A 72,089-nucleotide genomic window follows, 5' to 3' on the forward strand; every position below is an offset into this window, starting at 1 on the left:
AAATATTACCTTAGCATGGCTCATGTCCCTAGGAGAGAGAATTTTAGGCATCCCAAAGAGCCAGTGAGATGAAGCAAGGGGAGCTAAAAGCAAAAGAATGTCTTGTTGATGTTTTCAGAATAAAGTGATAGACATAAATGTTAGTAGGAAAATAAGAATAGAGTTAATGAATAATTATGAGTAAGATGTCCACATGGATGACAACAGTGGAAAAAAAATGATGATGAAAATGACAGAATTATGGAGTCTATAGTTAAGTGAAAGAAAATGATGAGAGGTGACAGGCCTTCAAACAACAAAGGAGTATAGGCCATAAATTCATATCTTCTTTTCGAGAAATAAGTTCGCAACTCTAACGCGATTACCAGCAGGAAAAGATATACCCTAGAGTAGTAGAAATCAGTATGGGCTGGTAAACAAGATAAACTAAACGTGAACTAGGGACTAAATGATATGATAATAGTTGGCATCATGAGAATTTCAGAGGTTGTGTTTCGGCAATAATAGAATGGATGACAAAAGAATGCCCTTTAATGGTCATTCAGGAAGTCGCTTCCCTAAAGCAAGCAATATGAGCAAAGTTAAGCTTAAGGGACTATGTGCGCTAGTTACACTAAGTGTCATCCTCGCGAGCAAGGAATTTTACTATCCTTGGTACAAAAAGCATTACCACAAGGCGAGTAAGGGTAATCGATGATGTGAAAAGACGTCAAATATATAGAGGTAAAATATCTATAGGTAGATCGTCGTAGCTCCAGCTCTTAGTACTCCTGTAAAGGGGGAAATATGGAGTGATATGGCATGAAGTCAAAATTTAGTTGTTCTACTAATCATGGAGTGGTAGAAGAATAATGCGGTAATGTGAAAAAAGGATGAGATTGTACTTATTCAAAGCCTACAGATATGCTACGATATCAGTGCATTACACAAACACGACATCAAGGAAAGGAAGTATGGGTTCCTACCCAAAATGTCATTGATAGATCAGAGGCCAGTGCATGAGGTAAGTTAAAACAAAGGAAATAACCCAAGAAAGATTACGCGGAAAATTAATGTGAGGATAGGCCAACGAGTATTTGGGATTTGATTAAGGAAGAGCCCAGTTATGGCTAAACAGGAGGTTATAGACGAGTCAACAGATCATGCAAGATAAACGTAGTGAATCCTAATATAGTGAATTCAGTCTCGCAAATATGACATCATAAACCTTGAGAAATGCTCAAATAGGAGTTGGGGTATTTAAAGGTATTGTATAAGTATTACGGGAATAATGGAGGGTGCCACTAAGGAGATAATCAAAATATGATTTTACAAGTAATCCTACGAGCACAACGGCACGGAGGTATGTAAGTAAGGATGTTTGTAGGCAAGTAAGAATATCAAAAAATTCCTTCGAGTATACAGTATAACAAGATCACAACTTTACAAGATCCAAAAGGTCTCCTAAGTACTACCACGAAAGACTAGCTGAGGAAATAAGGAAGAAGGTTTCTACCTAAGCATAGTGACCTAAAAAGGAAATGATCTTTGATCTTGTAACAGCAGTCTCACTATAATATTGCATGCACTCCATAAGAAAGTGGCACCTATCATGGCTAATGAACAGGAAAAAAAACATCAAAGGTGATACTTGAGAGCATACGAGTTACAAGGAATTCCAGTATTCGTGGGCACTATGATAAGCCAAGTATCCATGTAGCAAGTGGCAGAACGACCAGAAAAAGTAATTATTTACATTTAAAGACAGCTGAGAATGCGCAAAAGGGAATCTAAGGTGCTAGCAAGTTAAAGGAAGGTTCTGAGTAGAATAAATAAATATGTGTAGGTCGCAAGAGAAAGTATAGTAGAGTGAAAAGATTTTGGGTAGATGTGAGTAAGGGTGAGAAAAGGTGAGTTAGAAGCTAATAAGAATAGGTAAGACCTCGGTATTAATCCCATCAAACAAGAGAGCTGATGGTTTATATATGTTATAAAAGGCTCAGTATAGCTTGAATTAACACGGAGGAGTCTAAGACTAGGAGCATTTAGAATAGATGGAATGCTCCTCTGGTCATAATGTAAGGGTGTAATAGTGGCAAATTATAAAAGGATGATATATAGGCCTTCATTTGAGTAATGATTCAAAGAGAAGAGATTTCATGGATGGCACGGGACTAGGATACCCCCATAAGACGAATCACATTGGGATGCTATGAAATACGGTTATTGAAGTATAGTATTGTCCCTAGGTGGATTAGGAAAACCACTTCAAATGTTCCCCGATGAGACGTGAGACTTGTGGCAATGTATTACGTAAGAGGTTTCAAGTTATCAGTGGTGGATTATAGATTAACATTAAGGTAAATCAATAATAGATGGATAAAGATTCCAAAGTATGAGAGGAGATTATGATGTCATTCTTTAGATGAACAGTAATAAGGATTATACATATAGGATAAGCGGTGAGAGAGTAACCTGGAGTTGGGTGGCAGACCTCGGTAATAGTAAACCGAAGTAAGAGTTATTGTATAATATGACCTACCTAGTTGTATTAAATCCATAAGCATAGATAACTGAGGCTATGAAACAAGATATAGCAAAAGTCGTAAGTTTAACAAAGTACCGAGTGAAGAACTTCAGTATACCCATGGATGCCCAGACGGACAACATATCAAGCTTTGTATACATTTACAACGTGCTACCAAGATATTGGATAAAAGCTGGAGGAAAAAAAAGAGTCGCATAGGCGCACATACAAGGAAAAAGTCGTACATGCTACATGACAAAAAAGAGCAATAGTTACGAGATTGGAAGGGGTCCGACCACAAGACGTGATATGAGAAGGAGTACTAAAGGGGGAATACCCTAGACTTTGAATTTATTCAAAGAACAGTTGCCTACATGGCTAGAAGAGTATTAAAGTGTTCACAAGAGCTATGGGTTATGAAAATGATAAGTGGATCAATCAACATTCGAGGACGAATGTTCCAAAAGGGTGAATGATGTTACACCCTATGTTTTCGTATGTTAGAGTATCCGTAAGTCAATTGATGTAAGCTAAGAAATGAGATCAACTTTGAAAGTACGTAAATTAAGTTAATCCTTTTATAATGGAGGTTACAAATCTTTATGATCATAAATAACGAGTACCAAAAGGGTTGGAAAGCTTAGGCGCTAAATGAATTAAAGAAAATAAGTTTCGTCGAATGTCTACAAGTTTGGAATATTATAACCTATACTTTTGGGGTGAGACAAGGGTGATTAACATTATGATGAGGTTATGTTATGAGTTAGTTTAGTCGTATGATGATCGTGTGATATGTTTTTAAGTCGAGCAAGTTGTGGAATAAAAGTTGGAAAAGGTCATCACAAGATACATTCAAGAATGAGTTGAAACTTAGGTTAAATGTTGCTGAGCTTTTATCCCAACATACTTTGAATCAAGGGATGATCTACATATGAAATGGAATATCTATGAGTCTAGTTTTAAACTTATTAAACCGTTTATCAATACGATCTCGGAGTATAGAGATATTCGCATTTTCGCGAGACCGCGCAGCTAGTAGGTGACAAGTAGGTGCATCACCTACTTGCCAAAAAGAGAGGCCTCAACTAAGTCGGTCAAGAGGGGACTTTTAAGGGATTATAAACTCAGTTATTTCACCTATCTTTCAGACCAAGAAAACCTAATTGAACCCCTTCAACTCCTCCCAAAAATCCCACACAAAACCTAGGGTATTCCGGGTGTTACGACGCGATTCTAGTGCTGAAAAGTCCGGACAGCTTGCTAGTTTCTCTTTCTCCTTTATAGCCGTGTTGAGGAACTTATTTTTGATGAAAAAGGACCAGATTTCGTGGGTTATACTCAGTACAAGGTAAGTTTATGCTTCTCCTTCCATTATCTATGCGTTTGCGAGTTGTAACTCGATCGTAAAGAATAGACCTAGCTAGTTTCGAAAGAATGGTATGTTGTTTGTTCTTGTGTAATGGTTGGCTGGTTGTAAACTTATTTTTAAGTTGAATTCATGGCTGGTTTATTGGATAAGAGGTATAATGATGTACTTTTGGTTGTATTTCCCAATTTGAAAGAAAAGACAAGTCGAAACGTGTTTAAGTAAACTGAAAAATTATTTTTGAGTTGATGAACTTGTGGGAATATTTTTGGGCTGTTTCGTGTTGGTATTGGGTTGTCTCTTTTACTAATATTTTTATGGAGTTGAGAGGAGGAAGGTTGTGGAGAAACACCACATAATGACAAGGTTGTTTGTTGGTCGTTCGTCGTAACATTTTCGGGTTGGTTGACACTATTATGGTTGTCGTGTTGTGTATGAAGTGATAGGGGTATGTTGGGCTGTTTGTGATTGTTTTGACTAGTGTGAATTCATATATATAGGGGAGGTTCTGTCCGTTTCATTGTAAAATAGGTTGTGGTCGATACATAATAGTTACGACGCTTAAACGATAACGAGAGTGTCATTTCTCTTATTGTAGACTAAGGAGCCGTGAAATTGCATAGCTTGAGGTTGGGAAGAATATACAAGGTATGTTAAGGCACTTACTTCTTTCTTTTGGCATGATCTAAAGTGACATGAACATAAACGGTACGCTAATTCATAACGGATCTACTCCTAGAAACTAAGGTTGTCCATGTTGTTCTTTCCTTATAAAGTTATTCTAAACAAGTGTGTATGATCCTTAAATCCCACTAAGGTTCATATTGATGGTAGGGATGTCCATAATGTTAATCAAAGGTGCAATGACCTTACATCACTCCGAAAGGGTTAGAACGTGATTCCATGGGTCGAGCATGCATTATATATATGTATCTATTTTACTCTACCGAGCTGCGCTATAGTCGGACGGGTATGGCTCCTATTGTGCAACCACTAATCAGTTGGGTTTACCGAGCTCCACTTGGCTGGGTACGATTCTACCGAGCCTTATGATAGCTGGGTACGTTTTTACCGAGTCCTCTTTGAGGCCGGGTACGATATGATGATGATGATGCCCACAGAGGCGAATGTTTTTAATAAGTTCATGTATATATATGTATTATGCATTTCATGTCAGTAGCCCCCAGAGGCACTCAGATGTTACAGGTTGTATCTCCTCTATCTCTCTTTACATTACTATTCTTGTTTATGCTTTCCTGCCTTACATACTAGGTACTTTATTCGTACTGACATCCCTTTTGTCTGGGGATGCTGTGTGTCATGCCCGCAGGTCCCGATTGATAGGTTGATAGTCCTCCTAGTAGGCTATCAGCTCAGTGAAGGTGTTGGTGCACTCCACTTGCTCCGGAGTTGCCTAGTTGGTCAGTATGCTTTGGATATATATTGATTGGTATGGCGGGGCCCTGTCCAGATATTTATGATTTTATGTACTCTTAGAGGCTTGTAGATAGATGTCAGGTGTAGGGACACTTGTATGGCCTTGTCGTCCTATGTTTTGAGTTTACAAATGGTCATGTCGGCCTTATAGGCCCGTATGTCACATATATGAGTTTGTATATCATTTTGGGTCTTCATATGTTGAGTATTCCCTTATGTTTTATTCTTGTTATCTCATGACCGGTTTTCTGGCTCATTTACTCATGATAGTATGATAAGAAAGATATGTTACGTTGGTACTCGGTTGAGTAAAGCACCGGGTGCCCGTCGCGGCCCTCTGATTCGGGTCGTGACATCAAAGCACAGTATGTGCATTCCAGTAGAGAGTATCGTGCTTCATAAGGTGTGAATTTCTTACTTAGGTAGTATATGGCTTGCTCCTTTCTCCCTGTCTCATCATGTTTTCCCATAACACATCTGAATGCTCCATCTATTACAGATAGATAGTGTATCAAAGGTTGTCCTAGTTCTGGCGGGACCAAAACTGATGGTGTAGACAGGTACTCCTTAATTTTGTCGAAAGTTTTCTAACAATCCTCGGTCCAGCTTGTTTCGGCATCTTTCCCCAGCATCTTGAAGATGGGTTCACATATAACAGTGGACTGTGCTATGAAGCGACTGATATAGTTGAGACGTCCTAGGAAGCTCATCACGTCCTTTTTGCTCATAGGCGGCGATAACTCCTGAATAGCCTTAACTTTAGACAAGTCCAGCTCGATCCCTCGACAATTGATAATGAGTCCCAATAGCTTTCCTGCAGGAACCCAGAATGCACACTTTTCGGGGTTCAGTTTCAAGTTGAACCTCCTTAACCTGTCAAAGAACTTTCTCAAGTCTGCTATGTCATCCGCGGCCCTCTTGGATTTGATAATGACATTGTCCACATACACATCTATTTCTTTGTGTATCATATCATGAAAGATGGTTGTCATGTCTCTCATGTAAGTAGCCACAGCATTCTTTAGACCAAATGGCATCATCTTGTAGTAGTATACCCCCCATAGTGTAATAAAAGCAATTTTCTCTGCGTCTTCTTTATCCATCCAGATCTGGTGATAACCTGCGAAGTAATCTACAAAGGATTGGAGTTCATGCTTGGTGCAATTGTCGATCAGGATGTGTATATTTGGCAGTGGAAAGTCGTCCTTGGGACTTGTACTGTTTAAGTCTCGATAGTCAACACATACTCTGACTTTCCCATATTTCTTCGAAACTAGCACAATGATGGCTAACCAGGTTGGGTACTCGACCACCCCGAGGACTTTGGATTTGATCTGCTTACTAACTTCCTCCTTGATTTTTAGGCTCATATCTGGTTTGATTTTTTTGAGTTTCTGCTTCCGGCGGACACATGGGATTGGTAGGCAACTTGTGATCCACTATGGACGTGTTTAACCCAGTCATGTCATCATATGACCATGAGATAATGTCATCATACTCTTTTAAGAAACGAATGTACTCCTCTTTCTCTGTCAGCGATAAGTGAATACTGATGCGAGTTTCCTTGATGGGCTCGGCGTCCCCCAAATTTACTGCTTCGGTTTCATCTGTGTTGGAGCTAGGCTTATTCTCAAAGTTTTCAACCTCCTTGACAACTTCCTCAAGTATTCATCTTCTTCATCTGAGTCCCTATCCTCATATTGCATTGCCTTATTACATGTCACAGTCACTGGTTCATCAGGAAAAGTAATAATAACGTTGTAGAAAGAAAAATGTGGAAGATAATAATGAATAATAAAGAGCAATACATTTGATTAAGACTTCAAACATCCAAACAAGTACGGCTCGATGAATCGAGCATTTATTTTGAAACAAGTAAGTCTTTAAAACAAAATTACTGAAAAACTTAGATGTGTAGAATGGCTATAGAAATAAAATCTGGCAAGCTACCCAGAGACTCGGCGGTCCCGGGATGGTGTAGCAGTCCAGTTCTTGAGAACAGCTCCATTCTCTACAATCTGAATAGTGAGGCCTTCTTCCTCCTCCTTCTCAATTATTGCACTGCAGTCCATGTCCTCATCCTCCAAAAATAGATTTTTCAGCCCAGCTAATGCTTCTTCTTCTGCAGTTCCCCATATTGCATCAGCTTGGTGAAAAGTTTGACCCAGATATAGCACTGGTTACTCGAGAGGGTAATAAGGTCCACGCCATGGATGAGACCAATCATCATAATCCTGCCATGTATACTAGTATCCAAGCCCGAAGGTAGTACCATGACATTTCAACTGTATCGGTTTGGTAATACCTTGGAGATTCTTCCCGAGCCCTTTGCCGGGTTCATACCCAGACCATGCCAGTATTCTTTCTATTTTGCTACTCCACCATTTGTCTTTCTCAACTTCATTGACACGTTCGATGTGATGATTTGTTTCCACTCCTAGCCTTCTTCTGTTCCCGACAACCGGGATGGTTTGACTGGTGTAAATGGGGTTATTCCCATCTCCGTGAATGATCACCTCCTGATGGTTCCATTCAAATTTCATGGCTTGATGTAGTATGGAAGCCACATCCCCAGTGGCATGTATCTATGGTCGACCCAACAGAAGATTGTACGAGGCTGATATGTCGAGCACCTGAAATTCAACGTCGAACCAAGTTGGCCCCATCTGTAGGCAAAGATTAATCTCCCTAATTGTGGCCCTTTGAGACCCATCGAAAGCTTTCACATTCATGCTTCTTGCCCGTATTTCATGAAAACCCTTGCCCAATCTTTTCAAAGTATCCAACGGACAAATGTTGAGGCTTCAATCCCCATCAATCAAGACCCTGGCGATGAATTTGTCTTCAAATTGCACTATTATATACAATGCTCGGTTGTGATTCAACCCTTCAGGCGGTAGCTCATCCTCGTGGAAGATTATTTTATGACATTCCAGTACCTTACCTACCATATTGTCCATCTCTCCGTAGGTGATATTGTTGGGCATGTAAGCTTTACTCAACACCTTTATCAAAGCATTCTTGTGCGCCTCTGAATTTTGCAACAGTGGCAGTATGGATATCTGAGCTGGGGTTTTGTTCAAATGATCGATAACGGAGTATTCCCTTGCTTGTACTTTCCTCCAACGGTCATTTGGCCCTGTTTCAATGATAGGCTGCTTGGTAGTGGAATCCTTACTTGGTCCTCCCAAGTGTTCAGGTGTATAGATTCTTCCAGTCGTAGTCATTCCTTGTGCAGCATCAGATTCCTCCATTTTTGCCTTTCCTTTTCACCTAGCTTTGGCATCGTAATCCTAGGGTATTGCTTTTGAATTGAAAGGAGGTGTGGTTGATACTATCACTGTGAAAGGTGTGGTCACTTCCACTTCAAATGGAGCAGGGGTGGCCGCAAGTGGAGCTACCTCTACCTCAAATGGAACTGATACAGCTACCTCAACCTCGATTGGTGACTGAGTTTGTACTACAATAGGAGTAAGTGTGATTGCGGGTTTAAAGTCATCGCTTTCTCGAATAAGCCCAATTGACCTCTCAGGATCCTATTCTTCGTCCATCTCTATCACATGTATCCCACCACCCCTATGATTCGGGAGGGGGTTGTTGCGAATATTGGGTGTAGCTTCTTTCGCCTATATGACCTTGTTATCAATCAGCATCTGGATTTTGTCTTTCAATATTCGGCACTTGTCAATGGTGTGCCCTTTCATACCGGAATGGTATGCACAGGTTTTGTTTGGGTTGATCCATTGGGACAGGTTTCCTACGGCCACAGTGGGAATGGGGGTGACGTAACTAGCAGCTTGTATCCTTTCATACAGCTGGTCGGTAGGCTCAGCAATAGTGGTGTATTGTCTGGGTGGTTTGCGATTAAAATTGGGTTGTGGTCTTGGATAATTTTGGTGGGTTGAAGGTGACTGGAAATGAGATGGTTGGGGATTATAGGTATGATAGACAGTAGCCAGTTGGGAATATCTGGGAGATGAGGGTTGATATGTAGGTGGTGGTGCTTGGTATGTGGGTGGAGGTGTTTGATATATGGGTAGAGTTATTTGATATGTGAGTGGAGATTTTGGGCCCTAAGCCACCATTACTGCCGTAACATCTTTCTTCTTTGATATGCCGCCTGATTATAATGCCTTGTTTGTGGCCTGTAGTGCCTCAAAGTTTGTTACCATCTTGCTCTTGATGCCTTCTTCGATTCTTTCCTAAGTTTGATGATATCAAAGAATTTATGGTTTTCAATAACCATCAACCTTTCATAGTATTGCAGATCTTGTGCTCTGACGAGAAATTTGTTCATCTATTCCTCGTCCAAAGATTGCCAGACGTTGGCTGCTTCCGACCTCCAACGAGTACCATACTCGCAGAAAGTCTCGGTAGGCTTCTTCTTGAGGTCCTGAATGTAGAAAACATCTGGTGCATTTTTTGTTTTGAACCTGAATCGGTCCATGAAATTAGACGCCATAATCACCCAGTTGGACCATTTCTTGGGATCCTGGCTAATGTACCAGGACAAAGCATCTCCGTTAAGACTCCTCAAAAAAAGCTTCATCCAGATCTTTTCATCCTTTTCGACCCCGACAAGTTTGTCACAATAGGTTCTTAGATGAACCCTAGGATCGCCTGTACTGTCAAACATCTCGAACTTAGGAGGTTTGTACCCCTCTGGCAGTTCTACATCTGGCTGTATGCATAGGTCTTCATAGAACAAACCTTCTATCCCTTTGCCTCCTTCGACACCCTGAACTCGACTTGTCAATTTCTTGAGTTCCTCAGCCATGTTCTTGATAAGCAGGTCCTTCTCAATGGATTCTGGTGCATAGGAAGTTGGTTGGATAGAGTGAGGTACGGTTTCCACGTATATAGGGTTGTTTTTGTGAGTGCCAGGAGCCTGGGTCTAGTGGTGGTCATTGTTTGAGTTTTGAGGATCGGGAATGGGTTGTGGTGTGTTTTGAAGAGTGTGATAAGTGGCGGTTTATGGGTACTGGATTTGTTGATGGTGGTGTTGTGGCGGAGTAGATATTGGTAAGGGATTGAGATTTTGAGGTGGGGTTGCATATTGATGTGGTGCACAAGGGTTTTGGGGATGTTGGTTCAGTATATTTTGGGGAGGTGCTGGGTTTTTGGTGTTTTGTTGGTTGACATCGGGGACATTCAGGTTGAGGGATAGGTTTTCCAAGTTGCGGACCTGCTCATGCTCTCCCTGTAACTCTAGTATCTTTTGTTCCATTCTCAAAACTAAATCATTTGGTGTCGGAGTACTCCGACCGTATGAAGTTTCTGTATTTTCCACATTCTCCTTTCGAATACCACTTAAGTCGTCCATTTTAGCTTTCCATTTGTTGTTTGTATTACTTGGAGGAGGAGGTGGTGGAGGGCCTCTAGATCTGGTGTGATACGCTGATGATGCCAGCATGTGCGAACCAACCTTAGGGGATGGGAATAAAAAATAAAGAAAAACAAAAGGTAAACAAGTCAGTAAGGGTTCTGAAATGTTTGTAGTATTTAAACACATATTACGGGAATGTAAATTCACATCCTAATTTTGGAGCCCCGTTGTGCCCGAAGTAGGCCTAGCGACAAATAAATTTGGAGAAATTTAGTGCCAATAATTGCCACATTACATTAATGTAAAAGTAAACGACCCAAAATGAAACTAAATAAGATAATGTTACTAATGGCACTTGGCCTTATTACATTTAAAAGGAAAGCAATTAAATCTAATCTACTTAGTCCCAGAAGGACCCTCTCCAGATCGGATGTTGTTGTCGATCAATTCTCCCAGCTCGTGTAGGTTCAGTAGTAGGAATGCCCTTGCCAGATGCCCTCCTTCATTTCCTTCAGCGTTCTGGCAATCGGTGACCCTCTTCCTTATCTTCCCTTCCAATTCCATTAAACTATATTCTAGATATTACAGCCTTTCACTAGATTTAACAGCTCTTTCTTTCCACTCGTTAATCATTTCCATGTCAGCCTTAGGCTGCGCCATATGCTCAGCTTCAGACTCTCGAACTCTTTTGCGCAGCTTGTTGTACTTCACCTCTGCTTTGGCAAACTTATCTATGACCCTATTTCCTGGACCAACCATCGGCTTAAAGACTCATGATAGATTATCATCCAACCATAAGGGGTAAAAGTATGAATGGCCCGCATGATATCGGTCCGGCTTGATGGTATCATTCTCCACAATAATCTTCAAAGTCTACATATGTTGTGCTTCATTCTTATATGGGATGGCGTCACCTTGGAAATCGCCTCTAAAGTGACTCATTTTAGCTACCCGTGGTATGACCTATCTCCTGCCTGCCTATCTCATAACCCTGAGAGGAGCATAAGGGTATATCCCTCTTAACCCAATTAGCACCAAATGTGGGACGTTTCTGGAACTTATGATGAACTTGTCAGTGGGGAACCACTCGAACATCCACTGAACCTGGTCTTCAGTTAACTTGTTGAAAAACTGCACCCATCCTACAGCATCCTTAGGTTGAGCAAACATATCCAGAATGTAAGTCATTCTCTTAGGGTGATGGAAGGCTATGTGGTCGTTCCATGGCCTTCGTGGAAACTCTTGGCGGTATTGGCCCCTTTGGATATGTTCTAACAGCCAGACTTGTAACAGAAAATTGCAACCCTCAAAGAATTTGAACCCCTTCTGATAGCTAGGCACTCAGCCCATTTCTATTCCGCCATATCGTATGGCCCCGCCATAGTTGAAAGAATTGAAAGAACAATTGCAGGACTTGCTGGATAAAGGCTTTATTAGACCGAGTGTCTCGCCTTGGGGTGTGCCAGTGTTGTTTATTTAGAAGAAGGATGGGTCGATGAGGATGTGTATAGTTCTTTCTAATAAAATAGTGTTTAGTTATACGTACTAGTACTATTCCATGGTACTAACATCCCTTTTTCGGGGGGCGCTACATTTTTAAATGAATGTAGGTGGCTTCATAGCGGATAATGCTGATCGCGCGTAGTGGAGTATCCTCTTCTCAAAGTGTTTGTGAGCCCTTTCTCCTTCAAGCAGTTATGTTGTACATCTTTTGTTATAGATATCCACTTTTCAGGTATAGCCGGGGCCTTATTGCCGGCATTTTCATACTCGTCTTTTGTATCCTTAGAGGCTCCGCAGACGTTTGTGTGGGTTATGTATGGGTCTATGAACTATGTTGTAATTCTAACTATTGCTTCTCTAAAGGTGTGATTGTATGGAATCTTGGAACTTAACTACGGTTTAAGGTTGTGATATGAAATGAACTAACAATGTTGAATGTGCAATCTTTCCTATTGTCTACGGCCCGGTACATGTCTTCAATGATCATAGGGATAATAGTATATGGCTGTCCCTCAATCCCGTCCATTAGAGTTTTGGCCACCATGGCCAGCCTAGTATGGATTTTATCCCCTTGGATTGGAAATACCAGCATGCCCAAGAAGCACACAATAAACATGAAGACCCTTCGATGAACCCAGCCCAAGGAGGTGATTCAGAACTCATCATCAAAAATACGGTAAGAGTTGTTATGACCGTATCTTTCATAAAGGAAATTGAAAGGTATGTAGGAATTTTTTAGGCACTCCAAATCATCATTTTTCTTTAGCCCCATCATCTTAAGGAACCCTCTGGTGGTGCGATTCTCAGGTGCTAATAGACCACGGCTATCCCATGGCAGCCCAGCAAATCCTCCCATTTCTTCTAGAGGGGAGTAATTTCTATGTCTCCCAAGCGGAACACAGCCCTTTCCTTATCCCAAAACAGAGTGGCAGCCTCGATCAGCATTTTGTTCGGTTGTAGATCCAATAGTGACGGCAAACTCCCTAAGACTTTTTTTACATGATTTTGGTCACTTGAGGACCATATCAAAAGTGGAGGTATGCTACCGACCATACTGAATCTGGGGACTTCGTGCCTCATTTTCTGCAAATGAAGAGATAGTTAGACCTTTTTCCCCTCCAGGTTCATCTATTTATACAGTAATGATTAGCATATTGGCACTTATTTCTCCAAATTAATGCACACAACCGTGATTACGTCCATTGGAATTGTGGAAAACCTGATGGACTTTTGGATGAGGCTTGTCTTAAAGGGTTATTATGCAGACAACATATTAACCCGGCTAGGTTTTACCATGATGCATGTAAAATTAATCAGAGTAAGGCTGCTATAGAGGTCTAGACTGGGACCCTCAAGCGGACAACTTGAGGTGAAAAGGCGTGGAACTGTCGAACGAACCGCTGATCAACTAGTTTTATTGCAAATAAGCCTTTCCGAATTTAAAGGGTGATATATAGGAAGAGCGAAAACACTCATCAAGCGTTGCTATTGAATTGATTACGCACGAGTGGAATATGATGTTGAGCATGATTTTTGCAATAATAAATAGCATGTTGTCAAGTATTTGCACGTAAAAAAATGATAAATGCAGTATTTAAATAATTGAAAGACAGTTACAGAAAAGAAAACAAAGAGACAAGTCAGTTTCAGGAAAACAAAGAAATCATAAATAAGCAGTTAAATCCAAAGAAAGGGGAAAGGGTACACGGGATAAAGCATGCTTAGACTAATTCAAAAATAAGTTCGTTATGGTAAGAGCCTAAAATATCCTCAGCAGAGTCGCCAGGCTATCGCGCCCCCTTTTTCCTCGCGGAGTCCGTGTTTTGACATTCATGGGGGAACAACTCGGTTCCTTTTGGGAATTGGGAATTTGAATTTGAAGAGTCACCACCTAACAGATTAAGGTACGTTAGGGCACCTAGAGTAATTAACTTTTGTAACTAGTTCACATTACCATAGATTAGGGTAAGGGCTCAAAATAATCTTGAAGGGAAGGTGTTAGGCACCCCTCGCGTTCCACAATAGTGGGTCCGGCCGAACTTAAAATATGTGAATTAGTCATTTTAACAAGTAAACAGTTTTTAACACATATTTACAAATAAAGGTAGTTTTCATAGTCTAAATACATATATGATCAAGGAAATTCAGATAATGAAAGTAAGAGAGGTTTGGACAGCTTGCACATGTATATGTAAGGAAAAAGGAAATTTAGATAATTTAAACACATATAGGAATTCGGAAAGGGAAGTCCTAAGTTGATTAGCCTACAGGATCAATCTGTGCAATGCCCGGTAATCCTCTTCAACTTGAGGGGCTACACGTGACATTAGTGCGCAGGTCATCATATCCTTTTACTACCCATTACCCTCCCCTTAATGGTTATATAAGCAAGTTTGATTAACGACCTCTAAGCGTGCTGCTACCCATCGCTTACTTGTGGCCCTAGAGGAATTTAGGACCTCTAAATCTGGACAGTTCTAGACAAACCTAAGGTATTTAAAAGGCAAAAATCTAGGCGACAAACAAATAACATGTAGGACAAGCAAATAGGGAAAAAGCAGTTAAAAGGCTCATGTTTACCTCCATATGTATATCGTCAAATAAAAAACACGTCTAAAATACAGATTAAGGTAATTTTAAAAAGAATCCTAAGACAGGGTATCTAAGTGAACATTAAGACACAAATCTTGCAATGAGATTTCAACACTTTAATGGTAGGGTCCAAATCAGTTTGCCTACTGATCTTAAACCTGTAAGACTTAAGCAGTTTATACACAATTAAAATGCAGTTTCCAGTTTTATATAAGGACATTAATCACCTAAGGCTTGCCTAGGCGTGGGGACTATGCGTAATCATAATTACAGGAACTGTTTGAATAATTGAGATTGTTCAACCTATGGGCATGCTGATCTAGGTGATACAGGTTATAACAAGTGCTTTATTTGTATTTTAAGACATGATGCCTTTGTGTAAGGCTGTTTAAACCTTTTGTAGATAGTGATCGGAATAAACATGATTCAATAGAGGCAAATAGAGTTCCTAAAAACATGTTATCTAATGCATACAGGAGATGACTACTTTTATTAAGGCAGGATTATTAACCTAATAGCGGGATCTCTAAGTGAAAGTACTTATACAAAATCAAAATTGGAATAGCGATATATGACATGTAGTATGAAGAAGCAATAAGCGTGAATATCCTAAGAACAGGTTATCTAATGCACAAGTTCAACATGGTTTAAATGCAAATAGACATAGCAATCCTAGAACATGGCTTTTAAGACAGATTTGCAGAATATAAAGCCTATAGCATGTTTTCTACTCAGTTTTACCCACAGTACCATACAACTACCCTCCCGTTTCACTAGTTACCCCAATATTTGTTTACAAATAATTATTACAGACCAAGATTGAATAAATTACATAAATATGATATAGATTAAACTATAGGGAGCCTAAAGTGGGCCCAAAGAAAACCCGGGGTACCAGGCCTTCAGTAGTCTCAAATGCCCAAGATTTCATTACCACATTTGTGTCTAGGTGTGTCAAAGTTCCCTAAGGACCACAAGGATCCCAGGCAGTGCTCACACCCAGACTTTTCTCAAATAAAGACTGATTATGCACAGTGTGGAAGAGCCAGCCCTGATATGCCAGAGTTCAGAGAGATCTCAAGGAACTCTAAGCAGTACACCTACCAGAGGGGCAGGACTTAATAACCTAAGAGTAAGTGAGAGTGCTTGACATAATTTTGAAAAGGTTTTGGTAAACAGTATAGAGAGGACTCTTAGGAGTGAAAAGATTTTCTGAAAACCAGAACTAGTTTGGTGGTAAAAACAGCTTGAGAAAAGTATGAAAACACTTTGAAATCAGAACGCAAATCGTAGAACAACCAGATTCAGAAACACTTGGAAAACATATTCCACACAGGGAGAGAGGGGTTGGGAACACATAGAATGCACCTTAGTGTAAAGTGGAGCACATAAGCAAACAAATGCGCAGAATTCTCAGAGTTTGTAGAATTAATAAGTTAGTTACAAGGGTAGGTGATTGAGACATGGAGCAAAGATTACAGCAGAGACATGTTGAGAACACATAAACCTTGGACATGACCAAACACACAACTAGAATTGCCTTGAGAGACTAGATGACTTAGCATGATCCCATTAGTATAGCTAAGTAGGCAAGGACATAAATGAACAGACTAGGCAAACACCACACAAGCACTCATAGTTTAGAGATGATAATCACATATAGAACAAAACAGGGTGAGGCATGCAAGATAAAGTAGTAGACAGGTCATTAGACATACTAATCACAGATTGAACAGAACAAGGTTCAAACATGCTAGGTGAAGCAGTAAACAGGCAATGTAGTTTGGACATACTAATGAGCAAACAAGATTGAGACATGCTATGTAAAGCAGTAGACATGCAATTATCACAAGACAGGATTGGGCATGTTAAACAAAGCAGTAAATAAGAATAAGAATGGAATTCACAATTGATGAATTAGGACACATAAGGTTTAGATTTCAAAATTAATCAGGGGCATACCAGCTAGGAAGAAGAACACAGAATGTAGAGAAAACGTTGTGCAATGGTTGGCCTTGGCTTTTAGCCGGCTAGGCCAATGAATATCACATGTACCAGAGAGGAACAGAGAGAGCTCTTAGAGTGTATGTGTAATCGCGAACTAATGTTCGTTTCCAGAAGTGAGAATGGAGGAGAGTATATATAGTAGTTAGGAATTAAACAGAATAAGGTAAAAGATCAATTGTTCAGCAATTAGGGAAATTTACGAAATCAATCATGCATAGAATCAGTAAGGTCTCCCCTAATTAAGGGGTAATCAACCAACGGTAAAGGGCAGGACAGTATTTAAGAAAAGAAGAATCGGGTAAAACTTAAGCATATAATGGGCAATTAGGGGTAAATAACAGTGGTTTAATTAAGGAAACCACTTTGAGGAATCTGTAAGTATCACAGTTAATTCAAATAAGGTAAGAAAATAATTAAAAGGTGTAAAAATAGGGAAATAATCAAAATCAACACATAGGTCTTAATAGAGCACATCAGTGAATCAAAATTCGAACAAATAATGTTGATTAAGGGAGAATAATATAGGTTTCCATGAATAAACAAGTAGGCCAAGTATAAACACACGGAATCAATCGAGAATCGAATCATAAACCCTAATAGAGACATACTAGGGTAAAAATCAAAAGACATCGAATTAAGCTAAAGAAAAATCACAAGAATCAAAGCATAGAACGAAAATAGTGCACAAATAATACGGTCAAACTCAGAATCAAAGCAGAAAATGTCAAAAGATGGGGTTTTAGCATAAACTAGTTAGGTTGAGGCAAACTCAACATAATCGGTCAAAAGCACATAAGAATAGAGTATTAAACATCCAAAGTCAGAAAACGTTTTGGAGAAAAGGATTTTTAGGAAACCCTAGTTTAAGAAAATGGAAAAACACCCGTAAAACCAAAAGATTTTCATAAAAAACAAGTGAGATAAGTTCAATCCATTTCAAATCTGTATAGATTTGAGAAGTTCAAAGAACGAAATTAGGGTTTTAAGAAATAATATAGAGATGAAGACATAGGCTTAGAACTCCATAAGTTCAAGATGAAAATAAGAAATTCTTACTCTAAATCGAACCAGAATAGCCTGAAACAGGCAAGAAAGAACCAAAAGCGTAAGCGAACTAACCCTTGTCCCTTGAGGATCTTAGAGACAGAAGTACCCAACATAGGAGAGGCCATTAGAGGTTTGGGATGGTGAGAAACCACCATGGATGGCGGTGGATGAGTGACGGCGAGGGTGAGTTAGGGTTAATATTAGAGAGCATTTGAGAGGAGGAGAGGTGAGTGATGGTGGGTGAGAGGAGAGAATGAGAGGTTTGGGGGGTTCGTTTAGGTTTAATTATGGTAAGAAGGTTCTAGGACGTTGATCAAAATTGATCCACGGCCAGGATTCAACAAGAATTGGGTTGGGTAGGTAAGGGGTTTGGGCCTTGGATCTTTTGGGCTAACTTATAAGGGTATTTGGGCTGGTAGATTTTAGGTTAAAATTGAAATAGAAGAGGCTATTTGTTAAATACCCCAAATAATTGATTAAAATAATTTGTAAAATAAATACTACTTATAAAAAAAGAATTTCCTACATAGAAATGTTTTAAAAATAGTTATTTAGTATTTAAAAATACAAAGGACTAATTTCTAGTAAAATAATACAAAAATATACGCATGGGCTATAATTGCAAAGTTATTGCAATTATAGCCAAAAGGTTCCAATTTGGCTATTTATGAAATAGTTTGGACTCAATAGGACCATAATAGTAATAGTAAATCAAGACATGTTCTAAATCCATTTGTGATGCAATTTTACAATTATTTATTAAAGGTAAAATACTAAGAAAATTAATTTAACAAATGTAGAAATTGTGGGAAAATACCAACTGATGCTAATGCATGATTTTGAAGATATATATGCATTTTAAAACTATTATAGGGAAAATTGGGTATCAACAGCTGAGCCATTACCATTTGATCTCTCTGGCACCGGCTCAGTACGTTGAGTGTTTTCTGGTTCAACCATACTTGGAGTTCTATTCTGACTTTGAAGTTAAGAGATGGCAATCTATTGAGCTTGTAGCATCTCGAATATTACCTGGATGCTGACTCCCACATCTCTTATACCCTGTGTTCCATGGCCCTCAGATCGGGCTTCCCTGCGTACACTTCCTCCAGGGTCTGTGCCTAAATCTGCGTTCAAAGAAATGTGTGAACTAACATCAACTGGTTCCATATTTGGAACTTCCCCAAGGTTCATCAGTGGTACACTGACCCCTACATTATTGTTTCCCCCGTGACAAGACCATCGTTGTCGTGTACAGGTGTGTTTTGCGAGTTTGATATGTTTTAGCCTGAGAACAAAAAATTCTTGATAAGAAAAAGTTTAAAAATAATATGTGTTATCAGAATCAGTACTGAAACAATCACTATTATCTTTAGCATGGTGGGCGCCAAACTATTTACCTCAAAAATACGAGTAACAATTAAACTTGATCTGTAGTTTTAAAGATATGTGATTTAATTCAATACTAATTAATAACTAAGAAGTATAACGTATGAATGAAAGAAATAAGTAATCAAACCAGTGTGCAAGACAGTCTCGACCTTGAGCTAAGGTGGCCTCGAGGTTGGTTATGAACAGTAAAGTAAGAACAATTAAGTAAAGAGACGATTCTTGATGAAATATAGGCCAAAACGTAAGAAAGTATATTCTTTGCCAATGATTGATTGATTGTTACAAATGATTGGGGTTCCCTTTATATAATAGAGGAATCCTAAATAAGGTACATTTCTATTCACAGTAAAGAATCTTATTAGTACATCTGTATAACCACCTAGTACGGATTAGTACTAACTCGTACAAATCTATTCCAGAATTTACGCCACGATCTTGGGCACGTGGCAGGAATCTTACTTATTCTGTTAGAATCTACAATAGCATTATCTCGAGGTTGGTCATATTAGGCTTCGACGTTCCTTGAACACTTAGTTCTTCAAGTCTCGTATTCTGTCCTCAGGCTCGGACTCGGTCCATAGTGAGTCTATTCCTCAATGCAAGCCTTCTATTCCTTGATAAGAGCCTTCGAGCCCACAAAATTGGGGGCACCCAATTTTACCGTATATATACAGATTGGCTTGGATCATATCTTCAGCAGTTAGACCTAAAGCAAGCATTGGAAGCACTAGAGAAAGTTTAAGAGGGGAGTGATTGCAGCTGTCTATAGTGCTCTAGTTTATTAGATATGTATGGACAGGATCTGGAGGATATTTAGAAATCAATCTTGCCATGAGAACATGTGGATAGGCTTATGGGATCAATGAGAGTTCATAGATGTATTTTTCACACAGAGATCTATTTTCAGAGGGATTTCACTGGGTGGTTGGCCTGTTGTCCTCTATAAATTCCGTCGTAGAAGGTGGCTGAGGTGCTCTTTAGGTGTATCAGTTTTATGTGCTTATGGTAATATTTTACCAAAACAAATTCTAGTGTGTTTTTATGTTTATAATATATGAGATATGAATATCATTTGAGAAAATTTAAATTAAATAATTCAAATATATTTTATAACATAAACAAACTGAAAAATAAGTTTGTGAGTACTTTTTTGTCTACAGCAACTAAATAAGATTTAAATGTCACGTGTTGTTATAGACGTATAACAGTTAATCGCTATAAAAGACAATAAAATGTTCAAACTAACACGACTACTATATAAAAGTTTAACTTTATATATTGACTCTTCAAGATGCTGCATTCTTTTTTCATTTTCGCCGTTTACAATAGATGGAGTAAAATGTTTCATTTTTTATAGCTCAATTAGACCTTTGTCACGACCCGAATTTTCCGCCCTCGAGAGTCGTGATGGCACCTACTAATGGGAGCTAGGCAAGCTGACTGTTTGACAATTTACTTTATTTTCCATTTTTAATCCTTTAACCATTATGAGCAATAACTTAAGACAACGGAATTAATAATAAGCGGAAGAAAAATAATAAAGCTACTGAGTTTAACCAATACAACTGTTTAAACAAAACTACCCAGAATTGGAGTCACAGCTTCACAGACAGTCTAGGAATACTACATACAAAGTTTGAAAGATAAATGATACATTGTTTCTGAAATAAGTAAAGGAAATAGGATAAAGGGGTAGAGGGAGACGCCAGGGCCTGTGGACGCCTACAGGACTACCTTAGATCTCCGTATGGACTGAAGGCAGCCACCCAAGCTAAGGTCCAAAAGTTGTTGCTCCGGGATCTGCACACAGTGCAGAGTGTAGTATTAGCACAACTGACCCCATGTGCTGGTAAGTGCCTAGCCTAACCTTGGCAAAGTAGTGACGAGGCTAGGACCAAACTACCAAATAAATTTGTGCAGTTAAATTATATACATCGGAAAAGAAGAACAGTAATATACAGTCAAGTATGGGAGGGGGAAACATGCTGCGGGGAAACATAAATTAAGAACAGAAAGACAGAGAGTAAATACAAGAAACGCCATATTTCAAATATCAACAAAAATTAGGAATCGAACAAGTGCACGGCATCACCCTTCGTGCTTTTACTCTCGTCCTCACTAAAAGAATCAATATAAATTGCACGGCATCACCCTTCGTGCTTATACTCTCGTCCTCACCATATAATCAATATAATCAGCACGGAATTGTACATCATGCGGCACGGCATCACCCTTCGTGCTTTACACTCTTCCTTACAAAATCATACACGGCATCACCCTTCGTGCTTTATCACTCTCTCACCAAAACAATACACGGCATCACCCTTCGTGCTTTAATGCTCTTCCTCACCCAAACAACAATCACAAATAATAGGTCAAGGAAATAAATGAAATTACAATAAGAATTCCGACAAGGGAACAATGGTTCAACAATCAAGTCCCGGCAAGGGAATAACATCAAAACATCAACATCCCGGCAAGGGAACAACATCAAAACATCAACATCCTGGCAAGGGAGGCAACAATAAGATTCTCTTCTCTTTTTCACTTTTACTTCATAACTCACTTCCCAACTTGAGCCAATGCTCTAAAAGGATTCAACTACCACTTATGCGTTTACCTTTCATTATACAACCCGAGCCAATGCTTCTCAATGTTCAATATCACTATTACTTCCACAAACTTTGCACAACAATAGAAATTATCACCAAGGCACGAATAATACAACGAAGTCAGAATAATCATAATTTAAGACTCACGGTCATGCTTGACACCAACGTATAGATACTCGTCACCATGCCTATACGTCATACTCAACAAATACCACATAGCAAATAGGACTCCACTCCTAATCCCTCAAGCTAAGGTTAGACCAAACACTTACCTCGATGCCACGAACATAATTCAAGTCTCAACTATCGCTTTACCTCTTGATTCCACAACCAATTTGCTCGTATCTAGCCACAAATTACTTAATTACATTAATAAATGCAAAATGAATCAATTCTAATGCACGAAAATGAGTTTTCCAAAGTTTTACCCAAAAAGTCAAAAATCGTTTGCATGGTCAAAACCCAAGGTTTGAACCAAAACTCGATTACCCATTCCCCCACGAACCCAAATATATAATTTGTTTTGAAATCGGACCTCAAATCGAGGTCCAAATCCCCAAAATTTGAAAAATCTAGGTTCTACCCAAAACACCCAATTTCCCCATGAAAACTATTGATTTTGAGTTGAAATCATGTGAAAAGATGTTAAGTATTGAAGAAAACTAGTTATAAATCACTTACAATTGATTTGGAGAAGAATTTGTCTTTGAAAGTTCGCCCTAGAGTATTTTGGTTTTGGAAGAGTATGAAAAATGGTAGAAATGCGTCAAGTTATGAATTTACAGGTTGCAGGTATCGCAATTGCAACCAGGATTCGCAATTGCGAACCCAGACTCTATTAAACTCCAATTTGCAAAGCAACTTTCGCATTTGCGAAGTCGGATTTGCGAACATCCTGTCGCATTTTGCGAAGACAGGCCCAAATGGGGAGCATCTGTGACGACCCAAAGGGTCATCACCGTAGTTCTTCCTTGTTCTGCGCTTCCGAGGCCTTGAAAACCTCGCTTTTAGTTGCCTCAATTTGTGCGCGCAGTTCGGGCGCGTAGCCGGAAAGTTTTTATGTTAGAATATGTGAATTTTGTGAAAACTTTGATGAATTTTGATATTAATATGCATAATATTGACTTCGGTCAATATTTTGGGTAAACGAACTCGGACGTGTGATTCGACGGTCCCGAAGGGTCCGTAGAAAAATATGGGACTTGGGCGTGTGCCCGGAATTAAATTCCGAGGTCCCAAGCCCGAGAAATGAATTTTTGTGTGAAATTGTTTTCTGAAATTAATTAAGGAAAATGAAGGAGGAAATTGATCAGAAAACTGTGGTATCGGGCTCGTATTTTGGTTCTGATGCTCGGTACGACTTTTAAATATATTTTAAGCACTATCTGTAAAGTTTGGCTAAAAACGGACGTCATATGACGTGTTTCGGACTTAAAATGGGGAATTTGAGTTTTATGAAAGTTGAAAGAAAATTATGTGTTTCGAGGTTTGATCCTATGTATATGATGTCGTTTTGGCGATTTGATCGCACGAGTAAGTCCGTAAAGTGTTTTCGAGATCATATGAATATTTGGTTTGGTACCCAGAGGGCTCGGGTGAGGTCTTAGACATTAAAAAAGCAGGTTCAGATATTGCAGGCCCAGTGCGGCCGCGGCCGTTTCCGCGCGGTCCATGCTGGCAGCCACGCGGCCGCGGTGCTTTTCTGTTTGATCCGCGTGGTGGGGGTTCAGAGGGTCGGTAGCCAGGTCGACCAGCGCGGCCGCACACCAAATCAGTGCGGTCCACGCTGGGTGGGTTCAGAGATCCCACTTCTTCCCTCCCTCGGCGCGGCCGCGGTAATTTTTCTCCCACTCGGCGCGGCCGCAACACATTTTTGTGCGGTCCGCGCCAGGTCCTCAGAAAGGTATACAAGTTCGGAAAATCTCAGTCATTTTTCACTTTTCAAAAACCCAAAACCTAAGAGGCGATTTTCCAAACAACTTTTCTTCTCCAAAACGATTGGTAAGTGATTTCTAACTTAATTTCTTTATTCCTTAACATCTTTTAACATAATTTCAACTTCAAATCAAAGATTTTCATGGGGAAAATTGGGTGTTTTGGGTAGAACCTAGGTTTTCTACAAATTGAGAAGTTGGACCTCAATTTGGGGTCCGATTTAAAAACAAATCATATATTTGGATTCATGGGGGAATGGGTAACCGGGTTTTGGTCCGAACCTCGAGTTTCGACCACGTGGGTCCGGGGGTATTTTTGACCTTTTTGGGAAAAACCTTGAAAAATCTATTTTCATGCATTGGGGATGATTCATTTAGTAATTATTAATGTGATTAAGTAACTTATGACTAGATTCGAGCGGATTGGTGGTGGAATCAAGAGGTAAAGCTATACTAGAAGCGTGAGTTGAGTTTGGAGCATTCGAGGTAAGTGTTTGTTCTAACTTTGGCTTGAGGGAATAGGATTAGGATGTTATTTGCTACTTGCTAATGTGGAGTACGGTGTATAGGCATGGTGACGGTTATCTATGCACCGGAGTCTAGCATGACCGTGAGTCTTAATTGCTTTTAATTCGAATAACGTGACACAATCTCCTTGTTTATTTGATGAGTTTCATATAATGTGAACGGTTGAGGTAAAATTGTGATTGGTGTACTTTTGGAGCGTTAGCTCGAACATGAATGTGTTAGTTGAGGAAGAAGGGATTTAAAAAGAGAATGTGTTGTGATTACTCCCTTGCCGGGATGTGTAGATCGATATATATACTCTCCCTTGTCGGGATATTTTGGGCTGTTAGTTGTACCCTTGCCGGGTTAGAGTGATATGTTGTTGATTTCCCCTAATGGGACTCTCCTTACAAAATCAGATGTTTCGAATTATATTATGGGATCGTGTGGCACGCCGTCCACTTTTATATGATATTATGGGATCGTGTGGCACGTGGTCCACTTATATATGATATTATGGGATCGTGTGGCACGCCGTCCACGTATGATTTTACAAAATGGGATCGAGTGGTACGCCTACCACAAATTAGAGTGATTATTGGTTATTGGCCTCTGTTGTCGGTGACATATTGCGCACTGTGATAAAGATGAAATGGGAACGAGTGGTACGCCTACCACGTGGTATATGAAAATTGGGATCGTGTGGCACGCCGTCCACTTATATATGATATTATGGGATCGTGCGGTACGTCGTCCACTATATATATATATATATATCTATATATCATGGGAACCGGAGTTTCTTCTGTTTATTTCCGATATTTCATTTTTATCTGTTACTCTCCGATAGCATGTCCCCTCCTAGCTTTACTTTGTATTATCTTGTTATTGTTTTCTTGCACTTGTATATATATCTGTACAGGTTAATTATTGTAGGTCCTGTCTAGCCTCGTCACTACTTCGCCAGGGTTAGGCCAGGCACTTACCAGCACATGGGGCCAGTTGTGCTGATGCTACACTCTGTGCATTTTTGGTGCACAGATCAGGGAGCAGCTTACGGACCACAGCAGTAGGACTTCTGGGAGCTATCTTCAGTCCAAGGACTCTCGACGTAGCCTAGCTGGCGTTCGCAGGCCGAAGTCCCTTTCCATGTTTTTTTTTCGTTTGTTCATCTTGTATCAGACAAACATGATGTATTTCCTTTCAGACATTGTTTGTAGTATTCTGTAGTAGTCCGTGAGCTAGTGACACCAGACCTTGGGCAGTGTTGTGTATTAAACTTCCGCACTTTTGGTTTTCAGTTGCTTTAGATTTAAAGTCTTCCGCTTAAATTTTGTCTCGTTTATTATATTGTTTGAAAGAAAGCAGGAAAGGTGTTTTAAATATTTGGCTTGCCTAGCTCCGATAGTAGGCGCCATCACGACACCCGATGGTGGGAAATCCGGGTCGTGACAGCATCGCATTTGCGAAGAAAAGTCTCGCATTTGCGAGGAAGGGCTGGCCTGGGCTGTTTCGCATTTGCGACTCAGCCCTCGCATTTGCGAGCCAGGCTTCACAAATGCGAAGCCTGTAGGACTGCAATAGAACAGCTGAAACCTGCAATTTTCCCATGTCCAAATTCCACCCATGGCCTATCCAAAACTCACCCGAGCCCTCAGGGCTCCAAACCAACCATGCACACTAACCTAAAAACATCATACGGACTTGCTCGTGCATTCAAATCACCAAAATAACATCAACAACTATGAATTTAGCATCAAAATCATGAAATTTCTTAAGAACATCAAATTTTCCAACTTTTCTCAAATACGGTCCGATTCACGTCATTTCAAGTCCGTTTCTTACCAAATATCACAGACTCATCTTAAATCACATATAAGACCTGTACCGAGCTTCGGAACCAAAATACGGTCCTGATACCATCATGTTTTAAACACATTTCATTTCCAAAAACTCATAAATATTCCAGAAAATAATTTTCTTTAAAAATTCATTTCTCGGGCTTGGGACCTCGGAATTCGATTCAGGGCATATGTCCAAGTCCCATATTTTTCCACGGACCCTTCGGGATCATCAAATCATGGGTCCGGGTCTGTTTACCCAAAATATTGACCGAAGTCAACTTAAATTTATTTTAAAGGCAAAATTTATCATTTTTCACAAATTTTTCACATATTGGCTTTCCGGCTATGCGCCCAGACTGTGGCATGCAAATAGAGGTGATTTAGAAAGAGGTTTTTAAGGCCTCGAAATACAGAATTTATTTTTAACACAAGTGATGACCTTTTGGGTCATCACATTCTCCACCTCTAAAACAACTGTTCGTCCTCGAACGGATAGAAGAAGGAAGTACCTGAGTCGGGGAAAAGATGGGGATAACGGCTCCGCATATCAGACTCGGACTCCCAAGTCGATGCCTCAGCAGGCTGACCTCTCCACTGAACACGAACAGAAGGAAAACTCTTCGATCTCAAATGACAAACCTACCGGTCTAGAATAGCTACCGGCTCCTCCTCATAGGACAAATCCTTGTCCAACTGGACAGCGCTGAAATCTAACACATGGGATGGATCGTCGTGATACTTCCGAAGCATGGACACAAGAAACACTAGACGCACGGCTGATAAGCTCGGCGGCAACGCAAGTCTGTAGGCCACCTCTCCCAATCGATCAAGAATCTCAAACGTGTCAATGAATTTAAGGCTAAGCTTGCCCTTCTTTCCAAATCTCATCACGCCCTTCATAGGCGACACTCGAAGAAATACCCGCTCACCGACCATGAATGCCAAATCACAAACCTTACGGTCGGCATAACTCTTTTGCCTGGACTGAGCTGCACAAAGCCTATCCTGAATGATCAGACCTTGTCCAAGGCATCATGCACTGGATCCGTACCCAACAACTGAGCCTCTCCCGGCTCAAACCATCCAACCGACGACTGACACCGCCTACCATACAAGGCCTCATAAGGAGCCATCTGGATACTCGAGTGGTAGCTATTATTATAGGCAAACTTTGCTAAAGGCAAAATCTGATCCCACGAGCCTCCAAAGTCAATGACACAAGCTCGGAGCATATCCTCCAAAATCTAAATGTTCCGCTCGGACTGCCCGTCCATCTGAGGATGAAACGCTGTGCTCAACTCAACCCATGTGCCCGACTCTCGCTGAACTGCTCTCCAGAAATGTGAGGTAAACTGTGTACCTCGATCCGAAATGATAGACACAGGCACACCATGAAGATGAACAATCTCCCGGATATAGATCTCAGCTAACCTCTCAGACGAATAGGACACTGCCACAAGAATGAAATATGTTGACTTGGTCAGCCTATCAACAATAACCCACACTGCATCGAACTTCCTCTAAGTCCGTGGGAGTCTAACAATGAAGTCCATAGTGATACGCTCCCACTTCCACTCAGGAATCTCAATCTTCTAGAACAAACCACCGAGCCTCTGATGCTCGTACTTAACCTGCTAACAGTTCAAACACCGAGTCACATATGCAACAATGTCCTTTTCATTCTCCTCCACCAATAATGCTGCTGCAAATCTTGATACATCTTCGCGGCGCCCGGATGAATAGATTACCGGGAACTATAGGCCTCCTCTAAAATCAACTCCCGGAGCCCATCTACATTAGGCACACAAACTCGACCCTACAATCTCAAAACTCCATCATCTCCTAAGGTGGCCTGCTTGGCACCTCCGTGCTGCACTGTGTCTCTAAGGACACACAAATGAGGATCATCATACTGTCGATCTCGGATACGCTCCAATAAGGAAATATGAGCGACTATGCAAGCTAACACACGGCTGGGCTCAGAAACATCCAACCTCACGAACTGATTGGCCAAAGTCTGAACATCCAAAGCAAACAGTCTCTCACCGACCGGAATATAAGCAAGACTGCCCATACTGGCTGACTTCCTACTCAATGCATCGGCCACCACATTGGCCTTTCCTGGATGATATAAGATGGTGATATCATAGTCCTTTAATAGCTCCAACCACCTTCTCTGCCTCAAGTTTAGCTCTTTCTGCTTGAACAAATACTGCAGACTCTTGTGATCCGTGAATACCTCACATGCCACACCATACAGATAATGCCGCCAAATCTTCAACGCGTGAACAATGGCTACTAACTCCAAATCATGAACCGGATAGTTCTTCTCATGAATCTTCAACTATCGCAAAGCATAGGAAATGACATTTCCATCCTGCATCAACACCGCACCAAGTCCAATACAAGATGCATCGCAATAAACTGTATAAGGCCCTGAACCTGTGGGAAAAACCAACACCGGTGTCGTAGTCAAAGTTGTCTTGAGCTTCTGAAAGCTTGCCTTACACTCGTCCGATAACCTGAACTGGGCACCCTTTTGGGTCAACCTGGTCATTGGGGTGCGATAGATGAAAACCCTCCCACAAACCGACGATAGTAGCCTGTCAATCCCAAGAAACTTCGAATCTCTGTAGCTGATGTTGGTCTAGCCAGTTCTTGACTGCCTCAATCTTCTTCAGATCAACCTGAATACCCTCTACTGATACAGCATGACCCAGGAATGCAACTAAACTCAACCAGAACTCACACTTCAAAAACTTAGCATACAACTGACTATCCCTCAAAGTCTGAAGAACCACTCTAAGATGCTGCTCATGCTCCTCTCGGCTACGGGAGTAGATCAAAATATCATCAATGAAGACTATCATGAATGAGTCCAAGTAAGTCCTGAACATTCGGTTCATCAAATCCATAAAATCTGTTGGGGAATTTGTCAACCCGAATGACATCACCAAGAACTCATAATGCCCGTACCGAGTGCGGAAAGCTATATTAGGGACATCGGATGCCCTAATCCTCAACTGATGGTAGCCAGATCTCAAGTCAATCTTCGAAAATACCTTGGCGCCCTGAAGCTGATCAAATAAATCATCAATCCTCGGCAATGGATACTTATTCTTGATGTAACCTTGTTCAACTGCCAGTAATCGATACACATTCTCATCGATCCGTCCTTATTCTTAACAAACAACACCGGCGCACCCCAATGCGAAACACTAGGTCTAATAAAACCTTTTTCAAGCAAGTCTTGCAACTGCTCCTTCAATGCTTTCAACTTCGGTGGGGCCATACGATACGGCGGGATAGAAATGGGTTGAGTGCCCGAAGCCAAATCAATACAGAAGTCAATATCCCTGTCGGGTGGCATACCCGGCAGGTCTGATGAAAATACCTCAGGAAACTCATGAACAACAAGCACAGAATCAATAGAAGTAACCTCAGCACTAGAATCACGAACATAGGCCAAATAGGCCAAACACCCCTTCTCGACCATACACTGAGCCTTCATATAAGAGATAACACTACAGGTAGAATGACCAGGAGTCCCTCTCCACTCTAAACAAGGTAAATCCAGCAAGGCTAAGGTCACAGTCTTGGCATGACAGTCCAAGATAGTATGGTAAGGTGATAACCAGTCCATCCCCAATATGACATCGAAATCAACCATGTCCAGAAGAAGCAAATCTACACGAGTCTCAAGACCCCCAATCACAACTATACATGAAGGATGGACTCGATCTACCATAATAGAATCACCCACCGGTGTAGACACATAAACAGGAGCACTCAAAGAATTACTAGGCATGACCAGATACGGTGCAAAATAAGATGACACAAAGGAGTATGTAGACCTTGGATCAAATAAAATCGAAACATCTCTACTACAAACCAGAACAGTACTTGCGATAACTGCATCGGAAGCCTCAACCTCGGGCCTGGCTGGAAGAGCATAACATCGAGGCTGGGCCCACCACCCTGAACTATATCTCTGGGATGGCCTACTACTGGCTGGCCTCCACCTTTAGCGGCCTGAGCTCTACCTCTAATACCTCTACCTCCAGCTCTAGCACCTCTACCCCCACCTCTAGCTAGTTGGGCGGGTTGTGGGACACTTGGTGCCTGAACCATGGCACGAGAACCCTGATGCTGAGAGCTGATTGATGCTCGAGGGCAAAACCTAGCAATGTGACATATATCACCACAAGTGTAACAAGCCCTTGGCTGCTGAGACTGCCGACACTGACGACCTGAATGACCACCCCGAAAACTCTGGAGCAGCGGTGCACTGATAAGGGCTGGTAGTGCAATGTAGGACTGCTAATAAGAATACTGCATCTGAGGACTATGGCCAGCTGAAGCACCGTGAGAATCCTGAAGTGCTGATTGGAAAGGCCTAGGAGGATATCCTCTACCATACGAATCCCTGGCTCCAGATGAGGTACTACTGAATCGGCCTGAATGACGAGGCCTCTTGTCAGTCCCTTGACCACCTCCCTGCGATATAACCATCTCAACTCTCCTGGCCATATTGGACGCCTCCTGAAAAGAAATCTTGCTCCCCGCCTCCTTGGCCATCTAAAGTCGAATAGGCTGGATAAGTCCCTTAATGAACCTCCTCACCCTCTCTCTCTCTCTCTCTCTCTCTCTCTCTCTCTCTCTCTCTCTCTCTCTCTCTCTCTCTCGGTGGGAAGTATGATAAGAGCATGATGGGCCAAGTCGATGAATCTTGTCTCATATTGAGTAACAGTCATAGAACCTTGCTGGAGATGCTCAAACTGCCTCCGATAGATCTCTCTCTGAGTGACAGGGAGAAACTTCTCCAGAAATAGCTGAGTAAACTGCTCCTAAGTCAAAGTTGGTGATCCGGCCGGTTTAGCCAAACAATAATCTCTCCACCAAGTCTTGGCGTATCCAGACAAGCGAAAAGTAGCAAAATCGACCCCATTGGTCTCCACTATCCCCATGTTCCTGAGAACCTCATGAAAGTTGTCTAGATAATCCTGTGGATCCTCAGAAGATGCACCGCTGAATGTAGTAGTGAAGAGCTTGGTGAACCTGTCCAATCTCCACAAAGCCTCGGCAGACATAGTTGCTCCATCACTGGTCTGAGCTACCACACCCGGCTAAACTGTTCTAACTGGCTGAACTACTGGAGTCTGAAACTGAGGAGTCACCTGCTCCGAAGTGCGAATAGTAGAAGTCTGAGCTCCTCCTCCATCCTGAGAGACGGCTGGGCTATAGGAAGCAAGCCTGCCCCGGTGACACTCTCCATTATGCCCACTAGACGGACCAGAGCATCCTGGAGTACTGGGGTAGCAATGAACCCCTCTAGGACCTGATTGGGCCCAACGGAACTACCTGGGCCGGAACCTCATCATCAAAGTCAACCTAAGGCTCCGCCGCTAGTGTCGCTGCTCTGGGCTGAGCTCTGCCCCTACCTCGGCCTCGCCCTCTACCCCTCGTGGAGATGCTGTTGGGGGCTCGAGCTACTGGTCGGTGGTTGAGGAAGCGCGTGTTCTCACAATCTGCAAAAGAACAGAGTAGAAGTTCAATTAGCATTGAGAAACCAAACCGCATGACAGGAAAGAATAAATGTGAAGTTTTTCCTAACTCTGTAGCCTCTAGAGGATAAGTACAGATGTTTCTGTACCGATCCCTCAGACTCTACTAAGCTTGTCTGTGAACTGTGAGACCCATATAACCTAGAGCTCTGATACCAACTTGTCACGACCCGAATTTCCCGTCCTCGGTAGTCGTGATGGCGCCTACTAATGGGAGCTAAGCAAGCCGACTATTTGACAATTTACTTTATTTTCCATTTTTAATCCTTTAACCATTATGAGCAATAACTTAAGACAGTGGAATTTATAACAAGCGGAAGAAAAATAATAAAGCTATTGAGTTTAACCAATACAACTGTTTAAACAAAACTACCTAGAATTGGAGTCACAGCTTCATAGGCGGTCTAAGAATACTACATACAAAGTCTAAAAGATAAATGATACACTATTTCTGAAATAAGTAAAGGAAACAGGATAAAGGGGTAGAGGGAGATGCCAGGGCTTGCGGACGCCTGTAGGATTACCTTGGATCTCCATATGGACTGAAGGCAGCCACCCAAGCTAAGGTCCAAAAGTTGTTGCTCTGGGATCTACACATAGTGCAGAGTGTAGTATCAGCACAACCGACCCCATGTGCTAGTAAGTGTCTAGCCTAACCTCGGCGAAGTAGTGACGAGGCTAGGACCAGACTACCAAATAAACCTGTGCAGTTAAACCATATACAGTGGAAAAGAAGAACAGTAATATACAGTCAAGTATGGGAAGGGGAAACATGATGCAGGGAAACATCAATTAAGAACAGAAAGACAGAGAGTAAATACAAGAAACACCAAATTTCAAATATTAGCAAAAATTAGGAATCAAACAAGTGCACGGCATCACCCTTCGTGCTTTTACTCTCGTCCTCACTAAAAGAATCAATATAAATTGCACGGCATCACCATTCGTGCATTTACTCTCGTCCTCACCATATAATCAATATAATCAGCACAGAATTGTACATCGTGCGGCACGGCATCACCCTTCGTGCTTTACACTCTTCCTCACAAAATCATACACGGCATCACCCTTCGTGCTTTATCACTCTCTCACCAAAACAATACACGGCATCACCCTTCGTGTTTTAACGCTCTTCCTTACCCAAACAACAATCACAAACAATAGGGCAAGGAAATAAATGAAATTACAATAAGAATCCCGGCATGGGAACAATGGTTCAACAATCAAGTCCCGGCAAGGGAACAACATCAAAACATCAACATCCCGGCAAGGGAACAACATCAAAACATCAACATCCCGGCAAGGGAGGCAACAATAATATTCTCTTCTCTTTTTCACTTTTACTTCATAACTCACTTCCCAACTTGAGCCAATGCTCTAAAAGGATTCAACTACCACTTATGCTTTTACCTTTCACTATACAACCCGAGCCAATGCTTCTCAATGTTCAATATCACTATTACTTCCACAAACTTTGCACAACAATAGAAATCATCACCAAGGCACGAATAATACAACGAAGTCAGAATAATCATAATTTAAGACTCACGGGCATGCTTGACACCAACGTATAGATACTCGTCAACATGCATATACGTCGTTCTCAACAAATACCACATAGCAAATACGACTCGACTCCTAATCCCTCAAGCTAAGGTTAGATCAAACACTTATCTCGATGCCACAAACACAATTTAAGTCTCAACTATTGCTTTACCTCTTGATTCCACCACCAATTCGCTCGTATCTAGCCACAAGTTACTTAACTACGTCAATAAATGCTAAATGAATCAATTCTAATGCATGAAAATGAGTTTTCCAAAGTTTTACCCAAAAAGTCCAAAATCGCCCCTGGGACCACATGGTCAAAATCCGAGGTTCGAACCAAAACCTGATTACCCATTCCCCTACGAATGCAAATATATAATTTGTTTTGAAATCGGACCTCAAATCGAGGTCCAAATCCCCAAAATTTGAAAAACCTAGGTTCTACCCAAAACACCCAATTTCCCCCATGAAAACTATTAATTTTGAGTTGAAATCATGTGAAAAAATGTTAAGGATTGAAGAAAACTAGTTAGAAATCCCTTACAATCGATTTGGAGAAGAAGTTGTCTTTGAAAATTCGCCCTAGAGTGTTTTAGTTTTGAAAGAGTATTAAAAATAGTTGAAATGTGTCTAAATTATGAATTTACAGGTTGCAGGTATCGCAATTGCGACCAGGGTTCGCAATTGTGAATCTAGACTCTTCTAAGCTCGCATTTGCGAAGCAACTTTCGCATTTGTGAAGTCGAATTTGCGAACATCCTGTCACATTTGCGAAGACAAGCCTAAATGGGGAGCATCGCATTTGCAAGGAAGGGTTGGCCTGGGCTGTTTCACATTTGCGACTCAGCCCTCACATTTTCGAGACAGGCTTCACAAATGCGAAGCTTGTAGGCCTGCAATAGAACAGCTGAAACCTGCAATTTCTCCAAGTCCAAATTCCACCCGTGGCCTATCCAAAACTCACCCGAGCACTCGAGGCTCCAAGACAAACATGCACACCAACCTAAAAACATCATACGGACTTGTTCGTGCATTCAAATCACCAAAATAACATCAACAACTATGAATTTAGCATCAAAATCATGAAATTTCTTAAGAACTTTAAATTTTCCAATTTTTCTCAAATACGGCCCGATTCACGTCATTTCAAGTCCGTTTCTTACCAAATTTCACAAACTCATCTAAAATCACATATAAGACCTATACCCGGCTCCGAAACCAAAATACGGGCCCGATACCATCAAGTTTTAAACAATTTCATTTTCAAAAACTCATAAATATTCCAGAAAACAATTTTCTTTAAAAATTCATTTCTCGGGTTTGGAACCTCAGAATTCGATTCCGGGCATACGCCCAAGTCTCGTATTTTTCCACGGACCCTCCAGGACCATCAAATCACGGGTCCGGGTCCGTTTACCCAAAATATTGATCGAAGTCAATTTAAATTCATTTTAAAGGCAAAATTCATCATTTTTCACAGATTTTTCACATATTGGCTTTCCGGCTACGTGTCCGAACTACGTATGCAAATCGAGATGATGCAGAAAGAGATTTTTAAGGCCTCGGAATACAAAATTTATTTTTAAGGTCATCACAACTTTTTATTTATCTTATTCTTATAAATGATAGTAGGAGTAGTACATTATTACAGGGCAGCAATATATGGTATTCCTCGATTCCTCCTCCTTGTAGCTTGCTGCCAATTTTAGGGTTTCACGCACTTGGGCTTGAAAATTTTTATTATTTTTCAAGAAAACATCGGTTTTGTGGCTGGTACAGTTGAAGCAGGGGATTTTCCTGGAGTTTCATCTGCAGCTTTGATCTTTCTCTGAGACCTTCCTTTGATCATATCCACCTCACCATCTTCGTTTATTACTACCATGTCATATGGAACTTTCTCTGCATAGTATTCTATATTCTTCTTGTCGTGGTGCCTGTAATTTTTTAATTAGGATACACGCGATTCAATGGGGTACATAAATACTACTCCCTCAGTTTTAATATTTGTCTTTTGAATTTGTGGTATAAAATGAGGCACATATATTTTATGTGACGATAAATCATTACATAAAGTTAAATTATTTTCAAAGTATGGAAAGAGATCATCGTTTTTAGCACGGGCTGAAAAGGAAATAGGTTCACATAAATTGAAATGGAGGGAGTATTAAACAATGCGTTTGAGTTATAAAATAAAATTTAAAAAATATAAGCTCTTGAAAATGACGAATATTAATCGGGGCATTTGCATCTATACCCGCTTTTTGTATCACGTTTTAACTTGTGCCCGCTTTGCAAAAAAAATTGCAAACATACCCACTTTTTCGCATAACTTCAGCATACGGGGCTGAAGTAGCAAAGGCAATCACGCAAAACTTCAGCATTCTAGTAGTCGGGCCTGAAGTTCAGCTCTAGAGCTGAAGTTTTTGTTTTTGTAACTGGCGAATTTCAGCTCTAGAGCTGAAGTTTTTGTTTTTTAACTGGCGAACTTCAGCTCTAGAGCTGAAGTTTTTGTTTGTAACTGGTGAAATTCAGTTCTAGAGCTGAAGTTTTTGTTTTGTAACTGGCGAACTTTAGCTCTAGAGCTGAAGTTTTGTTTTTGTAACTGGCGAACTTCAGCTCTAGAGCTGAAGTTTTTGTTTGTAACTGGTGAACATCAGTTCTAGAGCTGAAGTTTTTGTTTTGTAACTGGCGAACTTCAGCTCTAGAGCTGAATCACCACAATTAGCAGTGATTTTTTAAGAAAAATAGTGTACATCTTCTCATCTCAAACACGAATAAACATACAAAAACTCCAAAATTTTACAGCTCATCCTACTGGTAACTTAAACTTTTTCCTAAGACTAATTTGCTATAAATTTGGAGTAGAAGTACAACTGTCGAACTGTTCAACTAAAAAAAATTGACCTTATAACTAAAGCAACATTGCTTCTGGAGATAAATACCAGTTTATTTTGTAACTTGAAGAAGAAAACGAAGGAGGAGGAGAAAGGGGGTTAAAGTTATTTAAAAAGTGGGTACAAGTTAAAAGTTTTTAAACAAATGGGTATAGGTTAAATGGGGGCGACCAAATAGGATGCCCCGTGCAATTTTTACATATTAATCTTATTTAGTCAACAAAATAGATGACCTAGCTAACGCTAAGCTTGAGAATTCATATTGTAAACTTTAAAGGGATTTTTTCCTTCCTATACCATATATGAAATTTTATTACCAAATATGTGCATAGTATCTAAATTACCCACCTATTCCACATTTTTTCTACAATTTCTGTACCATTCGTTTATTAGGAATTAATAGGGCAGAATCTTCCCTTAATAACGCGCGAAAAATCAGGAAAGAATCTTGGGATTGATTTATTCTACATTAAATTCAAGTTTTGAAATGGAAAGGAGATTTCGCATCTGCGTAATTTACTCTTAAACTACAATTCAAAAAATTTTAAAAAAAGTACGAACAGCTTCAACAAACTACGAACAGCTTCAACAAACTGAATTCAAATTGTAGAATTCAAATCTTCGAGATTCAACAACTCAACATTGCTATATTTTGTTCTTCGTCGTTTTCAAAAATCAAATTGGCGATCATATATCTGTTCTTCATCTTTTTTTCTCTTAATCTAGAAATCCAAAAAAACCGGAAAAATTTAAAATAATACATCAGCAACAATACGCAATCATGTCTAAAATCACAATCATGCAACAATTGAATGGGAATTGGGATAACTATGGCAGATTTAGAGATTTTGAAGTTGATGCCATTGTGGTAGATGAGAATGCAAGCTACAGTATTCTGATTTCTACAATTGCAGAATAATTATCGATTGATACTTCAGAAAAAATTGTAGAAATCAAATACATGGTGAACGACAATTGTCCTCCAATGGAGATTAGGAATGATATGGGGGTTCGTGTGTATATGGAAACCAAAAAGGAGAATAAAAACTTAGGTTCATATCCGTTATGTATAAGTGTATGAGATTTCAATAAGAAATTGGCAATCACCAATGATAACACAAGTGCAGGTTTGTATAGTTCGAAATTGCATAGAATTATGGTTTTACGGTATTATCTACGAAATTACTACATTTACCTACAATTAAACTACAAATCAGTTTAATGAAAGAATAAAGCAATGTTGTTTTCAAAATTATCTACAAAGTTACTACATTTATACGACAAAATAAACTACAATCTATGATTAGAAATTGTTGATTTCAAAATGTTGTCTTCAAATAAAACTACAATCTATGTTTAGAACAAAATCTAGTCAAATAAAATACAAATCAGTTAAATTATGTATGAAGCAGTATTGTTTTCACAAATTTCTACAAATTGCAATAGTTATAGTACAATTTAACTACAATGTCTGACATCCTAAAATGGATGACTACAAAATTTTCACTATATCTACAAAGATTCTACAAAATTATAATGACACTGTTTATCTTTATTTTGATGCAGGTTCGTCTGGATCCCTAAAGTTACTTGATATTCCATCCTCTCCAGCTATAGAGGAATATCAAAGTGAAATAATAACAAAATCTATGCAAACTGCTATTGAAGAAGGACAAGTGTATCAGGACAAGCAAACTGTAGTTGCTGCAATGAAGCACTTTTCTGTGATGCACAAGTTCCAGTTCAGAGTTAAAAGATCTAGTCATAGAAGGTATGGAGATATTTGTGGAGAAAATATCATTAAAAGCAGTGTTTTACTCAAGATATGTGTTTTTTAAACATTGTAGTTACATTGTAGTTAAATTGTAGTTTATGTTACTCTATGTTAAAACAGTCCTTTTGTTGCATATACATTTATAATCTGTATTAAATATTGTATTTTTTTGTAGCTACGGGCTTGTATGCATTGGTGAAAACTGTAAATGGCACTTCAAGGCAACGTCAATTAATGAATCTGCAATGTTCAAGATAAGGAGTTTCAACCGACAACACACATGCTCCTTAATGGACGAAACATTCATACAGCGCAAACGTACTGCAGTTGTAGTTGGTAGCATGGTCATTCCAAAGTATTATGATCCTAAGACTGTTTACACACTAAAGGACATACAAACTGACATGTTATCCGAACACGAAGTGAACCTAAGCTACATGCAAGCATGGAGAGCAAAGGAAAAGGCTTTACAGTTTTTGAGAGGGAATCCGGCTGACTCCTATAGCAAATTACCCAAATATTTTTATATTCTTGAGGAGACTTATCCTGGTTCGATTGTTAAATTGAAGAAGACAGTAAATGAATGTTTCTTATACGCATTTGTTGCTCTTTGTACATCAACAAGTGGTTGGAAATATTGTAGGCCAGTAGTAGTGGTTGATGGGACATTCTTAAAGTCAGCCTACTGGGGATTATGCTGACAGCAAGCACCATGGGTGCAGCAGGTAAAAAGTGTAAAAATTTTGTAGTTATTTTGTAGGCAGTCTATAAAATGTAGATACATTGTAGTAATTTTGTAGTTATTTTGTAGCTATTACATGAAATGTAGATAAATCGTCTATATTATGAAGATATATTGTAGTTGTTATGTATTTATTTTTTTATATACATTTTCAAAGCTGCCAATTAATATTTTATGAATTAATAATGTAGGTACAATATTGCCCTTGGCATATACTGTGGTTTCTGAAAACGACGCATCTTGGAAGTGGTTCTTTGAGCAATTCAAGCAGGCATATGGTGAAAGACTTTCAATGTGTGTCGTTTAAAATAGGAATGAGAGTATACTAAAGGCAACATCAATTGTCTATCCGGGCATGCCACACTACTCTTGCATGTGGCATATTTGGACAAATATAAGGTCAAAATTCAAGAAGGGTCATCTACAATTACATGAATTGTACTTTGCTACAGTACGGTCATACACTCTGGATGAATTTAATGAAAGGATGCCGAAGATTGAAGAGGTAGACTCGCGTATGAAATCTTACCTATATGATATTGGCTATCATAGATGGTCACGAGTACATGCAACAGTGGATAGAACGTGGACAATGACATCAAATATTGCAGAGTCGTTGAACACTGTAACAAAAGATGCAAGAGAGCTACCGATATTTGACCTTTTAGAGTATATGCGGACACTGCTAGAACATTGGACCAACGAGAAGTTATTGAAGGCGAAGGGTACTTTCACATTTCTTGGGTCCAAATTCAACAAAGAATTAGAGAACAACAGAACATTATCTCAGAAGCTTAGGGTAAGATCTGTTTATTTGGTGCAAAAAAAATAAATTACGTAATATTGTGACGACCCGAAGGGTCATCACCGTAGTTCTTCCTTGTTCCGCGCTTTCGAGGCCTTGAAAACCTCGCTTTTAGTTGCCTTGATTGGCGTGCGTAGTTCGAGCGCGTAGCCGGAAAGTTTTTATGTTAGAATATGTGAATTATGTGAAACATTTGATGAATTTTGGTATTAATATGCATAATGTTGACATCGGTCAACATTTTGGGTAAACAGACCCGGACCTGTGATTCGACGGTCCCGGAGGGTCCGTAGAAAAATATGGGACTTGGGCGTGTGCCCGGAATCAAATTCTGAGGTCCCAAGCCCGAGAAATGAATTTTTGAAAGAAATTGTTTTTCTGAAATTTGATATGAAAATTTGAAATGAAAAGGAGTTAGAAAATATAGGTATCGGGCTCGTATTTTGGTTCCGACGCCCGGTACAAGTCTTAAATATGTGTTAAGCACTATCTGTAAAGTTTGGCTAAAAACGGACGTCATATGACGTGTTTCGGACTAAAAATGGAGAATTTGAGTTATGAAAGTTGAAGAAAAGAAAATCATGTGTTTGAGGCTTGATCCTATGTATATGATGTTATTTTGGCGATTTGATCGCACGAGTAAGTCCGTAAGATATTTTTAAGGTTGTGTGCATGTTTGGTTTGGAGCCCCGAGGGCTCGGGTGAGTTTTGAATGGGGCCTGGGAGGTCTTGGACTTAAGAATATGCAGGTTCAGGTGTTGCAGACACCACCGCGGCCGCGGTCATTTTCGCGCGGTCCGCGCTGGAGACGCACGGCCGCGATGCCTTTTTGTGCGGTCCGCGTGGCTGAGTCTGAGGGCTAGGGTTTCACGTCAACCAGCGCGGCCGCGCACCAAAACAATGCGGTCCGCGCTGGAAGGGTTCAGAGAAGCCCCAATTTTTCTCCCACTCGGCGCGGCCGCAACACATTTTTGTGCGGTCCGCGCCAGGTCCTCAGAAAGGTATACAAGTTCGGAAAATCTCAGTCATTTTTCACTTTTCAAAAACCCAAAACCTAAGAGGCGATTTTCCAAACAACTTTTCTTCTCCAAAACGATTGGTAAGTGATTTCTAACTTAATTTCTTTATTCCTTAACATCTTTTAACATAATTTCAACTTCAAATCAAAGATTTTCATGGGGAAAATTGGGTGTTTTGGGTAGAACCTAGGTTTTCTACAAATTGAGAAGTTGGACCTCAATTTGGGGTCCGATTTAAAAACAAATCATATATTTGGATTCATGGGGGAATGGGTAACCGGGTTTTGGTCCGAACCTCGAGTTTCGACCACGTGGGTCCGGGGGTATTTTTGACCTTTTTGGGAAAAACCTTGAAAAATCTATTTTCATGCATTGGGGATGATTCATTTAGTAATTATTAATGTGATTAAGTAACTTATGACTAGATTCGAGCGGATTGGTGGTGGAATCAAGAGGTAAAGCTATACTAGAAGCGTGAGTTGAGTTTGGAGCATTCGAGGTAAGTGTTTGTTCTAACTTTGGCTTGAGGGATTAGGATTTGGATATTATTTGCTACGTGTTAACTGTGGAGTACGGTGTATAGGCATGGTGACGGTTATCTATACACCGGAGTCTAGCATGACCGTGAGTCGTAGTTGCTTTAAAATTCGAAAGATGTGAAACAGTTGAGCTAATTACTTGCTAATATAATTATGAAGTGATAGTTGAGAAGCAAATGAGTTAAAGAAGGAAATGTGGTATTTTTCCCTTGCCGGGACCTATTGTTGATTTGTTCTCCCTTGCCGGGATGTTTAATCTTGTTGTATATTCCCTTTCCCGATTGGTTGTGACTGATGATTGGGTGAGGAAGAGCGATTATGCACGAAGAGTCTTTCCGTGCCATGTTTTGATAATTATGCACGAAGGGTCTTTCCGTGCCATGTTTTGATAATTATGCACGAATGGTCTTTCCGTGCCATGTTTTGATAATTATGCACGAAGGGTCTTTCCATGCCATGTTTTGATAATTATGCACGAAGGGTCTTTCCGTGCCATGTTTTGATAATTATGCACGAAGGGTCTTTCCGTGCCATGTCTCTAGTTATTTGAGCACGAAGGGTCATTCTGTGCCTTGATGTGAGAGTTATGTGAGGAAAAGCACGAAGGGTGATGTCGTGCACTATATTTGACAGTTTTGGTGAGAATTGAGAGTAAAAGCACGAAGGATGGTGTCGTGCCGTTGTTGATTCACTTGCTCTCTTTCATAGATGTTAATTATTCAGTTTCCATCTCTCTGTTCGTTGGTCTTATATCTAAATTGTTACACCCCACAGCATGTCCCCTCCCTATTATCTGTTTAAATTCTGTATATCTTTCCGTTGTTGCACATATATCTGTACAGGTTATTTGAGGTAGGTCCGGTCTAGCCTCGTCACTACCTCGCCGGGGTTAGGCCAGGCACTTACCAGCACATGGGGTCGGTTGTGCTGATGCTACACTTCTGTGCCCTTTTTGTGCACAGATTCGGGAGTAGCTTACGGACCGCAGTAGCAGTAGATTGGGAGCGTGCCTTCAGTCCAGAGACTCCTAGGTAGTTTGCTGGCGTGTGTGGGCCCTGAGTCTCATCTATTTTATTTCTGTTTGTTTTCATTGTATCGAAGCAGACTCCTTATGTATTTTCTTTCAAACTCTTATTTGTAGTATCTTATAGTAGTCCGTGAGTATTGTGACACTAAATCTTGGGTAGAGGATGATGTTAATTTTTCCGCATTTTCGTTCATTTAATATTAAATTAAGACTTCCGCTTGAATTTATTGTTTTTATTATTATCTTGTTGAAAATTAGTTGAAAAGGTATGTTAAGGTTAGCTTGCCTAGCTCCGACAGTAGGCGCCATCACGACTCCTGACGGTGGGGAATTCGGGTCGTGACAAATATGCAGTGTTTCCAGATTGTAGATAAATTGTAGTCAAATTGTAGATAATTGTAGGTTGTAGATAAGGTGTAGAATATTTGTAGATGATTTGTAGATAAGTTGTAGATAATCTATTTTTATGATTGAGATAATATTTTTTATGTTTGCTCTGCAATTATAGGTGAGGGCTTCAACAGATCATATACATACTGTGTTAGATGTTGTGAAGCGGTACATTGTGTGTCTAGAAAACAAGAAATGTAGCTGTGGCCAATTCCAACTTGAAGAACTTCCATGTGCGCATGCTTTGGCAGCATTAAGGTATAGGAATGAAACATATGAAAACTATCGCTCTCCATATTACACAAGGGAGAGCCTTCTGCGTACGTATGAATTACCAGTAAATCCTCTTCCTGATGAAAGCAAATGGAATGTGCCACAACATATTTTGAATGAGGTAGTAAATCCACCGATGGGAGATAAAAGGCAGCCAGGGAGACCTCAAAAGGAAAGATATAAAACATATGATGAAATAAAGTCAAAGAAGTACAAGGTGTCATGTGGAAATTGTGGAGGTGAAGGGCATAACAAAAGATCTTGCAAGAATGCGCCCAAGAAGAAATGAATATCATGTAGTTAGAATAGTTATTCAAACTAACTGTTAGTGAGTTAAAGTTAGCAGATTTTTTGTGTAATCGTTTAAGTTTTTAAAGATAACTATGAAGTAGGCTACAATTTGTTTATGTGTGTTTAATATGCTTTTATGTATTGTGTCAGGCATCTAAATTTGTCTTTGATATAGTGTAATTAAATTTTAATATTTATTATCTACAATACAACTGATATTAAAAAAGTAACTTTAATGTAAAGTGTTTCCAGATTGTAGGTAAAATATAGGTTAAATGTAGTTAAATTGTTGTCTTGGTAATAATTTGTAGATGATTTGTAGATTGTGGATAATATATTTCTATGATTGGAGTATTTATTTCTTCTGTTGGTTGTATAATATAACTTCAACTGACAGTTATATACAGATATTACCTAGAACTTAAAGGTATTTCATAAAAATTATGAACATATACAACTACAAAATTATATACAATAACTACATTGAGGGTTTCCAAAATGTAGATATTGTGAAGATTATTTGTAGGCAAACTGTATTCTAACATCAAAATACTCATGTTTAATATAATAAAGATACAGTGCTGTAACACAACCAATTTATATTCAAGTGAACAACTAATAATGAAAGATAAAATAACAAAACAAAAAGGTATGCTGCAATAAAAAATAAAAATTTTGTTCATAAAGCAATGTATTCTCCTTCAACTACAAATTGACATCAACTAAACTAGGAAAACAGGACACTATTTCTTCTTTCTCTCGACCCTAGTCTTCTCATTCAAAGCAGGAGCACTTTTCCTCCTTGCTAGCCTGCCTGTAACCTCACTTTCACTGATTGACCCATCTTCTTGCTTCTTTATAGCATAGTCCCATAGGAGAGCTCCATAGCATCTACGGTGTTGGTCGATATCCGAAAGGTCTTCTGAAGGGATTGACAGATCTCCAAGGCTAACATACTCCGCAAAAGCAGCCACAAATACACCACAATCGTTGCATAAGACAAAAAAAATTATTTAACAAATGATTATAAAAAAAAATTAAACATCTAGAAAGAGAGAATAATTTTTTTACAGTGATCCTTCCTTTTGCTATGGAATCTCCGCAACCATCCACTATATGTTGAGAGGGTTTGTAACTAGTTTCTCAATGTATGCCTTTGTGGTCTTGAAATCAATGTCTTTACGCTTCCCGTAGAAACCAGTGCAGGACAAATACAGAGGGATAATGATTGAAAACTTATCAACACATGATTCAACAGCATTATGATGGTGTGAAGACACCATAGAATCATACACATAAAGTTGTCTGTCCGCTATGTCGAAAACGACCAACAACCAATGGAAATTCTCTGCAATGTTCACGGGCATGATGACATAGTCAACTTCATCCCAGGCAACATTAGCAAGAAGTCTATACCCAAGAATATATTCTGCAACATCATCATCGGGTTTAACAACCGAATACTTTTTTCTGGCGGAGAACTTATGAACTTCTCATAGATTTGTTCAATCTTTGACTTGAACAAGCAATCGGTTGTTGTAAACCTAGTGTTGTTGTTGGGGCCATATTTGCCTCTTTTTCTCAAGTAATACATAATAACATCAATGTGCTGCAAAATAAAATAAAATCTACTATAAGCTACAGTGTAACTACAATTATCAATAAAGCAACTACACTTTAAACTACAAAGCCAGAATTCAACTAATCTAACAAATAGCTACACTTTAGCTGCTATACACAGCAACACATGGAACACAGCAGCTACCATAAGGTCTCAATAATATCTACATTCAAACTACAATTAATATTATAAGTCTTCAACTTGCTCTATAATTTAACTACAAATTAACTACAATCATGAAATACAGATATACCAATTCTGTCTAAATTATCAAATATAAAATTTTTACATACAATTCATCATCAAATATGATACATAAAGTCCAACCTAAATACAATCACACTATAAATAATAAGAGCAGCATTTATAAGAAATGTCTACATTATATTTACAATTTATAATAAAAGGCATGGTCACATATTTCATATCTACAATATAACTACAATTATACTACAAAACAGAAGACAAAATATATCTTGTGAATTTATTCTTTGATACTTACCGAGTCATTGAGGACTTGTCCGGGGTGAGCAAGGGAATAAAACCAGTCCTTCTTATCCACCTTTTCAACTCCAAGGTCTAACCAAGGCTTGATTTGGTTATCCTTTATGGAAAAGGGAGCCTTCCTCCTGTAACAACAAATAAATGTCCAATCAAAAAAATCACAGAATGAATTACATATTTAAACTTTAAAATGCTGAAATGAAAGTGTCAAATTAAGCATTCATACCTCTTAGATACTTTGTCACTACGGTGGTATAACCACTTGTTGAACTTATCTAACACATCAGAATCTACATTTTCACCTATAAGAGTTGTGAAGGGGTGCTAGAGGTAGAAAATATTAGGTCCAATAGAGTTGCTGCCTCCAGAACTATATAGAGGTATGAAAGGTAATCGTGCATGTTTCTCCGGTTGCCTGGTTCTCCCCGGATAAATAGGGGTTGCTTCATCTGGTATGGGCTCGCCATACTTAACCAATTGTGTTAAGTTGTCTGGCAAATCAAAGTCATCCAATGTCACACCCTTCTTATCAATGCCTGATCCTTCAGAAACAACTTCATCCACATGATGTGCATCTTTACCTTCATTTAGCTGTTTCTCAATAACTTGTTCTGTCTGACCTGCTACTGTCACTCCGTGAATGGGGGACTGTGCATTGATATCTTCAATATCTATTACATAAAACATAACTTACTTAACATGAATGTAAAATTGTATAAACAACAATTATTTATTCTGAATGAAAGTATGATATTATACCTGCTTGTTCTACCTCAACTGCTTCTTAAAATTCTGAATATAAGTCAACATGTTCTGGAACATGTTCTGGACAAACTGCAACTTCAATTTATAATTAAAAAAAGATAAATAATACTAGATAATGTTGCCTTGAAAGTTGTAGATATACGTAGGAAGTTGTAGATAAAATGTGAATAATAAAACTATGCTCTATAAATTTTTATACTAAGTGTATATATTTGTAGGTATTTTGTAGATACATGTGTTGCTTGTGCTTGCATGCACTTGATCACCAATATTGAACTGAAATTGCTGGTTGTTCACTCCTTGTTGTTGGTCATTGTTTTTGGTTGAACTACCAGCAAACTAAAGATTTTATGTTAGTTTGAGTATATTGTTTCATATGTCATAATTTGTTTTGGTATATAAATATATGTCAACTCTTACCTTTGCCTCATCCACATCATATTTCCTGTTTATCAAATTCAAAGCACTCTTCACAGAATCATCTATAAACACTCGAAGGTCATGGAGTTCTTCAAATACAGCCTTCCTAAAATCCTCTAACTTTCCATCAACCTAAAAGTTAAAAATATAGTTAGTTGGTAATTTTATTCAAATAAATTACAAATCAGTTTAATTATGTACGAGGCAGTATTGTTTTCACAATTGTCTACAAATTGCTACAGTTATACTATAATTTAACTACAACGTGTGCAATCCCAACAGGGTTGACTATAGAATTATGCTACAATTTAACTACAATGTATACTACATAAATTGTTATGAAATGTAGATAAATTGTAGCAAATATGTAAATATATTGTAGTTAATAATATTACCTGCTCAATTCTCTTTTCTAGCTTCCTGAGCTTCTTAGCCACAGATTCCTTGTCCTCTTGACAATCTGTATGTTTGGGTTCCAATGTTGGAGAATCAGCATTTGGAACCTCTGATGATCTTGCACCTTGTTCATCTTCATACTCAATCTTGTTTGGCAGAGTAAGCACTCCAATCTCTTCTCCAGACTCAGTCATGCTTGTGAACTGAATGATGAAAAAAATAGTTCATTCCACTAAGGCTGAAAATGTAGACTAATTGTAGATATTATGAAGGTAAATGTAGCAACATACAAAACTGGAAAAAAATACCTTAATCCACTCAGGCTTGATCATCTTCTCTTCAAAAGCAGTTAACCAAATCTGCCCCTTAGTAGCTGACCATCTTAATATGCGAGGTATTGAGTCAGAACACCTCGTAGCAAGCTCTGTGCTGACGGTCGAGCAACACTCATAAAGCCACACTGCAAGGCTAATGAGCATCCCCGTATGAGATAAGAATGTACACGGGGATTTAGACGATGCCTAACGGATTCCATAACCCGATTGAACGATTTAATACCCCATGGGTATGACTCAAACTGACCAGACTCTACCAAATAGAGCCTAAAGTGGTCTGTAAAAGATACATGGTCTTTGTCATAAGGGCAAACAAAAAATTCTAAAAGATAAAGAATGCACAACTTGACTGCATCCTCATCGTTTACCCAAGATCTATTTGTTACTATGTTTTTCAAATACCACTTCTCTACTCTTTTTTTGTTAGGAAAATAGCTATTCATTAATTTGCTAACATAACTAGAAGTATATCCATAATCTGTAAACTGATTCACACAATTTAAACCGGTAATTAAACCAAACTCTCTCAATAAAAAAAATCAATTTTCCCCCTTCAAGTGGACTGAAAAAAATGATTCATTAAACTTAGACAGTTCATACTTCATCAGAAGATGAATAGCTTGGTTTTGCATGCAAATAGAGAGGAGAGACAATAAGTAACCAAAATAAGTGTTTTTAAAAAGTTTTAAAGCATTTGGAGACAATAACTCTTTTATCTGGCTAGGAATGCTAGGATCACACAAAGTGTGGAATCTAAGCACCCCATAAGCCATATTATGTGGGGCAAAATAATGTCCAACTTAAGCCTTCTTAAAAGAGACTAAGTGTCTCATTTCTTACCAAATCCTCTCTGAACTCGAACTAATCAACTCGATCACATAAAACACGGATAACGAAGCGTAAAGAAGCTGAAATGGGAAAATAGAGCGGTAACTCATAAGACGACTGGTCGGGTCATCACATTTATTATTTCTTATGTATGTTAGTGTCACCGTATATATAATAGACAAAGTGAAAACTGATCTTCTATTATATATAGAGGTTAACTTTGAAGAAAAATATGCACATCATGCTACTGAAAAACTTAGATACACCGAATAGCTTATGTAATAGTACACAGATAGTATATAGAGTTTTGACAATAGTGTAATACATGCAAATATTAAGATACTGGTCAATGTGCTTTTAAGTATATTCTTATCCCTAAATTCAACTTTCGTCTTTCGAAACTAAGGAATATCCTTTTAAATTTGCGTGAAAATAATTTTTGGTACGTTTATGTTTTACAAATATAATACATAAAGCACAAGGACAAATATCCTAAATATTGGACTATATATATCACAATATATTTTCTTGCACGAACAATTGTGCCCTTTCAAGAGGGATATACAAAATGATAAATTATTTCACATTAGTAAACTGCATAAAAATGAAGCATTAATCTACATATTATCTACATATAACTACACAATCACTACACAAATAGCTAAAAACAAATCAGGAAGAAAAAATACATACAAATCTGCTTCAAAAAAATACAGCCTACCCAAACATATAACTACAAAACACTACAAGATATCTACAGATATAAACATTATCTACAAAAATGCAGGAAGAAAAAAGTAACTACAGCTCTGTTTCAAAATTTAAAAGCTAACGACAATATAACTACAAAACGACTACAAAATAACTACAATTATAAACTGTAGAAAATCACAACTACAAATAATCTACAAAATTAAGACAACTAATCTACAATTTACTAAAACACTTAAAAAAGAGATTTTTACATCCAAAACAAAACTAAAAAACTGGAAACGAAAATAATAAATGTTTACCTTCACCAAATTTTTTTCTGAACCAGTTTTGGGAGTTTTTTGGACTGTTTCTTCGTTTTTTTGTTTTGAGGAAGCAGGAGACAACTTGGGTTTTTAACTATTGGAATTTTAGGGACATCTTCAGCAAAGTCGTCATCTACACATACCTTTTTCCCCTTTCTTTTGAGTTGTTTGCCGCCTGGTGTAGCACTTCCTCCAGCATCTACATCGTGCATTTGCTTTATTCTCATCTCGGCATGGATTTGTCTAGGAGATGAACTGTGAGTAGTAGGTTCCATTCCATGTGTAGATTTTACTTGTTTTTGTGGTGATTTGGTTGTTAAAACACCCAAATCGAAAGAGGGGATATCACCTACTATAGATTTTTTAGGTGTTTTTTTGGGAGATTTGATGTTCTTCATGGTTTAACTTCAACTTGACTAAAGATGGGAACGAATTTTGTAGAATGATAACTTCAATATTTGGTGAATTTAAATGGAGAATAATGAAGAACGTGGGTAGCTTTTGTTCTGTAAAGAAGAAAACAGACGCTAAACGTGGGGGAGTGAAGGGTAAAGGTAAAACGTGGGGGGAGTTACGGGTAAAGGTAAAACGTGGGGAGGGGGGGTTGAGCTGAAAAGAAAGAGAAACGTGGGAATATACGGTCCTATAATTATACCTCATATAAATGCCCCATTAATTATATCCCTGTTTTAAATTATGGTATATAAATGGTAATTTAGTATACTAAATGTAATTATCTCTAGCCTTAAACATTGAGGGTAATAAGGTTTCATATGTGGCATAGGAAGGTAAAAATTCCAACTTTAAAATTTAAATATTAGTTTATCTAAAATTTAAAATATTAAATTCTTGAGATTTGAAGGTCGGATATATTCATTCTAGTATATTCTTAATATCTTAACTTTTATATTTTATTTTTATCTCCTTGCAAAAATTTTGCTAAATTTGGTTATTATCACATCTTCAAATCAACAGGACCATTAAGAAGTTTCATCAAAATTATCAACATTAATTTTTATTAAAAAATAAGAAGAAAGAAGGTGGTTAAAAATTTACTGCTTTCCTAACATTACCCACACAAAAATAATGGTTCTTATTGATTATTAAGGTCATGAATTTTAGAAAAGTTAAAGTGGTTGCTATCTAACTTTATTACCGAGCATCTAATTTAGTTTAAATATGATTAAAATAATTCTGAAAAAAAAAATAGACAAGCTTAGAAATAAGTGGTTTCCAAATGATTCCAAATTAGTTAAAACGACCATAAATTCTAGGAAACTTAAAGGAGAAAAGTAGGATTCTTATTAGTTTTTACATGATTAGGAATACTTGTGGTAAATTCATAATTACATAGGAGACCACACAAATTTATTTTTTATGTAGTATATGTCATATATTTGTTAGTATAAAATTATCGCTATTTAAAATTGAGTTTAAGAAAGATATATGAATAAATTCAAAATTAAAGCGAAGACAAAAGCTTGAAATAAAAGCCTTAATAACGATCCATAACGTTTAAACCCACGGAAACGTGAAAGGATTAGATTTAAGGAAAATAGATGCACAATTTAAATGTGAATTATATAAAGTAAAATATTACTCGATTTTAAAGTCCTTAATATTAGGATTTTCTACATATTTCAAATAAGAAAAAAAAAGAAAAAAAATATTAGTTAATTAATATTAAAAAATAATTAATTATAAATTTGTTCAGTGTAAAATTTATTTTTAAAGAATAGAAAAGAGGAACGATATTTTTATTTTTGAAATAACATAAATATAGATATAGATATAGATAGATTAGAAAGATTTTTATACAACCTTACAGGTAAATAATGAGTAGAATTCAGTAATACAAGTAACCTTCAATAGAATAAAATTAATTGCGGTGATAGTGTAAAGAGTGATTACAAGGGCATGATATTAATACCTGTCGAATACTACTAGGTTTGGTTGAAGGCTAGTGATCAAATGAAGAACGAGGAATTTCAGTGGATGGCCCATCTCAGTTCTGATTTTTGGTTCTACCTAAATGAAATATCAGAAAGCAAACTCCAGTTGTAGAAATCATTTAAATAAAGGGATGATATATGATAGGCAGTGACGTACCCCATATTTTTGGCAAAGGTCAATTAAATACTGAACTTTGTGATACTTAGCATACTCACTTCTCCAGTACTGGTCCCTTTTTTTTGGAACTTATTCAAAATCCACACTCCAGATGTCCGACCATGTCTTCGTGGAGACTATATATATATAAAAAAACGCAAAAGCAATTAAGCAAAAATATACCTATATATTTACAACTCTAGGAAATGATTTTAACATGAAAGTATACGAGGAATATTGAGCCAGGGCATCATGCCAAGAATGGTAACAGTGCAGCATGATTTCAAGGCAACATTCTTGAGAGTCCATTCAAGAGGTTCAATGGAGAATTCTTTTAATGCATCCATAACTATAAGCACATGTTTAGGAACATCTGATGACCCCATGAGTGTCAGTTGAAAGTTGAAATGTATTTTCTTCCCCAAGTTGTTCTCTTCTATATTAGTAGCCATAGCCTCCATTTTAATTATTTCTTTTCTTTTTTTTTTTTTTGAAGGAGAACGGAAGGGATTTGCTCAAGGGCTTTCAGATAGTTATATAGAAGTTTTCAGGAGCTGAAGAAGAGGAAGAATGAAACAGGAATATAATTTGTTCGATGTTAACAAGAAATGCTTTATAAAACCTATGATGTAAAAGAACATCATGCAAAGAAGCCAAATAAGTTGCCTGGTTTGAGGTGATCTCCTTTCTCTTTGTTTATTGGAGATTCTTGGATCCCAACTCTTTCTTACGACAAGCTCAAAAATAACTCTGAACTAAGCACGTATTTTACTCCTAAAACAAATCTAACACATAGGAAAGCTCCATTGGTTTTCTGCATTCTAAAGAGGTTACATCTTTTTTATTAGTGGTTTCTTTTGCACAACCAGTAATTGGAAGTTACAATTATTTTTTGTCTCAAAATTCTAAAACTTGATTATTCAAATATTCAAGTTTTAGATATTAACCACAAGTAGGCATTCTGGTTTTGAAAGCGCGAGATTTGGACAACTTTAAGTTTTAAAAAAACTCCTAACTTTACTCAAAGACTAATTAGATATTGAGAATCTGTGTCAACTAGTTTGGAATTAATTTATGAAATTTAACAAAATTTATGAATGAATAAATTAGTGGCACTTATGTAGTACAGAAATTAAAAGTTCCTACAAAATCTCGCTAGGTATATAAGAGATTATAATTCTCAACTGTGAGAATATAACATAAAACTCTTACTCTGCACTATACAGTGGAACTCGGAAATATAAACAACAAAATAACAGCTGCTATTATCTAAAAACTACCCCTCATGTTTGTTTGAGGATACAGATCAAGACCCTATTCCATTGGTTCAGATTTTCCAGTTAAAAATTTCATGAGATACCAAAATTATTAGTGTTATTGCCAAATGTAACCTGCTCATCTTAGGCTTCCAGCCGTTACAGTACGAAACACAGAGCCAAGGCTAGACCTCCGGCGACCGGTAGAACTACTATCATCTCTACTTGGAGATACATCCATTCTTCTCCTTTTCTTGTTAACAGAACTTCCACTGTGTGACCCGCCCATTGCAGCTAGTAATTGCTGGGCTCTAGACCCACGCATGCTTTTCTTTATCAGGGTACACGCCTGCTTTCTTTCCATATTCTGCTCTAGCTCCTTCGGCAGTTGCTTTTTGCAGGAAACCCAGTCTGCTGTTCTTAGATGAGGACGGGGAATATGGTAATCATTTTCTGCAAATGAAAACCAATGATCTCGCACCAGCTTCTCTATATTCACTATAGGCAACAAGTCTATAAAAAAAAATAGAAGTGCAAGATGAGTTTACCTGGGGGATCTTCCTGATATATCTCTGGGCTCGGAGATCTAGACGGCGTTTTGGGTGTGATATATATAGTTCTGCTAGGTGCACCGGGGTCCAGAGTACTGCAGTTTTCTTTGAGTATTGAAGGAAAAGACACTTTATCCACTTCAGGTGACTTGGGATGCAAAATGTTACTTGCACCATGTGGTCCAGGAGCAGACCTCGTCTGCACATTTTCCTTTCCGTCACTATCCTGAACCTTGTTGAGAGAATTGGGAGATAACTCATTTGCAGCATCATTGGAGCCTTTGACACATAAAGCCCGCGGATTTGGCGGACGCGGAGAAGTAACACAGACAACATCTGTATTATCTAAAACTGACTTGGGAGAGGTGTTCAGTATGGACGGATCTATAAAGGGCTTTTGCACTTCAATAAAATCTGAAAACCAGGGAGTGCCCCTCTTTGCATAAAACAGAACATATGCTTCCTGCGACAAAACAAAATCTTCTCCAACCTGAATAACCTATAAGTTTAAACAAATATCAAGTCAGTTCATCATAAACGCTTGTGCTACCCTTTATGCCAGGAGAATTGCAGGGTACTCTAACAAAAATAAGCATTGACGAAACGATATTGAATGCAGCACAAAAACAAAATGGTTTCTGAGTTAGAGGCACCAGACTATTGAGAAACAGATTAATCCTACAGTAAAATCATTAAGGGGTCATTTGGTTGGAAAGAAGTTATCCCAGTATTAATTATACGGGGATTAATTATCCCGGTATTAGTTATTTCACCTTTCCATGGGAATAAAAAAACACTGCAATCCCCGGATAACTAATCATGGGATTAATTATACCGTAATTTTTTCCCAACCAAACATGGGATAAACTTTTATTAAATTTAGTCCCGGGATTAATTATTCCTTATCCCCCTACCAAACGAGCCCTAAAAGAAAGTAGCAAGCTTGATTTGCAGTATATTACATACCTTTGAGTCATCAAATTTGTACCATTCATTTGGAGCAGAGCGAATAAAGCTGTAATAGTGCCCAGAAGTGTATGAAAATCCTACATGCCTTATAACTGCATAAAGATCGTACTTCATTTCTTCCTGTGCACCGGAAGGAAAATTAAAAATCATATACAGTTCCAGTTAATAAAGATTAAGCAAAAAGAAAGAAAGATCTTAAATTAAAAATATTATAGTGAATTTGTACACAACATTTTCCCTGCTTAGACTCCATTTCCTATCTAATATAAACAAAGGAGGAAAATTTAAATTCATTTTGATAAAATACTTCTCCCAAGCTATTAGCTACAAGCCCTCCAAAATTCCTTTGCAACAAAAAATATATATATTGTAAGAATCCCAGAAATTTCAGCTACTAAACTTAAGTATGCAGGAAAAGTTTACCTCTAAAACTTTTTTTTTCTCAGGAACTATACTAGTATATATTTAAGCACTAGTAATTACTCTTCATCAACTTCTTTACCAGACAAAAAAAATTCACTTTATTTCATCTTTTTAGACTCCTAAAAAGAAAAGAATCCCTGCAACACTAATTCCTAGCATAGACTCAGAGTAACAGGAACTCACATTATCACTTTGGTTGTTATCAGCATAAGCATGCAAGTCCAATTCCAGTGGAAATGAAACATATTTGTCAATCTTCTCAACAAGAGAACCATCAGTTTTGAATCTCTTCAAATGAAGGGCAGCAACAGAAGGGGCCTTATCCAGCACAAGCTGCTTCTCAATGGAGACTTGCTCCTTACATTTTTCACATGTAAATTTTATTTCTGAATCCTCTATCTTCTCAACCTTTGTGAAAGACTCCAGAGCTGTGGCTAGGCTGTCAACATCCTCAATCTCCAAACTCAGATCAATTAGTGTCTCGTAAGTGTCAGAACAATGGCCACAATTACAACACCGCAGCTGCAATTTCGAAAAAAAAGGCATCCGCAGAATGTTAGTTCTACATTTGCATATAAGAATGAAGAGCAGAACATATATGTGAATGCAATTTTACAACAAAAGGCACAAAGAATTGATAAATCATTTGTTCTTACTTTGCTAACTAAACGACCTCCAAAAGCCTGCTTCACAAAGTTCTCAGTCTCCAAAGTTGGGCTGCCTTTTGGTCTTGAAACATCACAACATTGTTCAAGTTTATCCAGAAAACATTGCAGAAATTCGTGAGCATCTTCTTGTTGGAACCGATGGAAAGTGGAAGAAAAATCTTTTTTTTTTCAAGAAGTTAAGGATGACAGTGAAACAACAGCTACAGATTCGCAAACAAAGCAATGAATTTATACAACCTTCATACCAAGCTGGCCTGTCTGATTTGAATCTTCATATTCTATATAATCATTTAGAAAGGTAATTTATTAGACAATTGACTAACAATCAATTCTTTTGTATGTAACTAAACATTGACTATGATAAAGGAAGCTAATTTAATGAAAGTAACTGTTTAGGTTAGCTAACATAATCCAAACCAAACAGGCCCTAAACGAGATCTAGGTTTTTCTTTTCCTGCATAATAAAAGGGAATGAAGAAATGTGAATGTACCAATAGTGTGTACCATACCAAAATCAGTCATCTTTCTTATATGTCAGTAAGAAATAAGGGTAACGAATACATAAGCAGAAAAGATAAACACACATGAAATGTGAACATTATCCCAAAAATCACAAACAAGTAATTTTAAAGGATACAGCTTAAATTGTTAACAAATTTCCAGGGAGAGACAACACCAGTCTCAGAAACCAGTAAAGCATCAATAAGCTCTTTCAACGCACAAATTACACAGAAACCTTTCAGGTAACCTGCAATTGTTACATAGACAACAAAACAATAAGCAACCTCACAAACAGAGAGAGAAAGAGGAAATCTCTCCACTAGACAAGATTAATTAAACCAAATACACTGACATAACTCATATGGTTGAATAATTGGCAATGCAGAGTTCGGTATCAAAAAACAATTAAAGAGTTTCGATCTTAATTTAAACATAAGTTCCTTTAATTTTTTCCAAAAAATAAAAATAATTACTCGTTCAGAAACTATGTAAGAAGTATTAAAAAATTTATAAAAAAAATGACTACTTGACTCTCTAAATAGTACTTAATAGAGACATATAAAATGGAACAAAGGGATTAATTGTCATTTCTTACTATCACAGGGTGTGGCATGATCGTTCAACTTAAGGCCCTGAATCAGAGACACTGTGTGCATGAATGATTGCAATACCGAGTTTAGAAAGCACGTGTTGCCTAAATTAGCAAGCCCTGCACCCTGTTAATAATCCCCAAAAAAAAAATCAACACATAACAAAAGTACCCAAGAAAAAAGAAAAACTGGAGCTACTGGCGAAGCATGAAGATTAATACCAGCATAAACGACTTAGCATCGTCATCTCTATGACAATTCCACAGAGACCCAACTGATACCGATTTCGTAGTTTCAACTTTGTTAGGCCCGTCGGGCCAACCAGAAGCGGATGGCTCGTCGTCGTCGGGCTCAGCAGTAGAAGTCAATTGTGAGCCCAAAGGCTTTGAATTGGTGATTGGACCCCAAGGTTGAGACCAATGGCTGGTGTACGAAGAATATGGAGTGTACCTCCGAACAGGTGATGAATCCAATTCTTCTTCCTCCATTTGTAATCCTTCAAATTTGTTCGAATTAGCTGAGTTTTCAGGAGAATTTGGGGAAGACCGATCTAGGGTTTCGCGAGGATTTACTGAATTAACCAGTTCAGTGTCAGTTTCTAGGATTTCTGAGGAATGAGTTTCCATTGAATGTGGAGAAAAAAAGAAGAGAAAGCAGAAATGGGGGTTGTTAGGGTTTTGAAGGAGTGGGAAATTTGAGGATTTAGAATTTTCTTAAGGTTTTGAAGAATGGAGGGAAAGGAAAGCAAGAGGGAAAAGGTTGGATATGAAAATTGGTAAAAATTGCAAAGTGATTATTGAGATGAATGGAGAGTTTTGAAAAGGGGAGGGAAAGTTAAGCCGCCATTTTGGAATTTCAAGGAATACTTCAATTTAGGAAAGAGGATGCAGTGCGAAAGTGTCGACACTGAATTTACCAAGACCAAAACCATAGAGATTAATTATTTCTAAGCCGCCACTCTCCGCGTCTTTTTAAATACATAACTAGTCTTATAGCCGTTTGGACATACAAAATGTTTCCTTTTTTTCAAAATTTTTTAAATGTTTGGTTATCCTATTCTTACCATTTTTTCCTTTTTCACTTGAAAATTCATTTTCAAATTTGAAAAACTAGTTCTCACTTCTTACCACTTTTTCAATTGAAAATGGAAATTTTCTAGTTTTTAGTTTTACAAATTTATCTTATATTTTTAAAATTTATAAAATGACCCCATCAGTTTTTCATCTTTGACAGATACATCTTTAGCGACTGATGGTGGAACATCAGTCCTAGTTGATACTTGAACCCTGCCTACTGGAAGTTTGATTACATGATTATGAGAAATATGTGGCTATGCCTGCTTTTGCACCTTCTCTATGTGTTAGTAGAATTAGAAGATGTGATATTGATTTTGCATCTTCTCTGTATTCAGTAAAGCATAATATGATAACAGTTAAACAATAGCTTTTTGATTGTTTATTTCAAGTAGGATAATCATATTGGGGTGGTTTTGATATTTTTTACAAGTTGTGGGGTATAAATCATATTTCATGATTTTGAAAAGAAAAAAAAAAGACATCCAAATATGTTGCAAAAACTATAACCAAACACAACTTCATCTTCAATCCAAATTTTAGTGAAATTCCAAATTTGAATTTTTTTTTTTTTGGAATTCATGTCCAAACGCCTACTTAGAGTACGCGCGTTGCGCGTGTATCTCATATCAACAAATATTTTTTTTTTTAAATTACATAATTGTTATTGACAAATGTGTCTGGATTATTAAATAAAAATTATGAAAAATCCAAATTCCTAAAAAATGATGAATGTTAATTACATTTATCTAACTCGATAGAAGAAGATCACTGATCTACAAATACCTTCTTATTTTGGACTTTCGTTAAGGATAGAATTAGGTTCTCACGCCATCCTATATGCGTATATTCGGTCATTATCGTGATAAAGAGATGGTATATACTACTAAATATTGCTACTTCCTTTAGCTCAATAGTGATGGGTAATATCATCAACCACATATCGACACTATGAAAAACTATAAAACTCAATGACAACACTTTTGAAAAATATTTAATTAATATTTTCTTAAAAAGGAATAGCTTGAAATAGCTAATATTTTGAACATTACCAACCTCAAATCTATAAAATTTTAGCAATCTGAAAATAAACGTGAGCTCCTGAGTATTTCTGTATAATTTTCTTTAAGTTTCGTCTCTTGATATCTTGAAGTAGAAAACTTCTAATATCACATGGATTATTATTGTTATGTGTGAATTCAAACCATGAGATCTTATGAAAATTAACTCACTTGATTTATATAAGTAATCTTACTACATTCCTAAATATTAGGAGTTCCTATATAGTTTAAATAAGAAAAAATATAATAGTCAAAATTTTAGTTAATTTCAACATCTCAAATATTAGAAAATATTAATTAAATGATAATTTTGTCCAATATAAAATTTATTTTTAAATGATTACAAAGTCGATCAATATTTCATGTTGAAGTTTCGTGCTTTTATGATAGTCTAGATTGATTGAAGAAGACAAAATTAAAAGAAAAGTGAAACATTATTTTTCCTTTATATTTAGTATTTAATTTTAGTCTCACATTATTATGACATAATTAAAATAAATTAAATCAAGTTGTTGCAAATACTAATGAAGTAAAATTACTCTTCAAAAAAATTTACTCATTAATGTTAAAAAATGATTTTGTTCACCATAAATACAATTTGAGTACCAGTAGGATTTTACTTTCCAAATGCCATGTAAAAACTACTTCAAACGAACTCTTTAAATTTTGTATTAATATTCCAAATGATTGACTTTTTAAATCTATATTTAAGGTAAAATTTTAATCAATTTTAAAGTCCTCAATTTTAGGTGCCTAGTTTAAATAAAGAATGATCTAATAAGCAATTTTTAAGGAATTTATAGGTCCTAAATATTAGGAAAGTAATTAAATGACTATTTTATCCAGTGTGAACCCTATTTTTAAAAGGTAAAAAAGACGAACGATATTTTATTAAATGGCTTCGTGCTTTTAATGTAGTATAGATAATAAAATGGAGTGAACTGTCATGGATTTGAACTTTGTACCTCAATTATGTAAAATAAAGTTGCAACCGTTAACCATCAAAATTTAGGAACTAATGGTGGGGTAAAAACTTTAGCATCGGATGTACATCTAGTTTAATTAAGTTAACTATACTAAGGTTTATTAGGAGTTGTTGTTAATAAATAAATTTTTAAAAGGTATTGAACTAATGTTATAAAGTCTAGGGTTACCGTCCTCTTTCGACTGTTCATCTTTATTTTATTCTAAGTCGTATGAACGACCTTCAATAACTGCATCTAATAACTCTTTGGCTCTCTTTTTGTCTTGATTTCACATAAAACTGTGTTTACTTATGCAATGATGCATTTGAAAAATTAATATGCAGTTTTATGTAAAAATAAATTAATCTGGGAGTATACTATGAGAGACAAGTTTTTCATTTTCTTCTTTGTATTCTTACTGAGTATAGTAACACGAAAAGAATAATATGCCTTTTTTTTTCTTTTTCTTTTTCTTTTCCTTATCAATAATTTCTCTTAAAATGTTTCTTCTTTTTATTGTGTAAACTGTGGAATAATTTTTGAGATAAATGCAGTGCCAATAGGCAGCTAAAAACTTTGAGTTTATCCCATGTTTCTGGTTTCCGTAACTTGTCGATGTTCCCACGTTTATCTACTTAAGTTAAAAATATAATGGAATAACTGGATTATTAAGTATATTGTAACTGTATTAGGTGTTATCGTATTGATTAGTTTGTCTTGTTTCATGAATTACCATTCCATTTTCCCCATTTCTATTTCTTTATGTCTTGTTTAGCTGTATTAGGTGTTATCGTATTGATTAGTTTGGGTTCGGAGTGGTTTGGTAGAGAAATGAGACACTTAGTCTTTCAAGTTGGCCTTTTGTTGGAAAGTCAACCGGAAGTTGACTTGTGAGTAAACAACCTCAAAATTTGGTTTTTATGATTCGAATAGCTTCGGAATGTGATTTGGGACTTAGGAGCGTGATTGGAATGTGTTTTGGAAGTTCGGAATAGATTTAGGCTTGAATTGACGAAATTGAAATTTTGGCGCTTTTCGGTTGGTAATGGAAATTTTCATATAGGGGTCGGAATGGAATTCCGGAAATTGGAGTAGGTCCGTCGTGTCATTTGGGACGTGTGTGCAAAGTTTCAGGTCATTGAGACGAGGTTTGATAGACTTTTTGATCAAAAGTGGAATTTGGAAATTTTGGGAACCTTAGGCTTGAATCTGAAGGTGATTTGATGATTCGATGTTGTTTTGAGTATTTCGAAGATTGGTATAAGTTTGAATAGTGGGTATATGATTTGTTCGTACTTTTGGTTGAGGTCCGGGGGGCCTCGGGATGGATTCGAAAGATTTTTCGGAAGGTTTAGCTTTAGAAATGAGCAGCTGAAGTTGCTGCCCCTGTCAAAATCGCACTTGCGGATTGGGGACCGTAGGTGCGTGATCGTAGAAGCGTTGGGAAAGCCGTAGAAGCGGCCAATGGCTAGAGGACCAGAAGTCGCAGGTGCGAGAGCTTGAGCGCACCTGCGAGACCGCAGGTGCGGAAGGAGAGGCGCAGATACGGTCCCCGAAACTTAAGTGAAAACCACAGAAGTGGTTGGTTTGACCGCAGAAGCGGTACCGCAAGAGCGGAAAGAGGACCGTAGGTGCGAAATCCTGGGTTAGAAATGTATATAAGGCTTCCTTCGCGAATTTTTGCTAAGTTCTCCATTTTTTAAGACGGGAAGCGAGCTAGGGCAGTGATTTTCAAGGTGAAATCGAAGATTATCAGTTGGGTAAGCTATCTAAGCTTCATTACTTGTGTTTATGACCATTTTTCCATTGTTTAATCATGGTGTTAGTGGAAATTAAGGAAGAAAATTGGGGGACTAGGGCTTGAAATTGGAAACCTTGATTTAGGAATTTGAGGGGTCGTTTGTGGTCGGATTTTGATGTTCTTGGTATGTATGAACTCGTGGGAGGATGAGGATACTATTGATGTGACTTTTATCGAATTTTGAGATGTGGGCCCGGGGGTCGGGTTGGACCAATTTCGAGATTTTTGATATAATTTGATTATTTTCGCATAGGCTTCGTTCCCTTAGCATAAATTGGCATTATGATTCTGTTTTTGGATAGATTCGACGTGAGTTGAGGCTGACTTGAGAGGCAAGGGCGTCGTAGAGTAGTATTTCACCCGGTTTGAGGTAAGTAACCATTGTAAATCTAAATCTGAGGGTATGAAACCCCAGAATTTCGTACTATTTTGATAAATGAGGTGATGCACATGCTAAGTGACGAGCGTGTGGGAGTGCACCCGTAGGGATTGTGACTTGGTCCGTCCCGTGGCGACTGTATAGTTGAATATTTTGATATACTATATATGATATCCACATATTTTAGAAATTGGTTTGTTAACTTGGGCTGAATGCCATGTTTGGGGTCTTGGTGCCGACCTGTTTAGACCCGTAGGGGTATTTTACTATTTTCCTCATTCTGTTTGATCTGAAAGCATATCCTCAGTCATGTTTTACCTGTTATTTGTTTAAAACTAGTTTCATCACTCAATTTCTTAATATATGAAAATTGTTTGGACTGAGTTCCCTGATTTTTCACTGATATGCCCGAGTGGTCGTGAGGTTAATGAGTGAGAGAGGTTTAGGACCTAATGGTGAGGATTACATATCTATTATGGATTGGGTTGCACGCTGTAGTGATATTATATATATGGATCGGGCTGCACGCCGCAGCGGTATACATATGGATCGGGCTACACGCCGCGACGATATATATTGGATCGGGATGCACGCCACAGTGATATGACGCTTGGGTTGTAGGAGCCCCTCCGGAGTCTGCACACCCCCAGTGAGCGTAGTCGACTATAAACTATGGATCGGGTTGCATGCCGCAACGATTACTATTATTATTGTTAATATGAGGTATCAATTGAGCCAGAGTGCTCAGTGTGAGTACTGATTGACGAGAGCTGAGTCACGAGTGACCGAGAGGCTATACTTATGAGCGATACCTTGCCCGATAGGCTTGTATGTGACACTTTGATGTTTTCACTTTTCTTTTATACTGAGCCTCTTTTGAAAAATATTGAATAAGTGTTTTCAAAAGATTTTGAATTGGAACTAGAGTTTTACGAGATAACTAGCTATTGATTTGTGGACTTTGACTTGATATTTCTGTTGAGACTTCTTATGTGATTTTAAATGCTTGTCACTGCACTCAGGCTTTATTTACTTTAGTTACTTACTGAGTTGGCGTACTCACGTTATTCCCTGCATCTTGTGTGGAGATCCAGGTGCCCGAGCATCAGAGTGAAAGCTTCCAGCACTCTTAGAATTTATCCAGAGATCGCAAGGTAGCTGCACGCGTTCCCAGCCCTACCTTCCTCCTTCCTATTTTGGTATTTTTTTTATTTCAGACTATTTGTATTATTCAGACCGTGTTTTGGCTGTACTTAGAGGCTCATGACTAGTGACACCGGATTCGGGCTGTGTTAGTGTATTTCATACTATTTCCCGAACATTTCTGTTGATTTATATATTACATTTGAAGAATTTGAGACTTAATCGGTTTTAGAAAATGATTTTTATAAAAGAATTCGATGTGGTAAAATGTTGGTTTGGCTTGCCTAGTACTATGATAGGCGCCATCACGACCGGGGCATTTGGGGTCGTGACAAGTTTGTATCAGAGCCTAGGTTACATAGGTCTCGCGGGTCATGAGCTAGTTTAGTAGAGTCTCGCGGATCGGTACGGAGACATCTGTACTTATCCTCGGGAGGCTGCATAACTTTAGGAAAAACTTCACATTCTTGAAATTCATGTCGTGCAAATCTATAGTTTCTAGTACTAAACTCCTATTATTCTATTCTCTCACAGATGGTGAGTACACGTGCTACCGGCCAGGACGGATGACCACTAGTACCACCAGTTGGGGCCACTAGAGGTTGAGGTCGTGGTAGGGGTAGGGGTGTAGCCCGAACAACAGCTAGGGTAGCACCTGCAGATCCATCAGCCACCCCAATTCAGGATCAGGTCCCAGTTGTGTATGCTTCAGCAGCACCAGCTCAGGCACCGACTGTGCCTATTGTGATTCCAGGCCTTTAGGCGGCTCTGGCTCAGATTCTATCAGTGTGCACTGGCTTGGCTCAGGCAGTCTCAGTTACTACGGTCATAGCTACTTCTCAGGCTGCGGGAGGCACTCAGACTCCCATTGCTCGCACACTTGAGCAGGTTGTACAGGGACTTTAAACACTGGGGGCACCTCCAGCCCAACCGGTTGCACCGGCCCAGGATTATGTGGTACCAGTTATGCGTGACGACGAGTAGCGTCGATTGGATAGGTTTGGTAGACTTCAGCCTCCGACTTTCAGTGGTGTAGAGGGCGAGGATGCCCAGGGTTTCTTGGGCAAGTGTCAGAGGATTCTTCGTACAGCAGGTAGTGAGAAAATAAGTTAAAGTTTGAAGAAACAAGGAAGTTGAAATTTGAGAAAAAGGAGTTTGAAATTTTGAAAGTAATAAAATAAACAAGTAAAGGGAAGGGGGGTCCTAGCTTTATAAATAATATGGATTACATCAATGCAATACCCGGTAATCACTCCTCAGAAGAGAGGTTACACGTGGTATTAGCATACCGGTCATCATATCTATATCTACCCTTTCCCACCCCGTTGAGGTATTTAAACGCGGAATGGTTTCATTACTTATTGCATGCTAGTACCCGCCCCAATCATATCAGTCCCGGAGGCATTTGAGACTACTAGTCCTAAAGGGAAGGAAGATTTGGGCTTTGTATGGTTTAAAAGGATAAAATTCTAAAGCGACAAACAAAAACACATAAGGCATATATGGGAAACCATAACAATTTAAGAGGCTCAGATGGGCCTCCTCACTTAAAGGCAGATTGTTTAGTATGTCTTGCAGATACTGGTTATGGTCTAAATTAAACTTAAATGTTAAGGAGGCAGACTAGTCTATTACACATTTCAGATAAGAAATCGGAATCAGACCTGCCTGTTGGTTGGAATTAACAGAGTCTGATTCAATTAGCTAATTTTACCTTATAGCTTGCCTAAGTGAAACCTACACGCATGACATCTAATAATGCAGAAGTGTACTGATTCTTACAAGAAGAAGGCCTGTTGATTATAGAAAACATAAGTTCTATAGACATTGAGTAACGTTACTACTGATTTTAGACTTGTAAACGATTCAGATCAGTTGGTTACTCCTATAGACATGCTTTCTAAGCGTTATTGAATTTAACCTTTACGAAAATGCAGAAATCCCATAGGCATGGTGTTTAAAACGCTGATTTTTATTATTTAAGCCTATAAATGCGTTTTCCTAGTGATAGATGCATATGCAGAATTCAGGAAACTCTATAGACATGTTCTCTATATATAAAATGCAGAAGCTATAGACACAGTATCTATGTATGAAATGTAGAGGCTATAGACATGGTATCTACGTATAAAATGCAGAACCTATAGACATGGTTTCTATATGAAAAATGCAGAACTGCAGGACTTGTAAACATGATTTCTATATGAAAAATGCAGAAGTGAAAACAGGACATGATTGCAGCAGTAAATACCTATGAACATGATATCTACCCTTATGCATACATGAGTGACCCTCCCCTTTTCACTAAAACCCCATAAGTTATTACAAATTATTACAGCCCAGAATAAATAAAGAAAAGTAAAATAAAATTACATCAGAAAGCTAAAAAAATCCCAACCAAGGAGAGCCTGATTCAGACTTCTGTCTGAAGCATGAAGTAAACCAACTCCAAAGATCAAATTCCAAAGCCTTTCTCATATTCGGGATGTGTCAGAGTTCCCTAAGAGTCTCAAGTGGACTCCGGGCAGTGCTTACACCCAAGTATATCACAGAATTGGATTATAGTGCAGCGTGGAAGGGCCAACACTTAAATGTCCAAGTTCAGAGGGAGCTCAAGGTCCCAAAGCAAGGCTCATAGGAGAGGGGCAGAACTTAGAATCTAAGAGAGAGTGCAAGTGCATAGAGGGGATTTTGGGGAAAGCCAAGATAGGCTGGTGGTCATACCCAGCAATTGGAAGTGTTGGCACACCCCAACCAGCCTGTTAGCCATATTGTTTGGGAGTTAGGATCCATTAAAGGATCAAGTCCAGACATGAGCAACAATTTGGATGTTGCCATGCTTTGAACTTTAACTCAAACACATAAAAGGGAATAAGGGTATGGGGAATTCACACAGCAACAGATGCAAAGAGACAACATATACAATACAGGACATAAACAGCAAATTAGACAAGATTGTTGAAACTGCAAAGCAAACACATAGGGATGAAGCTGAAAGTTAAATTAGAACATACCAGTTTCAGGGAAATAAGAAGAGAAAAGCAGTAGTAAAGCCAAATTGCAAACACACAGCCAGAAGATTTTAGAAGAGAGTAGAGTGTTGAATTGAGAATGTAGGAGTATTGAAATTGAAAGTGTTCAATAAGTGTTGTCAGAGCATTAAACTCAAGGTCTTAAAGAGTATTGAATTGGAAGTGTGTAAGAGTGCACAAGGGCTGTGCCCTTTATAATGAAGAAAGCAAGTAAGAAAAGGTAAGAAAATAGTTTCGAAATCAATCACATAAGGTCTCCCTTCAATTACGGGATTCTGATTTCAAACGGGCAAGATAATTAAGGAAAGAGTTTGATCAAAATATTTTCCAAAGTAGCACAAGAAGGGTAAATACACAGAAGTTATTTAAGGCAAAAGTCCAGTGGTACACGGTTTGTGCAAATAAGGAAAGGCGATCACTCAACGGCCAGTGAAATCAAAATTGCAAGCTTTGTTCGAATGAACCAAGTCAGGAAAAATGAGGAAATGGTTTTACTTAAGGAAAATCAGTAACACTCAATCAAATCTTATTAAGAGGAATTCCGAATCAATCACAAATTGACAAAACCTTTTGAAGGCAAAATTCCTCATATATAAAGCAAACAGACATATCGAACAAGAAAGAACTATCATGCAAAAAAGCCTAGTATAGAAGAGTTGGGGGTCATAACAAAGAGGCTCAAATCCACTACATAGACTCAGAATGAGTTTGAGAGTGTCGAGGGTCCCAAATAGAACACTAGTCCAAAACACAAGATCAAACTCGCCAAAAACCCCCCCAAATCCCAGGGTTTTCAACTCGAGTCAGATACAGAGAAGAGAAGACAAATAACTGAAACAGGATCAGAGGTCTCTTTCAGGGATTCATATGAAAACAAACAGATAAAATAGCAGGTTCAAGGCAAATAGAATAAAGAACTGATTTAAAGCATAAAGAACACATTTTAAGAAAGCTTGGAACTTAAACAAGTTTTAGAAGAGAAACGAGATAGTATAGCACTTAAGAGAATAGTGGAGGAAACATGTTTAACAAAGAACTCAAACAAAATCCAGAAGAAGGCAACTAAAGACCTAAAAGCTTAGTAGAAAATGCAGTAAAAGAACATAGGGGTAAACGAACTCATAAGATAAACATGTGAAAGCATGATATAGAAACCAGTAGAAGAACGAACGGAGCACAATAGAAGGACATGCAAAATAAGCCAAACATAAGAACAGAGGAGAAGGACATGCGAGGTAGAAAAGAGAACATAAAAATATAGCATAGACAGATTCACACAAAGAGAAGAAGAAGAGGAGACAGAAAACATTTTAAAACCTTTTCAGAGACCCTAAATCGAAGAGAAGTAATTTTTTGAAAGAAAATTAGGGAAAACATTTAAGAACTCAAGTAGAGCACATACATAACATAGATATAAGAAAACAACTAGAGAAAACCCTCGAATAGCTTAGGGTTTTAGAGAAATCCTAGAAATGAGAAAGGCTTGGAAGAAGGTCCGATCTTGAGTCGGAGAGGTCAGAAATAGGCTTCTGATGCTTGAATACGCGGGAGCCAGGCCGGAGAGGCCATAAAACCTTGGATCTGTAGAGATCTGAAAGGACACCATCAAGGTCGGACCTCGAAACTTCAAACACCCAGGGTTTAATGGTGGAGGAGGGTGAGTACAGGCCATCCATGGCCCAAGAAGCCATGGGTTCTGGTGAGATTGCGGTTGAAGGGGTGAGAGAGACTAGGGTTTTAGGAACCTTTGAGAGAGTTTGAGAGAGGGAAAGTATTCAAAGGTGGATGAGATATGGAAATGAGGGGATTAGGGTAGGGTTAGTGAATTAAAAAAAGGTAAGGGGTAATCGTGGCCATTGATTTAAATGATCAACGGCCTGGCGGGTTAATTGGTTGGGTCGGGGGTCGGGTTAGATTAGAATTGGACTGGTCCAATTGGGTTTCAAAATTGGGTCAATTGGGGGGGGGGTCAATTTGGCTATGATTGAAATAAAAATGGGCCAGGTTTTAAATAGCCAGTTTTTCCCTTTTTATTTTATAAAAAATAGTAAAATGATTTTGAAAGTAAATTAAGAGTAATTGATCAGTTAATAATATATAAATATTGATTTAAAAATGTTGGAACCAATTTATAATTATAAAAATGCTATAAATCTTAAAGTAGGCTAGAATTGCAATTATATGCAGTTTATCTTTAAAAATACCAAATAAATTTGTAAAAATATATAAAAATTACATTAACTATATTTTGGTATAAATATGGGTAATAAAACAAATTATCCACCAAAATGATAATTTTGGGAATAATTATTGGTTTTTATACTGCTGAAATGAGCAATAAATTGATTTTAAGAATCTTTAAAAATTGGGAAAAAATACTAAAACACTTGGGCATGCTTATATATGTGTACATATGTTATTTTGAAAGTATTTTGTATATATGAAAAATATACATGGAAAAATTGGGTATCGACAGCTGCCCCTCTTTACCCGGGAAGGATGAAAGAGTTGTGGGGTAAAGATGTGATGGCCAATTTTGACCGAACGAGATGGTTTGAAGAATTTGACCGTGCTCTGGTTCCTGAGCTACCTACATATCCCTGGTCTTACAATAATTAGATCATATGTAGTTCAAGATCCATCAGCGGAATATGCTGACGGAGGTTTTACAAGAACGGACGCGGTATTCAGGCCAGGAAGGATAGTTAAGGTCTAATCCGGGCTGCGGGAACTGGAGCGGGAGCGCTCCTGCTAAGACGGTCGTTGCTAGCTGGTTTACCTACAAATGAGCAATACGAACATATATTGTGCATAATTTTAAACGTGATGCAAGTTCCGTTGGACCATGAATGCTGTCTTTGGACAGTTAAGATAGTGTCCTCAGACCATGACGTCCTGCGCCATGAAGCGTATAATAAATGATTCGCAGGCCATGAAATGATGCTCTCGGGATATGATGATGATGCCTCCGAGCTGTGATGCCTTTGAATAATGATATGCAAAAGATAAAATGGGGTCCTCAGGCCATGGCATGGCATTCTCGGGCTATGAAAATGGTGCCTCCGAACAATGATGCCTTCGGACAATTTGGCGATCTTTCAGCCCATGAGATGCAGAAGAGACGATCATTCAGCCAATGCAAAAAATGTAAATGCGGTGGCGGTATTTCAGCCGATGCAAGATGTAAATAGAAAGTGGCGATATTTTAGCCATGCAAAAATGTAAACGAGGTGGCGGTATTTCAGCCGATGCAAGATAGAAAGTGCTGATATTTCAGCCATGCAAGAAAAATAAAAGTGGCAATATTTCAGCCGTGCAAGATGTAGATGAAGGTGGTGATCTTTCAGCCATGCGAGACACAAATAAAGTGGCGATATTTCAGCCATGCAGGTAGAGACATGGCTTAGTCTCGAAAGGCAGAATGATAGCCTTATGCGATGCAGCAAAATGCAGATGGAGGTAGAGTTTAACCTCGGAAGACAGAATGGTAGCCTTATGCAATGCAAAGAATGCAGATGGAGACAGAGCTTAGTCTCGGAAGGCAGAATGGTAGCCTTATGCAATGCAAAGAATGCAGATGGAGACAGTGCTTAATCTCGGAAGGCAAAATGGTAGTCTTATGCAATGCAAAGAATGCAGATGGAGACAATGCTTAGTATCGGAAGGCAGAATGGTAGCCTTATGCAAGAAATAAAAGGCAGGTGGCAGTAGAGTTTTCTTAGCTGATATCTGATTTCGATATTGTGGCTGCTGGGGATATTGTGTGCGTATAGAAATTGTGAGTAGGTGACTGTTCTGAGAGTTGTATTCCTGATTAGTATGAGTGTATAGTATATTCGATGATTTTCCAACTCAGGTGCCTGCATCCAAAGAAAAATTGTGAGTTTTGTAAAGAGGAAAGGTTAGTTCGTATCCCCGCTGACTTTGTTTGACCTGCTCAACTCTATTTTGGTGATACTGTGCATATCATTGGGGTAGCATTGCTAAACAAAGCAATTTTGGTAACAGACATGCATGATTTAGTAAAAGCATAATATAAGTGCATAATTAAAAATAATTTTCTTTAGATGAACTGACGACTGCGACGTGGTTCAAAACATTGCAACTTTGCTTGCTCCGGAATTTTGAGGGTCCTCCTCAAAATTCTGCCCCAGTTTACCGAGCTGCTGCTTCTGACAGCTGTTAATGATAAATGGTTGGAATCGACTTCGGAATTTTGAGGGTCTTCCTCAAAATTCTGTCCCAGTTTCCAATAGCGGGGAAAATGGAAATTTTATTGAATTATGACCGAACCCATAGGGTTGCCTACGTATCCCCTCTTAAACGGGAATCAGGTCAGGCGTAGTTCAAATTACATCATAAAAGAAAGCATAAAGGTTACACATAGTATCGCTTGACTGCGTCTGAATTGATCGGCTTTGGCCTTTGACGGATCCAGTTCTATTCCTCAGCGACTCACAATGAACCCAAGTAGTTTTCCGGCAGGAACCCTGAATGCACATTTTGCGGGATTAAGCTTCAAATTGTACCTTCTTAGTCTATTGAAGAACTTCCTCAAATCTTCCATGTGATCAGTGGCTTTCATGGACTTGATGATGACGTCATCTACATATACCTCGATCTCCTTGTGTATCATATCATGGAAAATGGTAGTCATGGCCCTCATGTAGGTGGCCCCAACATTCTTTAATCCAAACGGCATCATCTTGTAACAATAAATTCCCCATGGCGTAATGAAGGCCATTTTCTCAGCATCTTCTTCATCCATCTAGATCTGATGATACCCAGCAAACCAATCAACAAACGACTGCAGCTCGTGCTTGGCGCAGTTGTCAATTAGAATGTGTATGTTTGGCAAGGGGAAGTCGTCTTTAGGACTGGCCTGGTTGAGGTCCCGGTAGTCGACACAGACTCTGACCTTCCCATCCTTCTTTGGTACTGGCACGATGTTGGATAACCATGTTGGATACTTTAATACTCTGAGAACCTTAGCTTTGACTTGCTTGGTGACTTCTTTCTTGATTTTCAAACTCATGTCAGGCTTGAACTTCCTGAGCTTCTGCTTTACCGGTGGGCATGCCAGATCAGTTGGCAGCTTGTGTGCCACAATAGATGTACTCAAACCAGTCATGTCGTCATACGACCAGGCAAATATGTCCTCATATTCCTTCAGAAATTCTGTGTATTCTTCCTTTTCTACCGGTGACAAATGAACGCTGATCCGAGTTTCTTTGACATTTTCTGCATCTCCCACGTTAACAATCTCGGTCTCGTCCAGGTTGGGCTTAGGTCTGTTCTCAAAATCCTCAACCTCTTTAACAACCTCTTCTGGTATATCATCTTCCTCTGAGTCCGTTTGTCACGTTATCTCATTACGTGTCACAGTCGTTGGTTCATCAAGATAAGTAATAGTAATACTGTAAATAAAGTAAATGAGAGAAAGTAATAAGAGTAAGATTCATAAGAAAAATCGAAATGCTTTGAAAAATTCCATAACTATTTTGAACATTGAAGATCTTATTGCGAAATTAAAAGGCAAAAGGAAAGTCAACTAGTAAAAATGAAAAATAGTGCATGATGCTTGTTCTGCCTTGCTACCCCGAGGCTTTCCGGGATATGGTGGTTCTGATGGACCAATTGTTGAGGTACGCTCCTCGGCTAATGGCTTGTATGGAAGGGCCTTCCTCCCCCTCCTCCTCGAAAATGACACAGCAATCCATGTCATCCTCTTCCAAAAACAAATCCCTCATTGCTGCCAGTGCTTCCTCTTCTTTTGACCTATATATAACATCAGCTGGCTGGAAAATCTGCTCCAAGCAAGGTATGGGGTGCTCTAGTGGATAATAAGGCCCGAGCCATGGCGGCGACCATTCATTAAACTCTTTCCAGGTGTACTCGTATCCCAGACCGAAGGTGGTACCATGTTTCTTTAGTTTGATAGGCTTAGCGATCCCTTGTAGGTTCTTGCCAAGTCCCTTGCCTGGCTCATATCCGCACCAGTTCAATACGCTTTCGATTTTGTTGTCCCACCATTTAGCCTTGTCAACGGCGTTGACTCGCTCGATGTGGTGATAGGTTTCTCTGCCTATCTTCCTTCTTCCTCCGATTGCTAGGATGGTCTGGCGACTGTATATGGAATTGCTACCATCGGCGTGGATGATCACCTCTTGGTAATTCCACTCAAATTTCACTGCCTGATGTAGGGTTGATGCTACATCTCCAGTGTCATGAATCCATGGTCGTCCCAAGAGCAAGTTGTAAGATGCCGACACGTTTATTACTTGAAAGTCGACATCAAACCAAGTAGTCCCCATCTGTAAACACATGCTGATTTCCCTAATAGTGGACCTTTGGGAACCGTCGAAGGCTTTGACGTTAATGGCCCCGTCTTTGATCTCATGCAGCACTTTCCCTAATTTTCTGAGTGTTACCAGCGGACAAATGTTGAGGCTGGATCCTCCATCGATCAGGACCCTGGTGATAAAATAATCCTCGCATTGCCGGTGATGTGCAACGCCTTGTTGTGTCTTAGCCCTTCTGGTGGCAACTCATCTTCCTGAAAAGTGATTTTGTGACTCTACAATACCTGTCCCACCATATTTGCCATTTCTCCTCCGGTGATGTTGCTTGGTACATACGCCTCACTCAGCACCTTCAATAAGGCATTCTTATGTGCGTCAGAGCTTTGTAGCAGAGCTAAGATAGAGATCTGGGCTGGCGTTTTGTTCAACTAATCAATGACTG

At 38.5% G+C, this 72,089-nt stretch overlaps 4 protein-coding genes and 1 long non-coding RNA gene across 5 annotated transcripts in view; 3 read left to right on the forward strand and 2 right to left on the reverse strand.

Moving 5' to 3' along the window:
• The window catches only part of LOC138875382 (uncharacterized), an 11,063-nt gene extending 4,651 nt beyond the window's left edge, over positions 1–6,412 (reverse strand). Inside the window, exons 1-2 of the mRNA XM_070154208.1 lie at positions 5,902–6,412; positions 10–83 (exon numbers count right to left, since the gene is read on the reverse strand). Of these exons, the coding sequence (XP_070010309.1) occupies positions 10–83; positions 5,902–6,412 (585 nt within the window). The remainder of the gene's footprint in view (positions 1–9; positions 84–5,901) is intronic.
• A 30,448-nt stretch (positions 6,413–36,860) lies between these two features.
• LOC138875384 (uncharacterized) lies at positions 36,861–38,554 on the forward strand. Its single transcript, XM_070154209.1, has 3 exons — positions 36,861–36,969; positions 37,646–37,850; positions 38,029–38,554. Exons 1-3 carry the CDS (start codon positions 36,861–36,863, stop codon positions 38,552–38,554), a joined length of 840 nt encoding a protein of 279 aa, XP_070010310.1.
• A 528-nt stretch (positions 38,555–39,082) lies between these two features.
• Positions 39,083–42,937, forward strand: LOC138875385 (uncharacterized). Its single transcript, XM_070154210.1, has 2 exons — positions 39,083–39,394; positions 42,494–42,937. The coding sequence occupies exons 1-2, from the start codon at positions 39,083–39,085 to the stop codon at positions 42,935–42,937; spliced, it is 756 nt and encodes a 251-aa protein (XP_070010311.1).
• Positions 42,938–51,050: 8,113 nt separating this feature from the next.
• LOC104216823 (uncharacterized) lies at positions 51,051–51,617 on the forward strand. The gene is made up of 2 exons (XR_708594.2): positions 51,051–51,342; positions 51,430–51,617. It is a non-coding gene; the product is annotated as an uncharacterized lncRNA (long non-coding RNA).
• Positions 51,618–52,095: 478 nt separating this feature from the next.
• On the reverse strand, positions 52,096–56,838 carry LOC104216821 (ubiquitin carboxyl-terminal hydrolase 20-like). Its single transcript, XM_009766951.2, has 8 exons — positions 56,113–56,838; positions 55,897–56,017; positions 55,438–55,548; positions 54,789–54,958; positions 54,316–54,654; positions 53,707–53,829; positions 52,738–53,239; positions 52,096–52,642 (listed from the first exon to the last, which is right to left on the reverse strand). Exons 1-8 carry the CDS (start codon positions 56,515–56,517, stop codon positions 52,329–52,331), a joined length of 2,085 nt encoding a protein of 694 aa, XP_009765253.1. The 5' UTR covers positions 56,518–56,838; the 3' UTR covers positions 52,096–52,328.
• Positions 56,839–72,089: the final 15,251 nt, after the last annotated feature.

Source organism: Nicotiana sylvestris, chromosome 8 (genome assembly GCF_000393655.2).
Source record: "Nicotiana sylvestris chromosome 8, ASM39365v2, whole genome shotgun sequence".
NCBI lineage: Eukaryota > Viridiplantae > Streptophyta > Magnoliopsida > Solanales > Solanaceae > Nicotiana > Nicotiana sylvestris.

Coding starts and splice junctions, on each gene's coding strand:
- LOC138875384 (XM_070154209.1), top strand. CDS start 36,861: ATGTCTAAAATCACAATCATGCAACAATTGAATGGGAATTGGGATAAC. Junction 36,970..37,645: donor AGATGAGAATGCAAGCTACA/GTATTCTGATTT, acceptor ATTTTGATGCAG/GTTCGTCTGGATCCCTAAAG. Junction 37,851..38,028: donor AAAAGATCTAGTCATAGAAG/GTATGGAGATAT, acceptor ATTTTTTTGTAG/CTACGGGCTTGTATGCATTG.
- LOC104216821 (XM_009766951.2), bottom strand. CDS start 56,517: ATGGAAACTCATTCCTCAGAAATCCTAGAAACTGACACTGAACTGGTT. Junction 54,655..54,788: donor GAGGTCGTTTAGTTAGCAAA/GTAAGAACAAAT, acceptor TCGAAATTGCAG/CTGCGGTGTTGTAATTGTGG. Junction 53,830..54,315: donor ATAACAACCAAAGTGATAAT/GTGAGTTCCTGT, acceptor TCCGGTGCACAG/GAAGAAATGAAGTACGATCT.
- LOC138875385 (XM_070154210.1), top strand. CDS start 39,083: ATGCCGAAGATTGAAGAGGTAGACTCGCGTATGAAATCTTACCTATAT. Junction 39,395..42,493: donor CATTATCTCAGAAGCTTAGG/GTAAGATCTGTT, acceptor CTGCAATTATAG/GTGAGGGCTTCAACAGATCA.